Source organism: Heterodontus francisci, unplaced genomic scaffold (genome assembly GCF_036365525.1).
Source record: "Heterodontus francisci isolate sHetFra1 unplaced genomic scaffold, sHetFra1.hap1 HAP1_SCAFFOLD_278, whole genome shotgun sequence".
Taxonomy (NCBI): Eukaryota; Metazoa; Chordata; class Chondrichthyes; order Heterodontiformes; family Heterodontidae; genus Heterodontus; species Heterodontus francisci.
The window spans coordinates 312,870-384,958 of NW_027141343.1; the positions used below are offsets into that span (position 1 = coordinate 312,870).

At 45.8% G+C, this 72,089-nt stretch overlaps 3 non-coding genes across 3 annotated transcripts; 1 reads left to right on the plus strand and 2 right to left on the minus strand.

Moving 5' to 3' along the window:
- Positions 1 to 7,885: 7,885 nt before the first annotated feature.
- Positions 7,886 to 7,978, minus strand: trnar-ucu (transfer RNA arginine (anticodon UCU)). The gene is made up of 2 exons: positions 7,942 to 7,978; positions 7,886 to 7,921 (listed from the first exon to the last, which is right to left on the minus strand). It is a non-coding gene; the product is annotated as a tRNA-Arg (tRNA).
- A 25,299-nt stretch (positions 7,979 to 33,277) lies between these two features.
- On the minus strand, positions 33,278 to 33,360 carry trnal-uaa (transfer RNA leucine (anticodon UAA)). Its single transcript has one exon. It is a non-coding gene; the product is annotated as a tRNA-Leu (tRNA).
- A 27,574-nt stretch (positions 33,361 to 60,934) lies between these two features.
- trnaf-gaa (transfer RNA phenylalanine (anticodon GAA)) lies at positions 60,935 to 61,007 on the plus strand. Its single transcript has one exon. It is a non-coding gene; the product is annotated as a tRNA-Phe (tRNA).
- Positions 61,008 to 72,089: the final 11,082 nt, after the last annotated feature.

Here is a 72,089-nt window from a genome sequence, read left to right on the forward strand (position 1 = left end):
GGCAAATAATTAATTTAACTGTTATTGGGGGGATGGGAGAGAGGCAAAAGCAATGTATTTATTTCATTTAATTTAATCTTCCTTTAAATATTTTCCAAAAGGACTAACAGCCCTTTAAAAATGGCTGACACTCCAGTACAGTACTAAGGCAGTGCTGCACTATCAGAAATGCTGTTTTTCAGGTGAGACAGAAAACTGAGGATCCCTCTGCCCTCTCACGTGGATGTTAAAGGTACCATGGCACTATTTCAGAGAATAGAAGGGGAATTATTTCTGGGATGCTGGTCATTGTTTAACCCTGAATCAACATCACTTAAAAACAGATTATCTCGTTTTTATCACGTTGTTGTTTCTGGGAGCTTGCTGTGCGCACATTGGCCACCATGTTTCCTACATGACTACAGTGACGACACTTGGTAAGTCCTTCATTGGCTGTAAAAGGCTTTGCAATGTCCTGTGGTCGTGAAATGCAAGTCTTGCTTTTTCCATTGTTATCAGTGTCATTGTGATCAAAAGATAGGATTCGTGAACACAAAGTTTGAATCAATTTTGATTAAAATAATGTAAAAGCATCTATATTCTTGCACTGTACTTAATAATCTCCATCTTCCTATCCTTACAGAGTGCAATGTCATCGACCCTGAAATTGATTCCAGTATCTCATAGAATCTTAGACTCATAGAAAGTTTAAGGCACAGAAAGAGGCCACTTGGCCCTCAGACAATTTCAGCCCAGTTCTGATGAAAGGTCACAGACCACAAACGTTAACTCTGTTTCTCTCTCCACAGATGCTGCCAGACCTGCTGAGTATTTCCAGCATTTTCTGTTTTTATTTCAGATTTCCAGCATCTGCAGTATTTTGCTTCTGTGTTAATTTGAAAGTTAAAACTGAACCACCTGTCTACAATTCACACTGGGGTCTCCCATGAAATGATTCTGTATAATATTGATATAATGAATACAGATTCCGACACAGAGCTTCCTGTGGGGAATAGGGGATATGAAAACCAGCAGACTCTGCAGGGATTTCCACTGGGAGCACAAATTCACAAAATCTACCTTTTATATATCGATTCATTTTGATTGTCCTTCTGGAAAATTATTTTGCAACAATTTAAACATCAACCCACAGCTCCATGACTGGGCCAATGATGACGTCATGTGACAGCTGGAGCCACAAGACATCAGAATCAGATTTGTGACTGGATTAAAACCCGGAATCCTGTCCCAATGGCTTTTCAAATAAAGCTGTTGCTGTTTGAAAACACAGCAGTTAAACTTTCTGCCTGACCATGAGGGGAGCTAGGGAGAAATTTACAAAACTCAATCCTTCAACAAAATAGTTCAAAAATCATTCATATCGAAATCATGTGAGGATTCATATGCAGTCGAGAAACAAGCAGAATACAGAAAGTACAGAGGAGAGCCTGAAAAAGGAAATGAGATCAGCAAGAGAATGTATGAGAAAAGATTAGCAGGTCACATAACTGGGAACACTGAAGTATTTTACCAACATATGGACAGTCAATGAAAGGGTGGGTCAATTAGGAGATCCTATGGAGGCAGAGGGTGTGGCTGAGGCACTAATTAAGTATCACAAAATAAGCGGATGCTGCAAATGTCACAGTAAAGGAGGAGGAAGTGAAGAAATTGGACAGGATGAAAATAGATAAAGAGGAGACAATTACAAGGTTGGCAGCACTCACAGTAGAAAAGTCACCCAGTTTGAATGGGCTGCATCCTGGGTTGCTGAGGGACGTAAGGGTGGAAATATCAAAGACTCGAACCACAATCTTTCAATCCTCCTTAAATATGGGAATGTTGCCAGAGGACTGGAGGATGCAGGTAAGCTTGGGTAGTTCGATCTTAGTTTAATTTGACCATTTTTATAATGTATCCATTGTAATAACTAACAAGGTCAAGAAAGCCATTTTATAATTAACACATGACCAAAGGAGCCATTTTGTGTTCAGTACTAATGTACCGTGTAGAGGACACTATTTGTGCTTAAACATTAGCACAACACGGGAAGAAACGGTTACCGATTATAAGCTCTCACTCAATTGGTGCAGAGTATGAGCACCAGGGATTTCTTCTGACAGTTGAAGAGATCATCGCATCTCATTGGATAGCTACCACCCACTCCAAGCTGGGCAGCACCCAGTCAGTTAGGTGCTGTGAAGCCACGACCTGCTTGCTTCAATGGGTGCTTGGAGCTTAGAGAGTCATCTCTCAACAGGCGGATCGATAATCAATGCACCAAGAAAAACAAGCTCAACAAAGAAGACACCAGTCCTTTGCATCACAAGCTGGAATGTAAGGACCATGTGTCCTGGCCTTACTGACACCCTTCTGCAGGTTGATGACACACACAAGACAGCTGTGATCGACGAGGAACTCACAAGGCTCAATGTGGACATTGCTGAGCTGCAAGAAACTAGACTCGTTCAAAGTGGATCCCTCAAAGAGAAACACTACACCTTCTTCTGGCAGGGGAAAGCCCAAGAGGCAACTCGTGAGCATGGAGTGGTTTTCACAGTAAAAAACACGCCACTTGAGATGAGTGAACAACCCACAGTAGGCTCAGAGAGACTTCTTACTCTTCACTTGTCAACAAGCGTGGGCCCAGTTAATCTCATGTGCATCTATGTCCCGACACTCACCTCCACCCCAGATGTCAAGGATCAATTCTATGTGACACTTGATACTGCCATCAGTAGAATTCCCAGCACTGAGGGACTGTACCTTCTAGGAGACTTCAACACAAGCTTGGATACTGACTACACAGCTTTGCCAATGTGCATAGAGCACCAGGGGATTGGCAAGATGAATGAAAATGGACAGAGGTTGCTGGAGCGTTGCTGTCACCATGGTTTCTGTGTGATGAACAGCTACTTCCAGGTCAAGCTGTGCCACAAGGTGTCCTGGAGACATCTGAGATCACGCCACTGGCACCAGCTGGACCTTATCATCACCAGACATACCACCCTCAGCAGTGTCCTCATCACTCACAGCTATCACAGCGCTGACTGTGACACTGACCACTCCCTGGTGTGTAACAAGGTCAGGCTTCAGCCAAGGAAGCCTCATCCATCCAAGAAGAACGTCGTCCTCAGATCAACACTTGACGAACCACTGATCCAGAAAGGACCCAGGAGTTCCTCAGCATCCTCGATCAGGCTCTTTCAGACAACAATGCTCAAGGTCTCAGTGCGGTGTCAAAGTGGAATCATCTGTTAACAAGCAGATGGAAAGGTGAGTGGAGCATTACCTTAAACTCTACATAACGGAGAATATTGTCATTGAAGTGGCTCTCAGTGCCATTCCAGACTTCCCTGTCATGGAGGAGCTGGACAGTGACCCCACCATAGTGGAGCTCAACAAAGCCATTGACCATCTTGCCAGTGGTAAAGCCCCGGGAAATGATGGTATTCCACCTGGAATCATCAAAAGTGGAAAGGCGGCTCTACTGCAGCATCTCCATGAACTTCTGTGTCTCTGTTGGAAGGAAAGATCTGCACCTCAAAACATGCGTGATGCAAACATTGTCACCTTGTACAACAATAAGGGGGAATCGCAGTGACTGCAGCAAATAGCGAGGCATCTCCTTGCTCGGTATTGTGGGGAAGGTCTTTGCTCGCATTGCTCTGACCAGATTGCAGACCCTGGCATCACACATCTATCCTGAGTCTCAGTGCAGCTTCAGAGCTGGTAGATCGACAGTCGACATGATTGTCTCACTTCGGCAGTTGCAGGAGAAGTACTGTGAACAGTACAGACCACTCTACATTGTCTTTACATATGAACATACGAATTAGGAGCAGGAGTGGGCCACTCGTCCCTTCGAGCCTGCTTCACCATTCAATAAGCTCATGGCTGAACTGATTACTCCACATTTCCATCTACCTCCGATAACCTTTCACCCCCTTGCAGATAAAGAATCCATCCATCTCTCCCTTAAAAATATTCAAAGACTCTGCTTCCACCGCCTTTTGAGGAAGAAAATTCCAAAGACTCACGACCCTCTGAGGGGGAAAATTGCTCCTCATCTCTGTCTTAAATGGGTGACCCCTTATTTTTAAACAGTGACCCCTAGCTCTAGATTCTCCCACAAGGGGAAACATCCTTTCCACATCCACCCTGTCAAAACCCCTCAGGATCTTGTATGTTTCAATCATGTCGCCTCTTTCTCTTCTAAACTCTAGTGGATACGAACCTAGCCTGTCCAATCTTTCCTCGTAAGACAGCCCACCCATTCCATGTATTAGTCTAGTAAACCTTCTCTGTACTACCTCCAATGCATTTACATCCTTCCATAAATAAGGAGACCAGTACTGTACTCAGTGTTGCAGAAGAGGTCTCACCAATGCCCTGTATAGCTGAAGCATAACCTCCCTACTATTGTATTCAATTCCCCTGGCGATAAATGATAACATTCTATTAGCTTTCCTAATTACGTGCTGTACCTGCAGACTAACCTTTTGCAATTCGTGCACTAGGACACCCAGATCCCTCTGCATCTCAGATCTCTGCAATCTCTCACCATTTAGATAATATGCTTTTTTATTCTTCCTGCCAAAGTGGACAATTTCCCACTTTCCCACATTATACTCCATTTGCCAGGTCTTTGCCCAGTCACTTAACCTATCTATATCCCTTTGTAGTCCCCTTATGTCCTCTTCACAAACTACTTTCCTGCCTATCTTTGTCATCAGCAATTTTAGCAACCATACTTTTGGTCCCTTCATCAAAGTCATTTCGAGAATTGTAGAAGGTTGAGGCCCCAGCACAGATCCCTGTGGAACACTCGTTACTTCTTGCCAACCAGAAAATGACCCATTTATGCTGACTCTCTGTTTCCTGTCAGCTAGCCAATCCTCTATCCATGCCAATATGTTACCCCTGACACCATGAGCTTTTATTTTCTGCAATAACCTTTGATATGTCACCTTATCCTTCTGGAAATCGAAGTACAATACATCCACCGGTTCCCCTTTATCCACAGCACATGTAACTCCCTCAAAGAACTCCAATAAATTGGTTAAACATGATTTCCCTTTCACAAAACCATGTTGACCTTGCCTGATTACCTTTATTTTTTCTAAATGCCCTGCTATAACATCTTCAGTAATCGCTCCTAACATTTTCCCTAAGACAGATGTTAAGCTAACTGGCCTGTCGTTTCCTGCTTTCTGTCTCCCTCCCTTTTTGAATAAATGAATTACATTCGCTACTTTCCAATCTAACAGAACCTTCCAGAAGCGAGGGAATTTTGGAAAATTAAAACCAGCGCATCAACTATCTCACTAGCCAATTCAGGACCTGGCGATTTGTCAGCCCGCAGCTCCAACAATTTGTTTAGTACCACTTCCCTGGTGATTGTAATTTTCTTGAGTTCCTCCCTCCCTTCCATTTCCTGACTTACAGCTAATACTGGGATGTTATTTGTTTCCTCAATAGTGAAGACCGATGCAAAGTATCTGTTCAATTCATCTGCCATCTCTTAATTATCCATTATTAATTCCCCAGACACACTTTCCATAGGACCAACACTCACTTTGTTAACTCTTTTCTTTTTAAAATATTTATCGAAACTCTTACTAGTTGTCTTTATATTTCTTGCTAGCCTTCTCTCGTACTCTAATTTTACCTTCCTTATCAATCTTTTAGTCAGTCTTTGCTGTTTTTTATATTCTGTCCAATCTTCTGACCTGCCTCCCATCTTTGCACAATTATAGGCTTTTTCTTAAAGTTTGATAGTATCTTTAACTGTTTTCATTTAACATGGATGGTGAGTCCCACCTTTGGAATTTTTCTTTCTGGTTGAAATGTATCTATTCTGTGTATTCTGAAATTTTCCTTAAATGTCTGCCACTGCATCTCTATTGACCTCAACCTAATTTGCCAGTTCACTTTAGCTAGCTCTGCTTCCATGCCCTTATAATTGCCCTTATTTAAGTTTAAAATACTCGTTTGGGACCCACTCTCCTCTCCCTCAAACTGAATGTAAAATTCAGTCATCTTATGATCGCTACTACCTAGGGGCACCTTAACTATGAGGTCATTAATTAATCCTATCTCGTTGCACAATGCCAGGTCTAGTATAGCCTGCTCTCAGGTTGGCTCCAGAACTTATTTTTCCAAGAAATTATCCCAAAAACATTCTATGTACTCCTCGTCTAGGCTACCTCTGCCCATCAGAATTTCCAGTCGAGATGGAGATCAAAATCCCCCATAATTATTGCTGTACCTTTCTGACAAGCTGCCATTATTTCTTTTTTTGTACCCCATCCTACAGTGTGGTTAATGTTAGGTGGCCTGTACACCACTCCCACAAGTGACTTCTTGCCTGTATTATTTCTCATCTCAACTCAAACTGCTTCTTCATCGTGATCTCCTGAACTTAGGTCATCCCTCTCCATTGCGCAAATACCATCATTACTTAACAGAGTTACCCCACCACCTTTTCCAAGCTTCCTGTCCTTCCTAAATGCCATGTCACCTCCAATATTCACATCCCAATCTTTGTCGCCCTGCAGCCATGTCTCTGTAATGACTATCAGATCGTACTTATTTATTCTATTTGTGCTCTCTGTTCATCGGTTTTGTTTCGAAAGCTCCATGCATTCAGATACAGAGCACTTAGTTTTGTCCTTTTATTATTTTTGTAACCTCTAGCCTTATCTGTTGATTTACTCTTAGATTTGTCTGCTCTGTCCCTTCCTGTCACAGTCTCTTTATCATTTCCCATATTTATACCTTTCTCTCTTGCCTTGCCTCTCCTCCTTGATTCACCATATCTTCCCAAATTTGATCCCTTGCCCCCACTATTCAGTTTAAAACCAACTCTACGTCCCTCGTTATGTGGCTCGCTAGAACACCGGCACCAGCACGGTTCAGGTGTAGACCGTCCCAACGGTACAGCCACCTCTTTCCCCAGTACTGGTGCCAATGCCCCACGAACCAGAACCCAATACAACCACACCAGTCTTTCAGCCGCACATTACTTTCTCTAATCTTATTTGTCCTATGCCAATTTGCACATGGCTCAGGTAATAATCAGAGATGATTTACTTTGAGGTTCTCCTACTTAGTTTGGTGCCTAGTTCCTCATACTGACTTTGCAGAACCTCTATCCTTGTCCTGCCTATGTCGTTGGTACCGACATGGACCACGACAACTGGATCCTCCCCCTCCCATTGTATGTTTCACTCCAGCCCTGAGCAGACGTCCTGAATCCTGGCACCGGCAGGCAACACAGCCATCTGGACTCTTGCTCTTTGCCGCAGAGAACAGAGTCAATCCACCTTACTATACTGTCCCCTACTACCACTACGTTCCTTTTTTCTCCCTCTTTGAGCCGCAAACACTTACTGCAGACGTGTTTGCCCTGGATCACACTGGCATCCAGGAGCTCCCACATGCTGCAGCTGTGACACATCACCTGTCCTGTCATCCTTAACGTGTTTCAATTAACTACTTTATTATTTTATTCAATTGTTTATTTGTTGTATATTTTATTAAGCTTCCCACTAGTTTGTTTACTATTTTAAACATTAGGACTAAAATGGACCTTAATCACTTACCAGATACTCATCAAACATGCAGCTTTTTCCAAACCAATCAACTACCTGCTTGCCTGTGATGTCACAGCTCAACAGATCCTCACCAAACAGCTCCTTCCACTGCACCGAAGCAAGAACCAAATTCTGTCAACTCACCCCAGCGGCTCTCTGTTTCCCTGCTCTCACTCTCCATTGTGATGTCACTCCTTGATTTTTTTACCCCAGCTCTGCTCCTCTCTCTCTCTGTCTCTGAGTCAGTGCTTTTGACACACTTGTTCACTCTCTGTTCCGTCGTGCTCTTCTGTCTCTGGTCCAAAATCTGACTCTGGTGGGGTTTGAACCCACAACCTTTGAATGGCTTTTTTTTATCATTATTTAGAAGTCCAACACGCTATCCATTGCGCCACAGAGTCGCACATATTTTGATAAACATCACCAAGGCCTTTGATCTTGTCAGCAGAGACGGACTCTTCAAACTGCGATGGAAACTCGGCTGCCCTCCTGAACTCTTGGGCATCATCTCTTCTTTCCACGAGAACATGCACAGTTCCATCAATTACAATGGAGCAACATCAGACACTTTCAAGATCAGCAGTGGGGTAAAGCAAGGCTGCGTGCTGGCGCCAACTCTCTTAGGAACAGAGGAACATAGGAGTAGGCCATTCATCCCGTCGAGCCTTTTCTGCCATTCAATTCGATCATGGCTGATCATCTACCTCAACGCCCCTTTCCCGTGCTCTCCCCATATCCCTTGATGTCATGAGTATCAAGATTTCTAACAATTTCTGTCTTGAACATGCTCAATGATTGAACTGCCACAGCTCTCTGGGGTAGAGAATTCCAATGATTCACCACCGTCTGAGTGTAGAAATTCAGCTCGATCTCAGTTTTAAATGCCCCACTCCTTATTCTGAGACTTGGTCCCCTGATTTTAGACTCACCAACCAGGGCAAACATCCGATCTACATCCACACTGTCACGCCCATTAAGAATTTTATCAGTTTCAATGAGATCACCTCTCATTCTTCGAAACTTTAAGGAATACAGGCCCAGTTTCCTCATAAGACAATCCCACCATCCCAGGGATTAGTCTGCTGACCCTCTGTTTCACTCCATCTATGGCAAGTATATCCTTCCTTAGATGAGGAGACCAAACTATACACAATACTCCAGCGCGGTTTCACCAAGGCTCTATACAATTGCAACAAGACATCTTTACTCCTGTACTCATGACCCCTCGTGTGAAGGCCAACATACCATTTGCCTTCCTAATTGATTGCTGCACCTGCACAAGAGCTTTTAGTGTCTCATGAACAAGGACACCCAGGTCCCTTTGGACATCAACACTTCCCAACCTCTCACCATTTAAGAAATACTCTGTCTTTCTGTTTATTCCACCAAAGTGGAGAACTTCACACCTACTCACATTATATTCCATCTGCCATGTTCTTTCCCATTCACTTAGCCTCTCCAGGTTCCCTGGAAGCCTCTCTGCATCCTTCTCACAGCTCACACTTCACCTCGCTTTGTGTCATCTGCAAACTTGGAAATATTACATTTAATCCCTACATCCAAATCATTTATTTCGGTTGTTAACAGCTGTGGCTCCAACACTGATCCTTGCAGTACCCCAATAGTAACAGCCTGCCATCCTGAGGAGGACCCGTTATTCCTGCTCTCTGTTTTCGGTCTGTTAACCAATTCTCAATCCATATCAGTATATTATCGCCAATCCTATGTGCTCTAATTTTGTTTACTCACCTCCTGTGTGGGACATTACCAAAGCATCCACTGGTTCTCCTTTATCTGTTCCACAGGTAACATCCTCAAAAAACTCAACGGGTTTTTTCAAACCTGTTTTCCTTTTCATAAATCTATGTTGACTCTGCCCAATCATATCATTATTTTCCAACTGTCTAGTTATCACATCCTTTATAATTGGTGTATTCTTCTCCATGCTGTTATTGTACACTTTCAGTGACTCAGATGGGGGTGTTCACCTGTATATCAGAGCTGACGGCAAGCTGTTCATCTTGGCAAGACTCCACTTGGACGTAGAGACTTGGACGTAGAGACTCCACTTTCCATCAAAACATTGACAACATCACTTTGGAGGTTGTCAACAGCTTCACATCCCTTGGATCAACAATCACCAGCAATCTGGCCCTTGATGCTGAAATCAGCACCAGGATTGCCAATGCTGCAGCTGTCATGTCAAAGTTGAGAAGACGGGTGTGAACCGACAGCAAACTGACCGTAAATACAAAGCTCCACGTGTACCAGGCTTGTGTTCTCAGCACCCTCCTTTGTAGTAGAGAATCATCAACAACTTATGCAAGCCAAGAAAAGCAGCTGAACAGCTTCCACCTCCACTGCCTCAGATGGATGTTGGACATCTCCTGGCAGGACAGAGTGCCGAATGAGGAAGTACACCAGCGTGCAGGGATCCACAGCATGTTTGCCCTCTTGAGTCAGAGGCGGCTCTGTTGACTGGGCCAAATGAATGACAGTCACATTGCCAAATACATGCTCTGTGGTGAGCTTGCGATAAGCACAAGACCAACAGGTCAGGGAAAAAATCAAGTTATTTGGAGAGGTTTGAGTTAATTAAGGAGAGTGGGCATGGATTTATAAATGAAAGTTCATGCTTGATGAATCGAACTGCATTTTTTGATAAACTATCTGAGAAAGTTGATGAAGGGAATGCAGTGGATGTTGTTTATATGGATTTTACAAAAGCATTTTATAAAGTACCACATAAAAGGGTGGTTAACAAAATTGAGGTTCATGGATTAGGAGGGTCAGTGTCCATTTGGATAGGAAATTGGTTTAAGGACAGAAAACAGCGAGTCATATGAAATGGTTCTTGGTCAGACCGGAGGATAGTCGACAGTGGTGTTCCCCAAGGGTCAGTGCTAGAACCATTGCTTTTTTTTGCTACAGATTAATGACTTGGATCTTGGAATATCGAGTAGAATCTCAAAATATGCCGATGACACCAAACTTGGAGGAGTGGCAAACAGTGAGGATGATATGAACTGCCTGAAACAGGATAGTTATCGGCTAGTAGGATGGGCAGACAGGTGGCAGATGGAATTTAATAGTGACAAGTGTGAGGTGATGCATTTTAGCAGAAGGAATAGGGAGAGGCAATATATACTCAATGCTACAGTTCTGAAGAGTGTGCTGGAATAGAGGGACCTGGAGTACATGTCCATCATTCTTTGAAGTTGGCAAGACATATTGCGAGAGTGGTTAGCAAAGCATGTGGGATCTTGGGCTTTATAAATAGAGACATTGAGTACAAAAGCAGGGTTGTTATGCTGAACTCTGGTTCGGCCCCAATTGGAGTGTTGCATCCAGATCTGCTCACCAATCTTTAGAAAGGATGTGCGGATTCTTGAGAGGATGCAGAGGATATTTACCAGAATAGTTCCAGGGATGGAGGGTTTTAGTTTCAAGGTTAGGTTAGAAAAACAGGGTTTTTTCTGCCTGTATCAAAGAAGATTGAGGGGAGAATTGATAGAGGTGTCGAAGGCTATGACAGTTTTAGATAAGTTGGCAAAGAAAAATTGTTCCCAATAATATTGGTACAAGGACTAGGGGATTCAGATTGAAGGTTTTGGACAAGAGATGCAGGGGGAATGTGCAGAAGAACTTTTTTACACAGTGATTGGTAATGATCTGTAACTCGCTGCCCCCGAGGGCGGAGGAAGTGGAGACAATCGTTGGTTACAAAAGGAATTTCGATGGGCATTTGAAGGAAATAAATTTACAGGGCTAGGGGGATCGAGCAGACGAGTGGGACTGACTGGATCGCTCCATGGAGAGCTGGCCTGTACTCGATGGGGCAAATGGACTCCTTCTATACCACAAATGACCCAATGACTCGATGAGTCTATGTTACTCTCAGAATCAAGACAACAGAGTGACAGATTTAACACAACATTATAACATATGTTTGGTTTGACAAATTCAATAATAACTCGTGTCCACTCCTAGTATTTCTAAATCCCACACATTCACTATAATGTGAACAATTATTTCCTGTTGTGTCTCTCTCAGATTTGTAAACTTCACTATATTGGAGTGAGGTGACATCTACTGGCAGGAAGCAAGAACTGCAATCAAGCAGCAGAAACTCCACCGTCTGTGAGGGTTAAAGAAACATTGCAATCTGAGGAAATAGTGAAGGGGTTTGATCGGGTTGATGGAAACATGATTCCACTTGTGGTATCGGATGAAGCAAAGGCCGTAAATACAAAATTGTCGTTAATAAAAGAAATGAGGAATTCATGAAAAATGCATTTGCTTAGAGAATGGTTATAGAGATATACAGCACTGATATAGGCCCTTTGGCCCACTGAGTCTGCACTGACCATCAACCACCCATTTATACTAATCCTATGTTAACGCAGAATTCCCTACCACATCCCCACATTTCTCCTATCGCCTCCCCTGGGGCCAATTTACAACAGTCAGTTTATCTATCAACCCACAAGTCTTTCGTTGTGGGAGGAAACCAGAGTACCTTGTGGAAGCCCACATAAACAACTTGCAAACTCCACACAGGCAGTATACAGAACTGAATCGGGGTCATTGAAGTTGTGAAGCTGCAGTGCTCACCACTGCACCACCCTTAGAATGTGGATCGAGTAAAAAGTGAGATTGGATGGACAGAAGCACTCTGAAAAGATGGCTCAAACAAAAGGTGAAAACCCTGAAATGTTAACTCTGTTTCTCTCTCCACAGATGCTGTCAGAGGTGCTGAGTATTTCCAGCACTTTCTGTTTTTATTTCAGCTTTGTAGGATATTGTTTTGATCTGAAAAAAATGCATGATCGGCTGTGGGTGCCAGTGAAATTCCACAGGAGCGAATAAAAACAATGCTAACGGTGGCTCGTTGGTCTAGGGGTATGATTCTCGCTTTGGGTATATAAGTGATTAATATGTGAGAGATCCTGGGTTCAAATCCCAGACGAGCCCATCTCTGTTGCCATTTTTAGTTTAAGGTCATCGATTGCTTTCAGCCTTCCAGAAAGCGGAATCGATTTCCAAACTGAGCCTGCTTGAGGACCGGGGAACTGGATTCCAAGAGCTTGTCGACAAAATTGAAATGAACAAAATATACAGATTGTCAAGTGGGAATATAAGGTTGCAACAGTAACTAAAGGCCTGCTCGGGTCAGCAAATGAAACCCGACCCAAGCCTGACAGCACCAAATCCGACCTGGTCCGAGTCCTTTCATTTTTTTCCCGTGCCCGAACTGACCACCAGAATGTTCAGTTAAACTTGCTTCCGTTTTTCACTTTTTAAGCTTGTGCAGGTAAGGCAACAAAAACTGTAACTGGACTTGAAAGGTTGTTTAAATGTACATTAAGATTAGAGCTACGTACCGGAGGTGATGAGCTGAAGATTGTGACCATAGAAGTTCGTGATTGTGAGGTCACTAGTTAAAGAGAAAGTCATGGAGTTGTGCCCAGACAGGTTGTCCCACACTGTATTGATTAAAATATTGCCCGAAAGCTAGAAAATATCATTATACATTCCCTAGACTCCTGCTTTACAGGTTGAAATACTTTCTGCAAGTTTATCCAGAGAGCAGCTGAGATGCAGAGACCAGGAAGGTCTTAAGTGATTAATTATTATAAAATATACATTCTTATATTAAAGAGATTGTGCTCTACCTTCGATGGAATCGCTCACTGCAGGCTAGTGCGGAGTGTTTCCCGCCTTGACGTCCTGGCTGTCACTGGATCTTGAGTCCAGGCCTCTGGATTACTGGTCCAGTAATCTTTGAAATTTCTCCCTTGATCTAATATTTTAATCTGGTAAGTCAGATTTTACAAAAAAAAATTAAATGATTTAAGACTGCTTCATGTTCAGCAGTGCCAAATGAATAAAGAAATTCAAATATATTCAAAATTATATATCAACTATTAAATACTAATGCCCAGCTTTGAATACAAAAAAATGCCTCTAATTGTGTTCTGGTCTGGAATGGAATTCTTCAGTGTTTCTGTTTAGCTTGGATTGACTCATCAATTTTCTTGTTTTTGACTTTGTCGATGCCTTTGAATAATTGTGGATCCTTCTTCAGGGTGTCTTCTTTCACCAGGTAGTTCTGACCTCTGATGATGTTGATCGTAATCTGCTTCAATTTGCTGATAGTTTTGGAAGTGAGCAGATTTCCTTTGCTTGCGTTTACAACATGGAACTTAGTCTGACGTGTGGACCCATGGGAGGATTTGAAAGCTGCCTTGCATTGGGGCATCCAGTTGCATCCATCCAAACAGAGGTACAGTAGAAGTGACATATTCAGTTCAGTCTGTCGATCATGGGACTTTTAATCTTAGGGTTGTGAGTTTGAGCGCATTTAGTTTTTCCATTTTTTAGGCTTCATTAGCAGAGAGTACAAGGAGTGTTTGAAATGAAATTCAACAACAGTATGAGAAACGCTCTCTTTCATTCGGGACTCTCGCGAGCGAGGAGTGAACAGCTGGGAAGTCAATTTCATCGGGAGTTTCGGTGGAGCAGGGACTGCTGGGTAAGTAGAAACCTATATATTTGGGCTGTGTAAATTCTCTTAGCTTTTCGTTGTGCAGCTTTTCCAGGAGCACAGGCATTGCGAGCGAGGAGTGAACAGCTGGGAAGTCAATTTCATCGGGAGTTTCGGTGGAGCAGGGACTGCTGGGTAAGTAGAAACCTATATATTTGGGCTGTGTAAATTCTCTTACCTTTTCATTGTGCAGCTTTTCCAGGAGCACAGGCATTGCGAGCGAGGAGTGAACAGCTGGGAAGTCAATTTCATCGGGAGTTTCGGTGGAGCAGGGACTGCTGGGTAAGTAGAAACCTATATATTTGAGCTGTTTCTGAACCCGAGACACTACTCTTGTAGTGTCTCCCACCCGCCCTCCTCCTCTTACCAAAAAAAAGGACTCGGTTGTGTGTAGGTAAGGTAAGGCTTTTTCTATTTCTCTTCTTGTTTTATCGTGTGATTGGTTAAAAACTTGGGTATTTAGAATAGTGGGAATGGAGGTTAAGTCAGTTGAATGTTCCTCCTGCAGAATGTGGGAGGTAAGGGTCGCCAAGGGTGTCCCTGCTGACTGCATCTGCAGGAAGTGCACCCAGCTCCAGCTCCTCGAGGACCGCGTTAGGGAACTGGAGCTGGAGCTGGAGGAACTTCGGATCATTCGGGAGGCGGAGGGGATTATTGAGAGGAGTTATCGGGAGGCAGTCACACCTCAGGTAAAAGAAGAAGGTTACGGTCATGGGAAGGAGAGGGAACCAGCAGGCAGTGCAGGGATCCCCTGTGGCCGTTTCCCTCAACAACAGGTATACCGTTTTGGATACTGCTGGGGGAGACGACTTACCAGGGGTAGGCAATGGGATACAGGTCTCTAGCGCAGAGTCTGTCCCTGTTGCTCAGAAGGGAAGGGGTAAGAGGAGCAGATCATTAGTCATTGGGGACTCCATAGTTAGGGGAACAGATAGGAGGTTTTGTGGGAACGAGAGAGACTCACGGTTGGTGTGTTGCCTCCCAGGTGCCAGGGTACGTGATGTCTCTGATCGTGTTTTTGGGATCCTCAAGGGGGAGGGGGAGCAGCCCCAAGTCGTGGTACACATAGGCACCAACGACATAGGTAGGAAGACAGATGGGGATTTAAGGCAGAAATTCAGGGAGCTAGGGTGGAAGCTTAGAGCAAGAACAAACAGAGTTGTTATCTCTGGGTTGTTGCCCGTGAGGAATAGGGAGAGAGAGGAGTTGAACACGTGGCTGCAGGGATGGTGTAGGAGGGAGGGTTTTGGTTTCCTGGATAATTGGGGCTCTTTCTGGGGTAGGTGGGACCTCTACAAACAGGATGGTCTTCACCTGAACCAGAGGGGTACCAATATCCTGGGGGGGAGATTTGCTAGTGCTCTTCGGGGGAGTTTAAACTAATTCAGCAGGGGGATGGGACCCTAAATTGTAGTTCCAGTGTGCAGGATGTTGAGAGTAGTGAGGGCAGAGATAAGGTTATAAGTACACAAGAGGGCACTGGCAAGCAAGAGCTTGGTTTAAAATGTGTCTACTTCAACGCCAGGAGCATCCGGAATAAGGTGGGTGAGTTTGCAGCATGGGTTGGTACCTGGGATCTCGATGTAGTGGCCATTTCAGAGACATGGGTAGAGCAGGGACAGGAATGGATGTTGCGGGTTCCGGGATTTAGATGTTTCACTAAGAACAGAGAAGAGGGTAAAAGAGAGGGGGGGGGGGGTGTGGCATTGTTAATCAAGGAAAGTATTTCAGCGGCAGAAAGGACGTTTGAGGACTCGTCTACAGAGGTAGTCTGGGCCGAGGTTAGAAACAGGAGAGGTGAGGTCACCCTGTTGGGAGTTTTCTATAGACCTCCAAATAGTTCCAGAGATGTAGAGGAAAGGATAGCAAAGATGATTCTTGACAGGAGCGAGAGTAACAGGGTAGTGGTTATGGGGGACTTTAACTTTCCAAATATTGACTGGAAATACTATAGTTCGAGTACTTTAGATGGGTCTGTTTTTGTCCAGTGTGTGCAGGAGGGTTTTCTGACACAGTATGTAGAAAGGCCAACCAGGGGCGATGCCACATTGGATTTGGTACTGGGTAATGAACCCGGCCAGGTGTTAGATTTAGAAGTTGGTGAGCACTTTGGTGATAGTGATCACAATTCGGTTAGGTTTACCTTAGCGATGGGCAGGGGTGGGATATACAGCAGGGAAGAATTATAGCTGGGGGAAAGGAAATTATGATGCGATTAGGCAAGATTTAGGATGCTTAGGATGGGGAAGGAAACTGCAGGGGATGGGCACAATCGAAATGTGGAGCTTATTCAAGGAGCAGCTACTGCGTGTCCTTGATAAGGATGTACCTGTCAGGCAGGGAGGAAGTTGTCGAGCGAGGGAGCCGTGGTTTACTAAAGAAGTTGAAGAGTTTGTCAAGAGGAAGAAGAAGGCTTATGTTAGGATGAGACGTGAAGGCTCAGTTAGGGCGCTTGAGAGTTACAAGCTAGCCAGGACGGATCTAAAGGGAGATATAAGAAGAGCAAGGAGAGGACACGAGAAGTCATTGGCGGATAGGATCAAAGAAAACCCGAAGGCTTTCTATAGGTATATCAGGAATAAAAGAATGACTAGAGATAGGTTAGGGCCAAACAAGGATAGTAGTGGGAAGTTGTGTGTGGAATCGGAGGAGATAGGGGAAGTGTTAAATGAATATTTTTCGTCAGTATTTACAGTGGAGAAAGAAAATGTTGTCGAGGAGAATACTGAGATACAGACTACTAGGCTAGATGGGATTGAGGTTCACAAGGAGGAGGTGTTAGCAATTTTGGAAAGTGTGAAAATAGATAAGTCCCCTGGGCCAGATGGGATTTATCCTAGGATTCTCTGGGAAGCCAGGGAGGAGATTGCAGAGCCTTTGTCCTTGATTTTTATGTCGTCATTGTCGACAGGAATAGTGCCGGAAGACTGGAGGATAGCAAATGTTGTCCCCTTGTTCAAGAAGGGGAGTAGAGACAGCCCTGGTAATTATAGACCTGTGAGCCTTACTTCGGTTGTGGGTAAAATGTTGGAAAAGGTTATAAGAGATAGGATTTATAATCATCTTGAAAAGACTAAGTTCATTAGAGATAGTCAGCACGGTTTTGTGAAGGGTAGGTCGTGCCTCACAAACCTAATTGAGTTTTTTGACAAGGTGACCAAACAGGTGGATGAGGGTAAAGCCGTGTATGTGGTCTATATGGATTTCAGTAAGGCGTTTGATAAAGTTGCCCACGGTAGGCTATTGCAGAAAATACGGAAGTATGGGATTGAAGGTGAATTAGTGCTTTGGATCAGAAATTGGCTAGCTGAAAGAAGACAGAGGGTGGTGGTTGATGGGAAATGTTCATCCTGGAGTATAGTTTCTAGTGGTGTACCGCAAGGATCTGTTTTGGGGCCACTGCTGTTTGTCATTTTTATAAATGACCTGTATGAGGGTGTAGAAGGGTGGGTTAGTAAATTTGCGGATGACACGAAGGTCGGTGGAGTTGTGGATAGTGCCGAATGATGTTGTAGGTTACAGAGTGACATAGATAGGCTGCAGAGCTGGGCTGAGAGATGGCAAATGGAGTTTAATGCGGAAAAGTGTGAGGTGATTCACTTCGGAAGGAGTAACAGGATTGCAGAATACTGGGCTAATGGGAAGATTCTTGGTAGTGTAGATGAGCAGAGAGATCTTGGTGTCCAGGTACATAAATCCCTGAAAGTTGCCACCCAGGTTAATAGAGCTGTTAAGAAGGCATATGGTGTGTTAGCTTTTATTAGTAGGGGGATCGAGTTTAGGAGCCACGAGGCCATGCTGCAGCTGCACAGAACTCTGGTGCGGCCGCACCTGGAGTATTGCGTGCAGTTCTGGTCACCGCATTATAGGAAGGATGTGGAAGCTTTGGAAAAGGTGCAGAGGAGATTTACTAGGATGTTGCCTGGTATGGAGGGAAGGTCTTACGAGGAAAGGCTGAGGGACTTGAGGTTGTTTTCGTTAGAGAGAAGGAGGAGAAGAGGTGACTTAATAGAGACATATAAGATAATCAGAGGGCTGGACAGGGTGAAAAGTGAGAGCCTTTTTCCTCGGATGGTGATGGCAAACACAAGGGGACATAGCTTTAAGTTGAGGGGTGATAGATATAGGACAGATGTCAGAGGTAGTTTCTTTACACAGAGAGTAGTAGGGGCGTGGAACGCCCTGTCTGCAACAGTAGTAGACTCGCCAACTTTAAGGGCATTTAAGTGGTCATTGGATAGACATATGGATGAAAATGGAATAGTGTAGGTCAGATGGTTTCACAGGTCGGCGCAACATCGAGGGCTGAAGGGCCTGTACTGCGTTGTAATGTTCTATGTTCTGCAACTCTCTGCAGCATCTCGCTGTGAAAGATTGAACTTTATCTCATTTCTTTTTCAGCTGGGAGTCAGTGCGGCTCAGTGGGACTTCTGGCTGTCTCCCACCTCACAATCCATCAGTGCTGAGAAAGCAATGGGAAATATTACTCATGGCTGAGCAAGCAGAGGACACCGATTTAAGGTGAATGGGAAAAGAACCAAAGGCAACATGAGGAAAAACCTTTTTTATGCAGCAAATAGTTAAGATCTGATATGTACTGCCTGAGAGTGTGACGGAGGAAGATTCAACCATAGCTTTCAAAAGGATATATGATAATTATCTGAAGGGAAAAAAAATCAGGTTTTCATGGAATACATGAGGATGTGGCATGAGCTGAGTTGCTTGTGCAGAGAGGCAGCACAAGCACGATGAGCTGAATCCCTCCTTTTGTGCTGTCAGTATTCCGTGATCTATGATTCTATACAAAGTGAAACCAACACTCACAGATGGGAAACTGACAGGTACAGTGTAAACCCCACACTAACAAACCAGCAAATGCCAGGGACAGAGTAAAACCAACAGTCCCAGACAAGAAACTGACAGATACTGTGTGAAACCCAAAAATCACTTATCAGGATTTGGCAGTTAATGTGTTAAAACCTCTCTTCAATATCCATCCTGCAAGGTACAAAGACAATTAGGTACAAACCCAGGCTCATACTTCGAAGACTGAGAGATAAAGAGCAAAACACAGACTCACCTACAAGAGGCTGACAAGTACAGAGAATAAAACAGAGGGGGTGCAGATTAAAAGCACATGCATGTAACGGATACTGATCGGGATAGAATCAAACCCTTTCTCACACATGACACGAAAATTGGTGGTGTCGTAAATTGTGAGGAGGAAAGCCTTAGATTACAGGCCAATATAGATCGTCCGAGGCAGAGAATATAAGAGCAGGGAGGTTATGACGGAGCTGTATAAAATGCTAGTTAGGCCACAGCTGGAGTACTGTGTACTGTTCTGGGCACCACACTATAGGAAGGATGTGATTGCACTGGAGAGGGTGCAGAAGAGAGTCACCAGGATGTTGCCTGGGCTGGAGCATTTCAGCTATGAAGAGAGACTGAAAAGGCTAGCATTGTTTTCCTTCGAGCAGAGAAGGTTGATGGGAGATAAGATTGAGGTTTACAAAATTATGAGGGGCATTGATGGGTTAGATAGGAAGAAACATTTTACCTTAGCGGAGGGGTCAATAACCAGGTGGCATAGATTTAAGGTAAGGGGCAGGAGGTTTAGATGGGATTTGAGGAAAAAAATGTTACCCAGAGGGTGGTTGGAATCTGGAACGCACTCCCTGAAGAGGTGGTAGAGGCCGGACCCCTCACAACATTTAAGAAGTATTTAGATGAGCACTTGAAATGCTATAGCATACAAGGCTACGGGCCAAATACTGGAAAATGGGATTAGAATAGTTAGGTGCTTGATGGCCAGCACAGACACAATGGGCTGAAGGGCCTGTTTCTGTGCTGTATAACTCTATGATTCTATATCAGAAACTGATAGATCTGGACAAAAGCTGATGTTCACATACAAGTTGTTGAAAGATATGTGGTGCAACTCACATTTTTTTAATTTCCAAAATATACTTTATTCACAAAAATATGTAAAAATTACATTCCCAAACAGTTTAAAACAGCATCAAGTCAAAAAATACAAACAGTGCAAAGGTGATCAGTTACCTTCTGTACAATCATGAGTTGCCTCACAACCCTTCCATTTCATTGTCATGCCATATACATTTTTACATTTACAGCACACAAAATTTCTCCAATACAGTTCGAGGGATTTCCCATGGATCCAGCCCCTCAGTTCAGCTTGGTGGGGGGACCTTACACTGTGGTCTTTCCCCATTGAGCCTTTGCTGCGGCTGCCCCAAGCTTTAGTGCGTCCCTCAGCACGTAGTCCTGGACCTTGGAGTGTGCCAGTCTGCAACATTTGGTGGTGGACAACTCTTTTCGCTGGAAGACCAGCAAGTTTCGGGCAGACCAAAGGGCGTCTTCCACCGAATTGATAGTCCTCCAGCAGCAGTTGATGTTTGTCTCGGTGTGCGTCCCTGGGAATAGCCCGTAGAGCACAGACTCCTGTGTTACAGAGCTGCTTGGGATGAACATCGACAAAAACCACTGCATCTCTTTCCACAAAGTTAACTCACATAGCAATAGCAGAAACAGTCACAAACCAAAAACTGAAACATACAGAGTAAAAACCCACATTCGCACACCAGAAATTGACGGCTACAAAGTGAAGCTGACTCTCTCCTCCCAGGCACTGACAGGTACAAAAGAAAACACACAGTAACATCCCAGGAAATGAAATGTAGGAAATAAAACCTGATTATCATGTCAGAGATTGGCATTAATGACAGTTGTGGTACCCAGAATGCTCTGCGCTCTAGAATTTGCCTTGTCTCTGATAAGTAGCAGGCGCGGTAGTGGCTGAGCTCCATCTCAGCTGGAGCGGAATATTCACAAAGTGCAGGGAGACCGTGCCCGTAGCGGGTGCACACAGCTGGAGCAGGGCGTCAAAGCCACAATAGGATGGAACAATCCCGTTTGTGTCCCTGCGGGTGGCGGTGAAGCTTTTCCCTGTGAGGCTTCCCGAAACTGCCCGCCAGCAAGGTCAACTGGTCAGAGAGCGTCTGTAAATGGATAGGAATTGGGGATTGGGCAGGGAGCGTCTCTAAATGAATAAGATTTGGGGACTGGGCAAGGAGCGTCTGTAAATGGATAAGAATGGAGGATTTGGCAGGGAGCGTTTTTTTATCCGTTCGTGGGATGTGGGCGTCGCTGGCTCGATCTCAGCTACAGTAATGTGTCCAGTTCTGGGCACCAGGTTTCAGAAAGGACATCAAAGCTTTTGAAACAGTTCGGAGGAGATTTACGAGAATGATACCAGAGATGAGGGGTTTCAGTTCTCTGGACAGGGTGGTGAAGCTGGGATTGTTGGCCAAAAATGTCAAGGGGAGGTGAGGAGAGATCTTTTTACCCAGTAACTGATTCGGATTTGGAATGAATTGTCTGACAGGGTGGTGAAAACAGATTCAAATTATAACTTTCATGAAGGAATTGGACAAATATTTCAAAGTGAATTTCTCCAGGATTATGGGGAAATCGGCAGGGGGTTGGACTAATTGCATCATTTTTTTCACAGATTCAGCACAGGCACAAAAGACCGATTGACCTCCTTCTGTGCTGTCTGATTCTCTGAAATAGTGATAGTCAGGGCAAGTCTGTTGAAGAAGGAGAAATGGAGACAGGTCAGGGAGATCACATCACCAAAACTGGGAGATACTACATTGGACAGGGAGGGTCGGAGGGGGAGAGAGCACGTACATACAGTCAGAATCAGCACCTTCAGGGGAAGAGAGAGAGAGGAACCAGTGAGTGCAGAACTGAACCCAGCCAGAGTCAACCTGCTGAAACACCAGTGAGTTCAGACTGGGGAGAGATCATTCACCTGCTCCGTGTGTCGGAAGGGGTTCATTCAGTCATCCAACCTCACTGAACATCAACTTGTTCACACTGATCAGAGACCTTTTTAACGTCCTGACTGTGAGAAGAGCTTGAAAAGCAGCAATGATCTGCTGAAACACCAACACACTCACTCTGGGGAGAGGCCGTTCCCCTGCCATGTGTGTGGGAAGGGATTCACCCAGTCATTCAATCTGCTGCAACATCAGCAAGTTCACATGTAAATGCAGGGGTTGGATTCTGCTGTTGTTGCTGCTATTCATCACTTTCAGAGACAAAGTTGGGTCTTACTTTATAACCAGTGTAGTCCAGAGCAAAGGCGTCTTCTCAATGTTGAGATAAACGGGAGAAGAAACCGGGAAGTGGCGGCGAGGATGGGGGAGGTGCTGCACCATCACTTTAATGGTGCACCCTCCCTCCCCCGGGGTCCTCGCTGCACGTCCGCCAGGCCTGGCGGCTCTGATTGGGGTCGTGAGAGCCCCTGAGACTCGGTGCAGCTGAGGCTGCGCTCACCCCCGCTCAGGTCTGTTGTGATATTTCAAATACGAAAGGCCTGTTGGACTGAGAGCTGATCTGGAATTTAGAAAGCAGCATTACTGGAGGCTCATTGCTGCTCAGCACAATCTCACCCCCAATCCTGGGAATTGTTGATTCTGACACCCTGTAGTTCATTTCTGCAATTAACTGGAGGGGGAGATGTGTGAGCAGAAAAACAGAGCGAAATGAAAACACAGCTGGACAGATGTGCAACAGGTCAATCCACTGTTACAATAACTCGATCACTGACTCCCTCCTGACAGTAATCAGCCCTTTCACAGAGACTGTGGGTGGCTCTGAAAAGAGCCTTTGGTTTATTAGATGTCATTTCGGCCGCTTTACTTTTTCTGGGAGCTCTGAGCGCTGGTTTTCTTGGGCAGCAGCAAGGCCTGGATATTAGGCAGCACCCCGCCCTGAGCGATGGTCACGTCTCCCAGCAGCTTGATGAGCTCCTCGTTGTTGCGGACGGCCAGTTGCAGGTGTCTGGGGATGATGCGGGTCTTCTTGTTGTCCCAGGCCACATTACCGGCCAGCTCGAGGATTTCAGCGGTCAGATACTCGAGCATTTTGCAGCGCCAACATCATCACATTTCCGCAACAAATCCATCTTCGTGCATGCGTGATAAAGTGTCATTGGGTATCTAGCCACCCCATCCCCCCACCACTTGGCTGGAGGAAGTGGCTGAATGGGAGATTTTGAAGCTGTCGCTCTCCCCCCTCGGCAACTCACTCCAGGCCTCGACGAATCCACCCCTCAGCCGCTCGCTCCAGACCTCGCTGCTCCCCCCCTACTCCTCTGGCCAGTTGTTCCTCGCTTCGCACCACCCCACTCTCTGGCCACTCGCTCCAGGCCGTGCCGCTTCCCTCCTCTCAGCCACTCACTCCTACGTCGCCCCGTCACCCCTTGTGGCCCTCCTGCTTCTACAGGTGGCGCCTGGTGAAGAAATGTGGGAGCGAGTGTCACGGCCAGAGCTAGCAGCTGTGGGCTGGGCTGGGACAGGGTGGGGGGGGAAAGGGGTGCAGAGAGCGAACAGCCAGAGTGCGGAATTTCGCCAGTAGGGAGGAGGGGGAGAAAGCGAGTTGCAGAGGGGAGACAGCGGTCAGTGGGGTGGGAGCTAGTAGCTGCGTTCGGGTGAAGTCAATCCTGGTCAGTTATATAAACAAATCACAATAACGAATTGGCAGCACATTTTATCCTCTGCCCGATTTTCCTTTCCATCGATCGGGGTGCTAATTCACTATCTTCCAATGGAAATTCAATCATAAAATTCCTTTTGTATTTAATAGGATTACTGAAATGTTAAATTGATCTGAGGATTACAGTTAGTATTAGCAAACGCACCCGAGTGAATTAGCACCCCAATCGATGGAAAGGAAAATCGGGGAAAGTATAAAATGTGCTGCCAATTCGTTATTGAGATTCGTTGAGCAATTCGATTCTGCCCAACACTGAAATTGGCGGCTTTTTTGAATTCAAACTTTCTGCCAGGACGACAATTTAAGCCAATGATTTGCTGTATTTTCTAATTCGAGGCTCGGCAATTGGTTAAGACATGCGAATGGGAAGAGGGTAACCAATCAGAAGTGGGCTCTGGATAGCGCTGGCTCAAACTGCGGGAATTCCAGGTCCCTGAATGAATGAGCTGAAACTGATCAGTTTCACAAACCCTGTCAGTTTCAGTGCAGGAAACACCGTCTCGGGAGAAATAACATCACAAGTGGGTCTGGTTCCAGTGACGGCTGCTGCAAAACTCCCGGATACTCTCATTGCAGCGAAATCATTTTGAAATTCTATGAAAACAATGAGTGATTCTGGAGGAGTGATGGCTTTTCACTGAGGGCATGTGTCGACTGGAGAAATAATTAACTGTAGAGTCTCAGGCACTGTTTACACAGCCCGTTCAGAAAATCAAATCCACTGCACATCCTTGCTACAAATGAAATGTCAAATTTGGGGATTCTAGTTTTGTATCTCGAACACAGCACAGATTTATTCCAGACAGTTCTAAACAGCCTACCCCAGCTCCCGTTTCCAGGTCACTGCTCTCTCTGTGAGACGGTGGGTGGCTCTTAGAAGAGCCTTTGTTGTGTTTGCTGGAAAGGGTCGAGTTGTTCAGCCGCTGAATTCGTAGAGAGTGCGGCCCTGCCGTTTCAGAGCGTACACCACATCCATGGCAGTGACCGTCTTGCGCTTGGCGTGTTCAGTGTAGGTGACCGCATCCCTGATCACATTCTCCAGCAAATCCTTCAACACCCCGCGAGTCTCCTCATCGATCAAACCCGAGATCCGCTTGACCCCGCCACGGTGAGCCAGGCGGCGGATTGCTGGTTTGGTGATGCCCTGGATGTTATCACGAAGCACTTTGCGGTGCCGCTTTGCTCCGTCTTTGCCCAGTCCTTTCCCTCCTTTACCTCTGCCAGACTTTCTTTTATTAATTTCCAAAATATACTTTATTCATAAAAATCTGTAAAAAAAAATACATTACAAAACAGGTCCAAAAAGCACCATGTCAAACAATACAAAGAGTGCAAAGGAGATCAGTTTCCTTCAATACAGGAGTGAGTTACCTCACAACCCTTCCATTTCATTGTCATGCCATGTACATTTTACAGCAAACAAATATTTTCTGGCTACAGTTCGGGTGGTTTCCCATGGATCCAGATCCTCAGTTCAGCTTGGTGAGGGGACCTTACACTGTGGTCTTTCCACATTGAGCCTTTGCTGCGGCTGCCCCAAGTTTTAGTGCGTCCCTCAGCACGTCGTCCTGGACCTTGGAATGTGTCAGTCTGCAACATTCGGTCATGGACAACTCTTTGCACTGGAAGACCAGCAAGTTTCGGGCAGACCAAAGAGCGTCTTTCAACGAATTGATAGTCTTCCAGCAACAGTTGATGTTTATCTCGGTGTGCGTCCCTGGGAACAGCCCATAGAGCACAGACTCCTGTGCTACAGAGCTGCTTGGGATGAACCTCGACAAAAACCACTGCATCTCTTCCACACCTGCTTTGCAAAGACACATTCCAGAAAGAGGTGGGCAACGTCTCTTTTCCACCACAGCCACCTCGAGGGCCGCGTGTGGATGGGGTGAGACTTCGGGTGTGCAGGAAGGATCTGACAGGGAGGGCTCTTCTCACCATCAGCCAGGCAACATCTTGGTGCTTGTTTGAAAGTTCTGGTGATGAGGCATTCTGCCAAATGACTTTGGACTTCTGCTCAGGGGACCATCCGACAGGATCCACCATCTCCTTTTCCCGTAGGGCCTTGAGGATATTCCGTGCAGACCACTGCCTGATGGATTGGTGGTCAAAGGTGTTTTTCCACAGAAACTTTTCCATGAAGGATATGCCGTACGGCACAGTCCAACTGGATGGAGCATTCCGCGGCAATATGACCAGGCCCATCCTTTGCAACACTGGGGACAGATAGAACCACAGCACGTAGTGACACTTGAAGTTTGCAAACTGGGGATCTACACACAGCTTGATGCAGCCGCACACAAAGGTAGCCATAAGGATGAAGGCGACGTTGGGTACATTTTTCCCGCCCTTATCCAGAGGTTTGAACATCGTGTCCCTCCGGACTCGGATCATTTTGGATCCCCAGATGAAGCGGAAAATGGCTCAGTTGATTACCACAGCGCAGGAATGCGGTATGGGCCAGACCTGCACCACGCACAGCAATGTGAGCGCCTTGCACCTGATGACCAGGTTCTTACCCATAATGGAGAGAGATCGCTGCTCCCACATGCTCAGCTTATGTTGTACCCTGGCTACTCGCTCCTTCCAGGTTTTGGTGCACGTCTCAGCCCTTCCAAACCATATCCCCAGCACCTTCAGGTAATCTGACCTAACGGTGAAGGGGACAAAGGATCGGTCAGCCGAGTTCCCAAAGAACATGGCCTCGCTCTTGCCGTGTTTAACATTGGCTCCCAAGGCCAGTTCGAGCTGGTCGCAGATGCTCATCACTCTGCGCACAGACAGTGGATCCGAGCATAAAACGGCGACGTCATCCATGTACAGGGAGGTTTTAACCTGAGTGCCTCCGCTGCCTGGGATTGTCACCTCTCTGATGCTCGCATTCTTCCTAATAGACTCAGCAAAGGGTTCAATACTGCAAACAAACAAGACAGGGGAGAGAGGACAGCCCTGTCTGACTCCAGATTGGATCGGGAAACTTTCTGATTCCCACCCATTGTTTGAGACTGCACGACTGATGTTTGTGTAGAGTAGTTTGATCCAATTGCAGATTCCCTCCCCAAACCCCATTTTGGAATGCACATCCATCATGTAAGTGTGCGATATCCTGTCAAAAGCCTTCTCCTGGTCCAGGCTGATGAGGCAGGTGTCCACCCTCCTGTCCCGTACATAGGTGATCATATCCCTGAGTAGCGCAAAGCTATCAGAGATTGTCCTGCCTGGTATAGTATAGGTCTGATCAGGGTGAATCACCAACTCCAGAGCAGACTTGAATCGACTGGCTATGTCTTTTGACAGAATCTTGTAGTCAGCATTAAGCATAAATCGGGCCACCAATTTCTGATTTCTGTCCTCTCCCCCTTCTGCTTGTCGATGAGGGTGATGATGCCTTTCCTCATGGATTCTAACATGCTGCCAGCCTGGAGCATACTCTTGTTTACTGGCAGACATGTTGATTCTTTCCTCAAATCAGTGCACAATAAAAGAGACTGATTCTGTCAGGCTCCTTTTTATACAGGCCACCTGGACCTGGCTGAGAAAGGCAGAGTGAGAGCAGGGAGGGGAGGAGACAAGAGTGAAGATTAAACAGAGAGCTAGATGGAGGAGACACCCAGAGTGACAGACAGAGAGAGAACGGCCCCTCATCTTTCAGCTCCACCTCCAGTTTCCTCCGGGCTGCCAATTTCAAACCCTTTATTAACAGTAGAACCAAAACCCAGCTCTCCACACAAACCCTTCCAGACTCGGCCTTCATAGTCAAGACTTTCCAGAAAGCCAGAGCTTTTAAATATGGTCCCGATGCAATTAACACTCAGTAATATTCCCACCTAAACACAGTCCATTCTATACTAAGAAACCTCCTCAGTAACATCACCATTTCCACACACACCCGCTTCCTGCAGTTTACAAACACCTTACTGCAGCTGTTTGGGGAATCTCCTGTGTTAAGATTGGAGTTGGAAAGCGGCCTTTACCCGGCAGTGTTATTGTCTCACACTGAATCTGCTAGACATCCTGTTCTCTTTATTGCGAGAGAGAAAGCACGGATTTAGGAAATGTTCATTTGAAATGATCTCTATTGAGAACGAGCCCGGCCGTGGGACAGGTATTCCAGTGCAAAGAGCTGTCCATGACCGAGTGTTGCAGACTGGCACATTGCAACGTCCAAGACTATGTGCTGTGGGACGGCATTAAAGCTTGGGGAAGCCACCATGGAGACACAATGGGGAAAGGCTGCAGTCTGAGGCCCTAGTAGGCCATCGTACAGTGAGGGGCTGGAACCTGTGTAAAACCCCTCGGGCTGTTTGCACCAGAGAATGTTTGATGTGTAATGTAAATACTGTAAATATAACCTGTGCAGGCAGGGATAGTGAGATACATCATGTACATTATTGAAGGAAACTGATCTGTATTGTACCTTATGTAATATTAAATTTGAACTGCTTTGCAATGTAACTGCACAAATTATATGAATAAAATACATATTGTGCAAAAGAGAGCAGCTTTCCTGTCAACACACACCTTGTCTCAGGGCACAACTTTCCTGTGATCTTGTCATACCCAACTTCGCTCTATATCTTCTGACACACACACTTTACAGTCTGTCATTTCCAAAAACAAGCATTCTAAAATCAAAAGACCTTTTGTTTATTTCTCCTTTCTTTTCATTTCTCCTCTATTCTTCTCAATCACTCCCTTCAACAGTCCTATTCAGATCAAGGTGGAATGTGAATAGTGTCACAACTCACCTCTGACACTATTATTACCCTTTTCTCTTGTCTCATTCAATGGGAAAGTTTTATTCACCAGTCTGTTGCTGTTTTATACTCTTGCCATACCATCTGGTATTGCATCCATCTGAATTCTGTGCTTTCATGGCCTTACATATCTTTTCCTCTTCTGGATGATTTGTTTGCTTCAGTTCCATTCAACCAGGCTGGACCACAGGGAAGCTTAGAACCTTTGCCTTGGACGGGTCCACGTTGATCCATTACATTCAGAATCACCTCCTTGAAATAACTCCAGAGTACAACTACAGTAACCACACAGCATCTGCTTCAAACACTCCTCCACATTTTATCTGTTCTGACTGTCAACACCTCCAGCTCTTTTGTTTAAGTGGAACCCATCAGGTGTGTATAGGCTCCTTCTATTCTGAAAGCTGTAGCACTGGTTCAGGGAATGCAGCCCTGTTTCTCTACTCGAAAGGATCAGCCATGCTTGATCTGCCTCGTATTTTGCTTTTATTGCAACGTTACAAGACCTCCAATCCTCTGGCACCACACCTGTATCCAGTGAGGGATTGGAAAATGATGGTCAGACCTTCCACTATTTCTTCCCTGGCTTCTTTCAACAGCCTGGGGTACATTTCATCTGGTCCTGATGATTTATCCACATTCAAGGATGCTCTTCCCATTAAGACTTCCTCTCTCCTTAAGTTATCACGTCCAATACTTCACACTCCTCCTCCTTAATAACAATATCTGCATCACCCTCTCATTCGGGAAAACAGTAAAGTATTCATTAAGGATATTGGCAACATCTTCCACCCCGATACAAAGGTTACATTTTTGATCTTTTATGTGCCCTGCTGTTTGCTTAGTTGCCTCTGACTCGAATGTTTTGATGCAAATCTTTGGGTCCATTGTTACTTTGTTTGTCCATGTTCTTTACTGCTTTCTCTTTGCTCTTCACCGCTGCTCCCAAACGCCTCCAGTGCAGTCAAAACACAACTTGTCAGAATTGGGATTCGAACACACGCCTCCAATGGAGACTACGACCTAAACGCAGCGCCTTAAACAGCTCGGCCATCCTGACTGCCTGCGATGCACTATCAATGCTAAGGAAATTATTCATTCTTTGTGAAAGTATTTGTGAGATTGTGGAAATGTCTGGAAGAGGAAAGACCAGCGGGAAAGCTCGGGCCAAGGCCAAGTCTCACTGCTCCCGGGCTGGACTGCAGTTCCCAGTGGGCCGTGTTCACAGGCTCCTGAGAAAGGGCAACTATGCTGAGCGTGTGGGTGCCGGAGCCCCGGTCTATCTGGCTGCTGTGCCCGAGTATCTGACCGCTGAAATCCTCGAGCTGGCCGGTAACGCAGCCCGGGACAACAAGAAGAGCCGCATCATCCCCAGACAACTGCAGCTGGCCGTCCGCAACAACGAGGAGCTCAACAAGCTGCTGGGAGGGGTGACCATCGCTCAGGGCGGGGTGCTGCCTAATATCCAGGCCGTGCTGCTGCCCAAGAAAACCAGCACTCAGAGCTCCCAGAAAAAGTAAAGCGGCCAAAATGTCATCAAATAAACCAAAGGCTCTTTTCAGAGCCACCCACAGTCTCTGTGAAAGGACTGGTTACTGTCAGGAGGGAGTCAGTGATGGAGTTATTGTAACAGTGGATTGACCTGTTTCACATCTGTCCATGTGTGTTTTCAGTTCCCTCTCTGGATTTCGCTCTGTTTCTCTGCTCACACATCTCCCCCTCTCGTTAAGTGAAGAAGTGAACTACAGGGTGTCAGAATCAACAATTTAATAAATCCCGCTGCCTTCGATTTGATAAATCCCGAGATTATCCCGGTACATTAACGGGAACTGGTTCGGAGCTGATGAATTAATTTAATAATGGAAGTGTCCGGGTTAATTCTCTGTTTTTCATTTGGACAGTTTGAATTGTGTTTTTTTTTTCTCTCTGGTGATCTGAGCGCCGCTTCTCAATGAGAATCTGCTCCCAGAACAGAGTAAATGCAGGAAGGAAGAGGCCATTCTCGGGCTGTGTGTTTCTCTCCTAACCTGATCTGTTTCGACCGCACTGTTCCCAGAGGACGGAATCAGTGAGAGTTGTGCACACACAGGAGCTGAGTCCATTGCAGCGCTTTAATATGTGCCTGCTCCCCGGCCCTCCCTATTCTCCGGACACAGAGCTGTCTGTTTCCCACCGGCGGCGGGATAGAGTCGGGGTTTCTCTCCCCGCAGTGTCAGGGTCTGCAACCCCGGGGAACTGGCTGTTCGAGTCAGAATGACCGAGCTGCCTTATATGTCCTGTGTACTAATCTCCAATGGATTCAAATATTAGTGAACTCATTGCGTAATGTTTGTAAATAACCCTCATGTGAACGGACCCGGCTCCATTAATGCCTTCCAAATAAAACTGGGATCCATTTCTTTTCCCCAAATGCCAGCTAACGGATCCCAGGAGCGGGGTTGAGATTGTGCTGAGCAGCAATGAGTCTCCGGTAATGCTGCTTTCTAAATTCCAGATCAGCTCTCAGTCCGACAGGCCTTTCGGGAAAGTGATGTGACAAAACAGAAACCATGTGACCGCCCCTTCAATCTAATGGGTTTGATGATGAACAGCGATGGCAGCTCTTTCCTTTGCTGATTTGGTGGCTCTGAAAAGAGCCCTTGTTACACTTGTTACTGAAGCTGGGTTTAAGGTGCGTTCCCCGCGGATGCGGCGGGCCAGCTGGATGTCTTTGGCCATGATGGACCCGGATCATTCTGGTGAATCTGCTCATTTTCCGACAGAAGCATCAGTCGCTGTTTGAACTGTTTAAAGTCAGGGGTCCATTAGCAGCCAGAAAGTGAAGGGCAGTTCATTGCTCCCTGCAGCATTATCCGCCTCTTTCAGGAGAAAGGATCAGAAACCGCTCGTTTCTGTCAGTCCCCGAGAAGCCTGTGAGAAGCGGTTAGTCGCTAATTTGTTCCTTTTACAGAGTGGAAGCTGATATTTGTCCCGTTTTAAATTGCTAAACCGGACCTTCCTCCCGCCGCTTACAGTTAACAGATTGACAAATGAAAACGATTCCTAAAATCGCGTCAGGATTTTGTGACGGTAAATACAGTAAAACAGAACATAAAATGAGAGGTTTTAAAATTGTTGCCTGAAAATTGAAATTTTCCATCACTTCAATTCCTTCCTGCTCTGGAATTGCCGGGCTTTTTCCAATTGGAAAATTTAAGCCAATGAGAACTTCTATTTACTTATATGTGATTCTCCTATTGGTTAAGAATTGGATTGAGAAGCGGGTGACCAATCAGAGACAGAGTCAAACTGCGGGGATTCCAGGCCCCCAGTAACTGAGCTGAAGCTGTTCAGATTGACAAACCCTGGCAGTAGCTTCACACATTGGACACTTCACACTGAGTCATTCAAGGGCTGGTGTGAGAAAAGCTTCAGATCCTGTCATTACTCTCTGACTCATTATTCATCTCGAACCAAACAATTAGTAAATGTGAAGCAGTGAAGAGACTTTTCACTCTCACTGCAGAATGTGTCATCTGGGGAAATAAGGAACTATTATTTTCAGAGATTCCAGGTACATTCCTCCCTGAACAAATCCATTCCTCACATTCCCGATCACAGCCTCTCCCAGCTCCTGTTGTCACCCGACTCCAGCTGAATTGGAGAAACTCATGTGTTGGGGTTTGAGTTGTGAGGTGGGGTTTCTCCGCCAGTGTTCCTGTCTTACAGACTCTCCCCCTGAATTTGTGAACTGAGACTGCACCGAACACATCTCCAGTTAGAGTGAGGGCCGGATATCCCTCTGTTTTATTACATAGAGTGGGGAAAGGGCTGGGTGGAGAGGAATCACCAGGGATCCTGGATTTACTCCAAATCATTTCCATGTGGAATCTGCAGGCGGGGCCGGGACAGGGATCATTTGATCAAGGGATCAGCTCTTTCCTGAGAGATGTGGGTGGCTCTGAGAAGAGCCTTTGTGTTCAGATGTTTCCAAGTTTCCCGCGCTCTTTCACTTCTTTCCAGACCCTGCTTTCTGAGCCTTCGCTGCTTTCGGCTTGACCTTGCTCTTCCATGTCTGCACTTTCTTCAGCGCCTTTCCGCCCGCCGCACTCTTGCCTTTTTTGACCTTCTTCGCAGGAGACGTTTTCTGAAGCGCTGCTTTCTTCACCACCTTATTTGGCGTTGCCGCCGCCTTGCTGCTCGTTTTCTTGGCTGTTACTTTCTTTGTTGTCACTTTCACGTCTGCTGGTTTCTTCACTAAAGATTTCTTGTCTGCTGGTTTCTTCACTGAAGATTTCTTGTCTGCTGGTTTCTTCACTAAAGATTTCTTGGCTGCTGGTTTCTTCACCTTCTTTCCCACCTTTCCCTGGGTTTTCCTTCTTGCTGATTTTGAAGGAGCCGGAGGCTCCCTGTCCCTTGCTCTGCACCAAGGAGCCTTTGTTCACATTCCTCTTGATACTTTGTTTGATCTGGGTTTTGAGCTTCTCCTGAGCGGTGGCAGACCTGCAAGGAATCAACTACCAGCTAGCGTATAAAGCGAGACCAAGGCTCAGGGCCTTCAGTTACCTGGAGGGGAGTCGGAGAGGCAGCGGATCCTGTGAGGAACCACAATCCAGGAAGGATGAGAAGGTCATTGTCAGGGTACAGAGGAGATTAAGTTAAAGATTTACCAGTTTATAAGCAAGCGCAGAGCCAAGGAACGGTGCTGGGGCAGATCAAATAATAGGAAGCTGTGATCAGTTGGAAGGCAAGAGTGATTAAATGACAGAAGAGATGATGGTGCAAGGCAAAAGTCAGGGAAAGAAAAAGTAACATTTTGTAAGCACAGATACCAGGAGTGGGGTTTGAACCGACGCAGATACATGTCTATCGGATCTTAAGTCCAACACCTTAACCACTCGGCCATCCTGGTACATTAGCCAGCCACTGAAAATGAAATTTAATGTGATCCGGGTGCCATCTGGCCTTTCACAATACAAAGTTATGACTCCTCTCCCATGCTGAATTGGACCCTTCATTATTTATGAACCTCAATCGGATCACCCCTCAGTCTAGGTTTCTCTAAGGTGTAGGGTCCCAACTCTTTTAGTCTAACTTGATAACCAAGATGTCTTATACTGGGAATTCGTCGAATGTCTCTCCTCTGTACCCGTTCCAAAGCCTCAATATCACCCATCATGTGAGGAGACCGAGACTGGATACAATATTCCAAGTGAGTCCTGACCAAGGTTTCATAAAAGGACAAATTCGGGACATCTCAGATACTGAAGGAGTCCATGTCCAGAAGCAGCAAGACCTGGACAACATTCAGACTTGGGCTGCTAAGTGGCAAGTAACATTTACACCACATAAGTACCAGGCAATGACCATCTCCAACAAGAGAGAATGTAACCATCTCCCTTTGACGTTCAACAGCATTACCATCGCTGAATCCCCCCACCATCAACATCCTGGGGGTTACCATTGACAAAAGCTTAACTGGACCATTCATATACATACTCTGGCGACAAGAGTAAATCAGATAGTGGGAATTCTGTGATGAGTAACTCAGCGCAAGGCACATGGTGAAATGCTCATTAGGAGAGCTGGAGAAATGGACTGGTCAGGTGGGCAGAAAAGTGGCAAATGGAATTCAACTTGGAGAAGTGTGAGGTGATGCCTTTGGTGAGGTCAAACACAGCAAAGGAAGACACAATTAATGGGTGAATGCTGAGAGGTGTAGAGGAAGTGAGGGACCTTGAATTGAATGTCCACAAATCCCTGAAAGTAGCAGGATAGGTTGATAAGTTGGTTGAGAAGGCTTATGGAATCCTTTCCTTTATTAGCCAATGTATAGAATATAAGAGCAGGGAGGTTATGCTGGAACTGTATAAATCATTAGTTAGGCCACAACTTGAGTTCTGTGTGCAGTTCTGGTCACCTCATTCCAGAAAGGATGTAATTGCACTAGAGAGGTTACAGAGGAGATTTACGAGGATGTTGCCAGGACTGGAAAAATGCAGCTATGAGGAAAGATTGGATAGACTGGGGTTGTTCTCCTTGGAATAGAAGAGGCTGAGGGGAGATTTGATTGAAATGTACAAAATTGTGAGGGGTCTGGATGGAATGGATGGGAAGGGTCTATTTACCTTAGTAGGGAGGTCACTGACAAGGGGGCATAGATTTAAAGTGATGTGTTGAACAATTAGAGGGGAGATGAGAAAAGGTTTTTTCACCCAGAGGGCTGTGGGAGTCTGGAACTCACTGCCTGTAAGGGTAGCTGAGGCAGAAACCCTCAACCCATTTAAAAGGAGTCTGGATGTGCACCTCAAGTACCTGAACCTGCAGGGCTACGGTCCAAATGCTGGACAAAGGGATTCAGCTGGGTGGCTCGTTTTTTGGCCTGCCTGTGCTGTAAACTTTCTATGTTCTATGATTCTATGCAGACACAATGGGCCCAATGGCCTCATTCTCCACTGTAATAATTTTGTGATTTTTGACTCTCCAAAACTTGTCAACCATCTACAAGGCACAAACCAGGATGAGTGCAGCACCAACAATACTCGAGAAACTCGACACTGTTCAGGACAAAGCAGCCGCCTTGATTGTCACCCCATTCACCACCTTAAACATTCACTCCCTTCACCACTGACGCACAGTGGCAGTAGTGTGTACCATCTACCAGATGCACTGCTGCAACTCACCAAGGCTCCGCAGACAGCACCTTCCAAACCGAAGACCTCCACCACCTTGAAGGACAAGGGCTGCAGATGCATGGAAACACCACCATGTGCAAGCTCCCCTCCAAGTCACACACCATCTGATCTGCAAATATATCGCTGTTCATTCACTGATGCTGGGTCAAAATCCTGGATCTCTCTTCCTAACAGCACTGTGGGTGTACCTACACCACATGGAGTGCAGCAATTCGAGAAGGGAGCTCACCGCCACCTTGTCAAGGACAATTAGGGATGGGTAACAAATTCTGGACTTGCCAGTGTCGCTCACATCCCATGAAAGAATATGCCTCATTTTATACTCAATTGTCCTCTGAATGCAGCCCAACCCCCTATTTGCTCCAACTATCTTTTCACAGCATTGCTGCTGTACCTTTAGAGATCTGTGCACTAGAACATCCAGATCTCTGCTCAAAATTATTTTCTTTTTTCCACCTACTTTAATGTTTTTCCCTGAAGGGTGTATGAATGTTGAGCATTCGCCCTGTCCACATGAATAACACTGCACTTACCCAAATTAAACATAATTTACCAGTCATGAACCCAATCTCCCAACACATTAAGATCAGCCTGAAACAGTCGAGTATCGTCTACAGTCTGAACACTCGCACAGATCTTCAAATCATCTGTAAATTTACAGATGGTGCCCCCTACACCTACATCCAGATCATTAATAAAAATAGTAAAGAGCAACAGTCCCAACACCGATCCCTGTGAGATACCACTGGTAACTGGTCTCCAAACAGATCCAGATCCATCTGTAACTACTTTCTGCCTACGTCCTGCCAGTCAGTTCCCAATCCAGATCAATATATTACCACTGATAGCAGGGACTTTAATCTTGTAGAGAAGCCTCTTGTGTGGAACCTTATCAAAATCTTTTGGATGAGATCAGCTAATTGAACACAGGCCGGGGATGAGGCCTAGGCCTGTCCTGCTTTGTGTGTGGGTCTCAGAACCACACAAGGTGAGATCAGCTCACTGAGCACAGGCCCATCCTGCTCTATATAGTGCTCAGTACCTTACCAAATGAGAATAACTAACACACCACAGGCCATGGAGCCTCGGCCCATCCTTCCCTGATTGCGGTTCAGTGCCAACCAGGTAAGATCAGCTAATTCAGAACAGGCCGGAGATGGAAGCTGGATCTTTCCTGCTCTGGGGGCTCCGTACCATACCAGGTGCGATGAAGTAAAATACCACAGGCCGGGGATGGAGCCTGAGATTTCCCTGTTCTGTGTGGGGCTCTGTACAACAATGTGTGAGAAGAACTATCATCCCTCAGGCTGAGGAAGGAGCCTGGGCCCATTCTGTTCTGTGTGGCTCCTACCACACTGAGTGAGATCAGTTAACTCAACACAGGCCATGAATACAATCAGGCCCTTTCCTGCTCCGTGTGGCTCAGAATCACACCAGGTGGCATCAGCTAACACAGCACAGGCTGGGGCTGGGGCTGGAGGCTGGGCCCGCCCTGCTCTGTGGGCTCAGTAACAACCCGTAAGATGAACTTTTTTCAAAAGACTTCAGTGTATTTATCTCTGTCCAACACTCTGAGGCAGCTTTCTGTGTTTATAAAGAGTGTAATTTATTGACTGGTCTCTTGGATCAAACAGGGTAACAGACAGAGGTCTGTGTGCAGAGGGTTTGGGAGTGAGCTCTGATTCCTAACCCTTTCTGGACTGTGAGGAATAAAGAATGAATGAGAGAGAGAGAATGTGGGAGAAGGGATGATGGAAGATTTTGTCCGTGAACCTGATTAAAAGTGGCTCAAACGCAAGATAATATTAAGATATCAAGAGCAGAACATTAACATAATCTGAGTTCCGCGATCTGGTCGGGTCCCATTCCCCTGAAGTGAGGAATGAACGGGTGGGAAATTCCACCTGGAGTTATATTTGTCTCCAATGAAGATGAGTTCACAGTGAGGATGGAATAGCTCAGTTGGGAGAACACTAGATTGAAGAACCAGGATACAATCCCTGGTTTCATCAGTTTTAATTTGGTGCCTCCATCAGTTTAACTAGAGAGAATCAGAGGGGAGATTTTCCACTCTTGACCCCATGGGCTGAATTTTAAACTAACGGTGCGGCTCTCGGTAGAGACACCGTGAGTGGGTGCCGTCACCACACGAGTGAAATGTGGCCGGCCGACCCCGATCATGGAGCAGCTGACCAATTAATGAAGGGGAGGCGTGGGGCCCATGTAAACAAGGACCAGAGGCAGGGAACGAGGCACCGATGGCACCGACATCTGACACAACGGCAGGTGCTGGCACCATATTGAAAGGACTGCCAGACCTGTATTCACTGCTGCCTGGTTTAAAGGAGTGTCTTCCTGAGAGCCCTCTGCTGTCCCAGAACCCGTTCTGCTGCCTCTGCTGCCCCAGGTCCCGTTCTGCAGCCTCTGCTGTCCCAGAACACGTTCTGCTGCCTCTGCTGCCCCAGGTCCCGTTCTGCTGTCCCAGGACCCGTTCTGCTGCCCCAAGACCCATTCTGCTGCCTCTGATGCCCCAGGACCCGTTCTGCTGCATCTGCTGTCCCAGAACCCGTTCTGCTGCCTCTGCTGCCCCAGGTCCCGTTCTGCTGTCCCAGGACCCGTTCTGCTGCCCCAAGACCCATTCTGCTGCCTCTGCTGCTCCAGGACCCGTTCTGCTGCATCTGCTGCCCCAGGACCCGTTCTGCTGCCCCAAGACCCGTTCTGCTGCCTCTGATGCCCCAGGACCCGTTCTGCTGCCCCAGGACCAGTTCTGCTGCCTCTGCTGCTCCAGGACCCGTTCTGCTGCCCCAGGACCCGTTCTGCTGCCTCTGCTGCCCCAGGACCCGTTCTGCTGCTCCAGGACCCGTTCTGCTGTCCCAGGACACGTTCTGCTGCCTCTGCTGCCCCAGGACCCGTTCTGCTGCCTCTGCTGCCCCAGAACCCGTTCTGTTGCCTCTGCTGCCCCAGGGCCCGTTCTGCTGCCCCAGGACCCGTTCTGCTGCCTCTGCTGCTCCATGACCCGTTCTGCTGCATCTGCTGCGCCAGGACCTGTTCTGCTGCCTCCGCTACCCCAGGACCTGTTCTGCTGCATCTGCTGCCCCAGGACCTTTTCTGCTGCCTCCGCTGCCCCAGGACCCGTTCTGCTGCTTCTGCTGCTCCAGGACCCGTTCTGCTGCATCTGCTGCCCCAAGACCTGTTCTGCTGCCTCCGCTACCCCAGGACCTGTTCTGCTGCATCTGCTGCCCCAGGACCTGTTCTGCTGCCTCCGCTGCCCCAGGACCTGTTCTGCTGCATCTGCTGCCCCAGGACCTATTCTGCTGCCTCTGCTGCCCCAGGACCTGTTCTGCTGCATCTGCTGCCCCAGGACCTGTTCTGCTGCCTCTGCTGCCCAGGACCCATTCTGCTGTCCCAGGACCCGTTCTGCTGTCACTGATGCCCCAGGACCCGTTCTGCTGTCTCTGCTGCCTGATAGGTAAGGAGCTGAATGCGAGCCTGCAGTGACCATGGTCCAATAGTTTAGCGATGCCTTCCTGCAGGTTCGCCTCCAGGTGACAACAGATAGGTGGAAGATCCTCTTCCCCAGGGATGGGAGGTGGAGACCTGTCCACCTGACCAAGCAAAGCTGCTTTGAGATAGTAGGTGAAGTCAGCAGCCGTGGGGTCACCCCCAAGACATGGATCCAGTGCACGAAGTGGATCAATGACCGGATCCGGGCTGCTCAGGTGCAAACTCAAAACACTTTGGACCCTTTGGACATTGCGCATGGCAGAGTGAGAGGGAGTGTTTGGTGGAAAGGGAGTGACCACCCAGTCATGTGTATTGGGGAAGGGCAGCAGGACATGCTGCCTGAGGCTTGGCTGCATCTCGGTGGGAGGTGCACGTCAGTCATTGTATAAACTCACACAGTCCCTCGAGAGGGGCCACATGCAGGAGGAATATGTGTGTCCACATCATGGACTGCTGGACTATCACCGTCAGAGATATTGAGTTTGTCCCCGCTGGGAGACTAACTTTGTTGATCATAGTGGCTGCAGGAGAAGACAGCCCACAATCGGAAAGAGCATGTCAAGACTGGCAGTGGATGCCTTATCTCCATGTCCTCATCCCGATGGAGGAGGAGGCCATGGAACAGGCCGGGCAGCAAAGCAGCTGCTCCATAGCTGATGGAGAGACAGGGACACCTACCTAAGAGAGTGAATGAACATCTCCTGGGGCACAAGGGTGCATCCGCTGCAAAGGAGCCACACTGCTCATCTGTTCACCACTGCATCAATGGAGCTGCACAGTAGGGGTGGTTGGAATGTCACGATGGGCAGATCCTAACCCTTCAATGTCCCTGTTTTCACATGCAGGCTAGGATTAACGACAAGAGCGAAGAGCTGGAGAGACTGGGGGAGAGCCAGACACCTCTGAGGAGGAGGAGGGAGCCTCAGATGGTGCACCGTCACATCATTCCCCTGCACCCTCCACCAGCACAGAAACCCTCACTCGGTGGGTATCCACTCGCTGTTAGATTTGGGCACACAAGCTGGTGAGCACGTCACAGACAGGCCCGGGCAGATGACGGAGGCAGTGACAGCCGAGGCCACTGGCAGTTGGAAGTCTGTGGGAGGCCAGGCCCATGCTGAGTCCCAGGCTGATGACGTGCCTCTGGTGTCACCAGCAACACGGGAAATGCTGAAGCTGCAGCAAGAGGTCAGGCAACATCTGGCAGAGTTGCTGGAGGTTATGTGTACCCAAGTTCGGATGATGGAGGAGTCCATCCAGGCCTTGCATGCTGTACTGTCTCTGATGGGGGTGTGTCTGGCTTCCTTCCTTGAGAGATTGGTGACTCTGATGGAGAGCCAGATCCAGCCGACCAATCAGTGGCTGCCGGAGATGTGTGCAGACCTGCACTCCATCGCTTTGTCCATGAGATCCATCCAGCGGTGACAAGGTGAGAGGGAGGACGAGGCACCTGAACTCTTCACCAGGTCCACGTCCCTCTCAGGTCAGCAGCGAGTTACAAGTATGTCTTATAAGGGGGAGGAGCAGCTGGCTGCTACATCTGGGGTCTCCTCTCAGGGTGTTCCTGGTGTGGACAGTAGCTCCAAAGCCCCTCTGCCAGTGACACAAGTGATGCCAGTGCCTGCCTCCATCACCCTCGATGACAGAGGGGGGTCCCTGTACCTGTGCAGGAGGCCCTCAGTGTGCCGGGGCCCTCCAGGCCTCAGGCAGCGAGAGGGCGGCCACCAATGTCATCCCAAGCCATGGGGCAGCAAGGTCAGCAGCCTGTCTCCACCTCAGTTGCCAGAGCAGGGGGAGCACCACGTAGGAGCACGCGGAAAAGATTTCAGAAGAGCACCTAGATTCACTTAGGGTTCACGGTGAATGTACATTCCAGATGGATAGGGTTGCATTTGTTGTCACACGGAAGAAAGAAATGATGTTCTCTCACTATGTCTCCTTCCTATTGTTGATGCCCTTTGGGACTTCATTTAAACCCTTCCTCCCAAGGGGCTGGAAGTGAGGGACCAAGCCCTGAGTTCACAAAGCTTCGGCCTTGTCACTGTGCGATGTGTACCTGGATGCTGCAGTGCAGAAGGAAGGAGGCGACAACAGGGCTGTTTAAAGCTAAGACTTTATTGCCTTGGTTCCAGAAGGTGGTAAGGCTCAAAGGAAACTTGAATGTATAAGGGTGTCTCATGTCTCCCTTGTGTGTATCTCATGGCCCCTTTCCTGCTGTGCCTGAGGTTCTTCATCTGGCACTGCTTGGGCAGCATCCTCCTCCACATCCTCATCATCAGAGGAGACATCACACTCCACGATATCCTCACTAGTCAACACCTCGCCCGTCTGTAATGCCAGGTTGTGCTGTGCACAGCAAACCACCACGATATGCGAGACCCTCGCCGGGACATACTGAAGGGCTCCACTGGATCGATCTAGGCACCTGAATCTCATCTTCAGGAGACCAATGGCCTCCTTGATGGTCGCTCGGGTTGACCGGCAGCAGGTGTTGTACCTCTCCTCTGCATCCGTGCGTGGGTTCCTCACAGACGTCAGTAGTCATGTCCTCAGTGCGTAGCCCTTGTCTCCAAGGATCCATCTCTGAAAGCGGATGGTGCCGCGGAAAGGTTCTGGCACCTGGGAGTGCCTTGGTATGCAGGCGTTGTGGCTGCTTCCTGGGATTTGTGCACACACCTATGGGATCCATTTGCAGTGGTCGCAGACCAATTGCACACTGAGCAAGTGGAAGCCCTTCCTGTTGAAGGCTGCTGGCTGGTCTGCAGGAGCCATGATGGTCACATGGGTGCAGTCAATGACACCCGACACCTGGTGGAATCCAGCGATGTCCCCCAATCCTATAGCTCTCTCAGCTTGACTGTTTGGATCAATGTGCACATAGTCACCTTCCCTCCTGAACAGGACATTGGTGACCTCCTTGATGCACTGATTCACTACAGACTGTGAGATTCCACACATATCTCCAGTGGATCCCCGCAATGATCTGGTGGTGAAGAAGTTCAGTGGCACGGTGACCTTCAGTGACACTGGCATCAGGTGCCCACCAAGTCGCATGGGGCACAGCTGCATCATGGCAGAGAGATCAGTGACAACCTCCGTGGAGAGGTGCAGTCTGCGGAGACACTGTCACTCGGACATCTGCAGGTAGTTGAACCTCGGCTGACGTGTTCCTCTGCCTCCTTCTCCAGCCTCCTGTTCGAGGCTGGCCTTCCTGTGGGCCCCCAAGCTGCTGTGGTGCCCCTGCTGGTGCCTGCGCCTCCCTCCCTTCCTCTCTACTCCTCCTCCTCCTCCTCAATGGGAGCCTCGAATCCAATGAGAGCCTCGAATGAGGCCCATGACAGTTTGCCCCTCCCTGAGTGCAAGGCCTTCACAGTAAACAACACCCAGCCACATTTACCTCACTTGTCACCCTCAATGAAGTGGCACTGCCCCAATGGCACCCTGGTGTTGTTCCCTCTGCAGAGCTGGCACATTGGCTCCCACTCCTGATAGTGTTTCCCGATGCCCTTTCTGCCAAGTTTTGCTGCCTCACCCGATAGCTTCCCAGTGAAGACAACACTCAGCTCCCACCTCCCAGTCACCTCCTTTAACCAGGCGAGGCTCTGAAGCCCCGTGGTTCCCGTGTGCTATTAGTTCAATTGGATCCAGTGAATAAAATTGCTGACAATTGGACTCATAAATACTTGAAATGCCTTCTTGCCGTGTGGATGTGCGAAGTCTGCCCTCCATGTCAGCCGCCGACAGAAAAATCCGGTCCAACGTCTTCCATCCCTATTTTATACACCCCCCCCTCCCCCTCCCCGGCCTCCATTCCCGTCTCCAACGGTCCCTTAAAATTCTGGTGCATGTCTCGAAGACTAATGGGAGTGAAACTACATCTGCTCCTTAGCCTGAACAGGGAGAGCTGCTCTCTCTGTGTTTAAAGTGAATGAATCTGCTCTTTCCCTTGTCTTACTGGAACGTTCACTGTCTGGAGATGTCTGTTTGAAAATGTTTTCCTGTTATATTAATGGAGCAGAGGAGCAGATGTGAAGTACTGTTGAACAGAGAGGTTTGGAAGTGGGTGAAGGGGTGGAGTGACGGTGTGAGTGAGAGGCGCAGTGAGTTGGCCATTCTCAATAGAGTGTCAGGAATGAAGGTCAGAGGAACAGACCAGGCTGGAAACACAGAAAGAGCGAGGAGAAGCTGGTGTGAAAAACAGAGATTAAACAACGGGCTTGTTCATTTGGTTTGGGTCTGGTGTTTAGAATACCCGGAATCTGGGTTCACTTTCCTTCCAACTCAGGCAATTGTACCAACATTATGTTCATAAAACCATAGAATGATACCCAAAGAAGGAGACCATTTGGTCCATTGTGTCAGTGCTGTCTCTTTGGTTGTGCTATCCAATCAGTCCTGGTGTTCAGCTTTTTCCTGTAATCTGTACATTTTCCTTCCAGTATTTATCCCAATTGCTTTTCAAAGTTACTACTGAATCTGCTTTCAAGTCCTGATCAGACAGTGCATTCCAGATGACAACACATCACTGTATAAAAAATCATTCCTCATTTTGCCTCTGGTCTTTTCTCAATCACCTGATAAATACATCCTCTGGTTACTGACCCTTTTGCCACTGGAAACAATTTCTCCTTATTCAACTGATTGAAACCTTCTTGATGATGTCACATACTAGACTGCCAGGAAAACTGAAGCCCATGGAATAAAAGGGACAATGACAGCATGCATATGAAGTTTGCAGACTGATAGGAACAGAGGAGCAGGAGTAGGCCATTCGGCCCGTCCAGCCCACCCTGCCATTCAATATGATGATGACTGATCGTCCACTTCAATGCCTTTTTCCCACACTATCTCCATCTCCCCTATGTCATTTGTATTGAGAAATCTGTCAATCTCTGCTTTAAACATACTCAATGACTGAGATTCCACAGCCCTCTGAGATAAAGAATTCCAAAGATTCACAACCCACTGAGTAAAGAAATTTCTCCTCATCGCTGTCCTAAGTGGCTTTCCCCTTACGTTGAAATTGTGTCCCCTGGTTCTAGACCCCTCAACCGGGGGAAACATCTTAGCTTCATCGACCCTGTCTATCCCTTTAAATATTTTGTAAGTTTCAATGAGATCACCTCTCATTCTTCAAAACTCTAGAGAATACAGTCCCAGTTTCCCCAATCTCTCTTCATTTGACAGTCCCGCCATCCCGGGAACAAGTCTGGTGAACCTTCGTTGCACTCCCTCTATGGCAATGATATCCTTCCTAAGGTAAGGGGAACAAAACTTCACACAGTATTCCAAAGTGCAGTCCAACCAAGGTTATATACAATTGAAGCAAGACTTTACTGCTCCTGTACTCAAGTCCTCTTGTGATAGAGGCTAACATATCATTAGCCTTCCTAATTGCTTGCTGCACCTGCATGTTAGCTTTCAGTCACTTATTGACAAGGACACCCAGGCCCCTTTGTACATTCACACTCTTACCATTTAACAAATAATCTGCACATCTGTTTCTCCGACCAAAGTGGATAACCTCACATTTTGACACATTATATTTCATGTGCCACTTTCTTGTCCACTCACTAAGACTGTCCAAATTCCCTTGAAGCCGCTTTGCATCTTCCTCACAACACACATTCCCACCTAGTTTTGTGTCATCTGCAAACTTGGAAATACTACATTTGGTCCCCGCATCCAAATCATGTGAACAGCTGGGTCACAGTGTGGTGGTGAACAGTTGTATTTCTGTCTGGAGGAAGGTCTCCAGTGGGTTCCCCATGGTTCCTCATAACTTCAGTTATGTGCAGACACTGGAAAAGCTGGGGTTGCTCTCCTTGGAGCAGAGCAAGTTCAGAACAACTTTGACAGAGTTAGAATCAAGGAATCAAATGGTTGCAGTACAGAAGGAGACCATTCAGTCCATCATGTCCATGACAGCTCTTTGCAAGAGCAGATCAGCTAATTCCACTCCTCTGCCTTTTCATTGTAGCCCTGCAAATTTTCTCTATTTAGGTGTTTATCCAATTCCCTTTTGAAAGCCACGATTGAATCTGCCTCCAGCACACTCTTTGGCAGTGTATTCCAGATCCGAACCACTCACTCTGTCCCACACCCCGGTCCCATAGCAGAAAATCTTTTCTGTTCATTTCATCCCTCATAAATAATTGAAATGAAATGTTTATTAGGAAATACACAACATAAAAAGGAGAGAGAAATAAATGCTGAGTAAAATAGAAGTCAATGTTTGGAAGGTAAAAAGAGCAAAAGATGTAACTTTTATTCTGGATGAGTGAGAGGAATATATCACACTTTGGGGCTTTTGCAAGAGGATTTACTGATAAACCTGGGATTTGAGAGGAAGCTGCTTCATGGTTTACAGAACAAATTCAGCCCCTGGAGTGGAGCCAACAGCTGCACCGTCCAATAACAGACAGGACGGGGACACTGTCTCAGGCCTGGTGAGATCAGTCGATGAAAGCATGAAACTCTGAATCTCAAGTTTTTGAGTTTGAGCCCACGGTGGGTGTTTTCTATTTCCTTTTTAGGCTGATTTTACAGGCGTTATCCAGCTCTGAATTCCTCGGCAGAGAGTTCAAGGAGTGTTTGAAATGAGATTCAACAGCAGTATGAGAAAGTCTCTCCTTGATTCAGGACTCTTACCTCTCTGCAGCATCTCGCTGCTGAAGATTGAACTTTTTCTCATTTCATTCTCAGCTCAGGGTCAGTGTGGATCACTGGGACTTCTGGCTGTCTCCCACTTCACAATTCATCAGTGCTGAGAAATCAATGGGGAATATTACTCACATGTTGTAATGTTTTATAAATACTTGAATGTATTTCACACTGTGTCCAACAGTGTGAATCTCCCCTGGTATATCAGCTCACCAACACTTCAACAGAACATTCACATAATGTGAGCTCTGACATCTGTTCAGATCCCATTCCCAAGACCTGGAAAGTGGGATTGGGCTGGATCGCTCTTTTTCAGCTGGCACAGACACGATTGCTAAATGGTCTCATTCTGTGCCATAAATTTTCTCGATTTTCTATGTTCCATGAAGTGAGGTGTGATTGGGAGGGGCAATTCCACCAGGGATATATTTTCTACCAAAAGAATGACACAAGGGATACTTCACATTTTTATTCATTCATTCATGCGATGTGGGCATCGCTGGCTCGGCCAGCATTTATTGCCCATCCCTAATTGCCCATGAGAAGGTGGTGGTGAACTGCCTTCTTGAACCGCTGCAGTCCATGTGGGGTAGGTACACCCACAGTGCTGTGAGAAAGGGAGTTCCAGGATTTTGACCCAGCGACAGTGAAGGAACGGCGATATAGTTCCAAGTCAGGATGGTGTGTGGCTTGGAGGGGAACTTGCAGGTGGTGGTATCCCCTGCATTTGCTGCCCTTGCCCTTCTCGGTGGTAAAGGTCGCTGGGTTTGGAAGGTGCTGTCTAAGGAGTCTTGGTGCATTGCTGCAGTGCATCTTGTAGACGGTACACACTGCTGCCACTGTGTGCCGATGGTGGAGGGAGTGAATGTTTGTAGATGGGGTGCCAATCAAGTGGGCTGCTTTGTCCTGGACGGTGTTGAGATTCTTGAGTTGGAATTGCACCCATCCAGGCAAGTGGAGTGTATTCCATCACACTCTTGACTTCTGAATTGCAGATGGTGGACAGGCTTTGGGGAGTCAGGAGTCATGGATGAGTGAGAGGAATATATCACACTTTGGGGCTTTTGTAAGAGGATTTATTGATAAACCTGGGATTTGAGAGGAAGCTGCTTCATGGTTTACAGAACAAATTCAGCCCCTGGGGTGGAGCCAACAGCTGCACTGTAATTACTCACCTCAGGATTCCAAGCCTCTGACCTGCTCTTCTAGTCACGTTATTTGTATGGCTACCCATGGTAACCCCCATGATGTTGATGGTGGGGGATTCAGTGATTGTAATGATATTGAATGTCAAGGGGAGATAGTTAGATTCTCTCTTGTTGGAGATGCTCATTGTCTGGCACTTGTGTGGTGCGAATATTACTTGCCACTTATCATCCCAAGCCTGTGAGACTGAAATAGCTCAGTTGGGAGTGTGTTGGACTGAAGATCCCTGGTTCAATCTGGGGTTTTGGCAGTTCTCCTTTATTCTGCATCGCCCTTTGGTTTTGACTCTTGAACTGCACAATTTACACTGAAATTATTTACCCAACTCTGAAGGTTGGATTGGAATAGAGAGATATCAATGATGGGAAATATTTACATTGTCAGCTTTAGCTTATTCTCTATCTCCCTGTGTCCTTTTCCCCAGTTTTTGACTCTCTCGGGGCCGGGTGAACATTTGATTTGCTGGAAACAGGAGTGAGTGAAAGACAATGTGTGGAGTTTGATTTTGTACAGAGGGAGAGCAAATCTAACAGGACTGTGAGATATTGGCCTGGATTTTACAGCCCCAATAGCGGTGAACTCTGAGACTTTCACTGCTATTGAGGGTCTGAACAGCACTGCAACTGCTGGTACATGCACACACTAACACCAGCATCTGGAAGTTGTGGTGGTGGGAAATGTGCTTAGAAGGAGCCTCTGATCATCATCGCACCAGCCCACTCTTTAAAGTGACAGGGACCTGTCGTTCAGCAATTTGGGCTCATTGCCCACAACGTACCCTGATTTTTACCTGGGTTGCATTAAAGCCGGTACCAACAGGCTCAGGGTTGCTCGGGAAGGACTTTTCTGTTGACACAACAGCTCCACTATTCCAGGAAGACACCGGCAGCAGCAGTTGTCAACTTTCAGAGGGAGTTCAGACATTTTAAATGTTGTATTTTATTTCTTAATTGTATGTAACTTTTTAGCATAGCCTGATCAGAGTTCTTAAATTTACATCTGACTTTTTATTAACAAGATTGAAGTGCTTTTAAAAGATCTCTAAATGTATATGACTTTTTATCAAGATTTACTTGGCTTCTTTGAAAAGACTCTTGAGCAAGATTGAAGTGACTTTTAAAAACTACATCTTATCCTTTAAAATCCTGCTTCCATGTAGATGACATTGGAAGATGACTTCAGAATAACTTAGACTATCTTTCTAACAGGTACTGCAACAGCTTAAGACCTACTTTTCTGCAAAAGCTGGAGAATTACCTTCCGGGAGCGGAGAGGAGCGGAGCGGAGCGGAGCAGACCTATATGGACCGATATGAGGAGAACGTTGAGAGCGGAGCCTATAAATCCAATCCGAGGATCGAAGCCCAGTCTCTTCCCTTCCAGGAGTGGAGTGGAGATCTTCCAGTGTGCTGGAGATTTGAAAAAAAAGAAGCCAACTGTGATGTCAGAGGAGAGCTGCAAGGTGATTGGTTGGTGAGTCACTACTGTTAGTGTATTTAAATATCTTAAAGAAAAGGGCAAAGTTTTTTTACTTGAAAAAAAAACCTCTGCTGATAAGATGAGTACTACGAAAGTGTTTTTTTTATTCAGTGTAGCTGATGAAGGACTTTAGATTGTAGTGGGTAGAACAAGGCCCCTAGTGTCATTGGTATTTTTTAATTAAGGGAGTAACTAATTAATCTAAGGGTAAGTCATGGCAGGAGAGCTCAGCCCCGTGATATGCTCCTCCTGCGCTATGTGGGGTTTCAGGAACCCTCCCAGTCTCCATGACGACCATGTGTGCAGGAAGTGTATCCAGCTGCAGCTACTGGCTACTCGCATTATGGAGCTGGACCTGCGGGTGGTTTCACTGTGGAGCGTCCACGAAGCTGAGGGCGTCATTGATAGCATGTTTAGTGAGGTGGTCGCACCGCAGGTAATGGATGCACAGGCAGAAAAGGGATGGGTGACCACCAGATGGAATAGTAGGAGCAGGCAGGTAGTGCAGGTGTCCCCTGTGGCCATCCCCCTCTCAAACAGATACACGGCTTTGGTTACTGTTGGGGGGAAGACCTCCCAGGGGAAAAGAGCAACAGCGCGGTCCGTGGCACCACGAGGGCTCTGCTGCACAGCAGGGGAGGAAAAGGGGTGGAAGAGCTATTGTGATAGGGGATTCTATCATAAGTGGTGCAGATAGGCGTTTCTGTGGCCGCAAACGAGAATCCAGGATGGTATGTTGCCTCCCTAATACTAGGGTCAAGGATGTTTCGGAGCAGCTGCCGGAAATTCTGAAAGGGGAGGGTGTGCAGCCAGAGATCGTGGTCCATATTGGTACGAACGACATAGGCAGGAAGAGAGATGAGGTTCTGCAAAGTGAATATAGGGAGTTAGGCAGAAGGTTAAAGAGCAGGACTTCTAGGGTTGTAATCTCAGGATTACTCCCTGTGACACGTCCTAGTGCGGGTAGGAATAGGAGGATTAGGCAAATGAATGCATTGCTGAAGACTGGCGAAGGCGGGAGGGCTTCAGGTACTTGGATCATTGGGATCTCTTCTGGTGCAGAGGTGACCTGTGCAAAAGGGACGGGTTGCATCTGAACTGGAAGGGGACCACTATCCTTGCAGGGAGATTTTATCGTCATACACTGGAGGGTTTAAACTAGTCTTGCAGCGGGGGTGGGACCCAAAGTAGTAGTCTCTCCGATGAGATAGTTGAGGCAAATGGAGAGGTTAAAGCAAGCAAGTCCAGTAGGCAGGCCAGGCAGGGGCAGGACAGGGAGCGTGGAAGGTCTGGTGGGCTAAACTGCATTTACTTTAATGCAAGTATCCTTACAGGTAAGGCAGATGAACTCAGAGCATGGATCGGTACATGGGATTGTGGTATTGTAGCTATTACGGAAACGTGGTTGAGGGATGGGCAGGACTGGCAGCTCAATGTTCCGCGGTACCGATCCTTCCAGCGTGACAGAGGTGGAGGTAAGAGAGGAGGGGGAGTTGCACTATTGATTAGGGAGGACATCACGGCAGTACTTAGAGAGGATATCCCGGGGTGAATGTCCAGTGAGGCCATACTGGTAGAACATAGAAATAATAAAAGGGTGATCCCTTTGATGGGATTATACTATAGGCCCCCCAATAGTCAGAGGGAAGTGGAGGAGCATATATGTAGGGAAATCACAGATAGGTATAGGAATTATAGGGTTGTAATAGTAGGTGATTTTAACTTCCCTAATATTGACTGGGACTGCCTTAGTGCTAAGGGATCAGATGGGGAAGAATTTGTTAAGTGAGTCCAGGATAGTTTTCTGAAGCAGTACGTGGATGGCCCGACTAGAGAAGGGGCTACACTCGATCTCCTCTTAGGAAATGAGAATGGGCAGGTGGTTGATATGGCAGTGGGGGAGCACTTTGGGACCAGTGACCATAACTCTATTAGCTTCAAGATAGTTATGAAAAAGAATAGGACTGGTCCTCAGGTTGAAGTCCTAAATTGGGGGAAGGCTAATTTCCATGGCATCAGACAGGAACTCTCAAAAGTTGAATGGGAGAGGCTGTTTACAGGTAAAGGGACGTCTGGCAAGTGGGATGCTTTTAAAAGTGAGATAGGAAGAGTTCAGGGCCAGCATGTTCCTGTTAGATGGAAGGGCAAGGCTGGCAAGTTTAGGGAACCTAGGTTGACGAGGGATATTGAGGGTCTGGTGAGGACAAAGAAGGAGGCATACGTCAGGTATAGGCAGCTGGGATCGAGCGAGTCCCTCGAGAAGTATAGGGGATATAGGAGTATACTTAAGAAGGAAATTAGGAGGGCGAAAAGGGGCCATGAGATTTCCCTGGCAGATAAGATAAAGGAGAATCCTAAAAGATTCTATAAGTGTATTAAGAGTAAAAGGGTAGCTAGGGAGAGAGTATTTCCCCTTAAGGATCAGTGTGGCAATCTATGTGTGAAGCCACGCGAAATGGGCGAGGTCTTAAATGAATATTTCTCGTCTGTATTTACCGTGGAGAAGGTCATGGAAGCTAGTGAGTTCAAGGGAGGGAACAGCGATATCCTGCAGCATATCAACATTACAAAGGAGGAGGTGTTGGAGGTTTTGAAGCACATTAAGGTGGATAAATCCCCAGGGCCTGATCAGATGTATCCTAGGATGCTATGGGAAGCAAGGGAGGAGATTGCTGGGGCGCTGGCAGAGATTTTTGTATCATCGTTAGCCACGGGTGAGGTACCAGAAGACTGGAGGATAGCTAATTTGTTAATTAATAAATTAAATAACAAATCATGTCGCCTCTTTCTCTTCTAAACTCTGGAGGAGACAAGCCTAGCTTGTCCAATATTTCCTCGTAAGACAGCCCACCCATTCCATGTATTAGTCTCGTAAACTTTCTCTGTACTACCTCCAATGCATTTACATCCTTCCGCAAATAAGGAGACCAGTACAGTACTCAGTACTGCAGAAGAGGTCTCACCAATGTCCTGTATAGCTGAAGCATAACCTCCCTACTATTGTATTCAATTCCCATGGTGAAAAATGATAACATTCTATTAGCTTTCCTAATTACATGCTGGACCTGCATACTAACCTTTTGCAATTCATGCCCTCGGACACCCAGATCCCTCTGCATCTCAGAGCTCTGCAATCTCTCACCATTTAGATAATATGCTTTTTTATTCTTCCTGCCATCGTGGACAATTTCCGAATTTCCCACATTATACTCCATTTGCCAGGTCTTTGCCCAATCACTTAACCTATCTATATCCCTTTGTAGCCCCCTTATGTCCTCTTCACAACCTACTTTCCTACCTATCTTTGTGATCAGCAAATTTAGCAACAATACCTTCGGTCCCTTCATCTAAGTCATTTATATAAATTGTAAAATGTTGAGGCCCCAGCACAGATCCCTGTGGCACACCACTCGTTACTTCTTGCCAACCAGAAAATGACCCATTTATGCTGACTCTCTGTTTCCTGTCAGCTAGCCAATCGTCTATCCATGCCAATATGTTACCACCGACACCATGAGCTTTTATTTTCTGCAATAACCTTTGAGATGGCACCTTATCCTTCTGGAAATCGAAATACAATACATCCACTGGTTCCCCTTTATCCACAGCACATGTAACTCCCTCAAAGAACTCCAATAAATTGGTTAAACATGATTTCCCTTTCAAAAAACCATGTTGACTCTGCCTGATTACCTTATTTTTTTTCTAAATGCCCTGCTATAACATCCTCTGTAATAGCTCCAAACATTTTCCCTCAGACAAATGTTAAGCTAACTGGCCTGTCGTTTCCTGCTTTCTGTCTCCCTCCCTTTTTGAATAAATGAGTTACATTCACTCTTTTCCAATCTAACGGAACATTCTCGAATCTAGGGAATTTTGGAATATTAAAACCAGCGCATCAACTATCTCACTAGCCAATTCAGGACCTGGCGACTTGTCAACCCGCAGCTCCAACAATTTGTTTCGTACCACTTCCCTGGTGATTGTAATTTTCTTGAGTTCCTCCATCCCTTCAATTTCCTGATATACGGCTAATACTGGGATGTTATTTGTATACTCAATAGTGAAGACCGATGCAAAGTATCTGTTCAATTCATCTGCCATCTCTTAATTATCCATTATTAATTCCCCAGACACACTTTCTATAGGACCAACAGTCGCTTTGTTAACTCTTTTCTTTTTAAAATATCTATCAAAACTCTTACTAGTTGTCTTGAAATTCCTTGCGAGCTTTCTCTCATACTCTAATTTTACCTTCCTTATCAATCTTTTAGTAATTCTTTGCTTTTTTTTTTATATTCTGTCCAATCTTCTGACCTGCCTCCCACCTTTGCACAATTATAGGCCTGTTTCTTTAAGTTTGATCGTATCTTTAACTGTTTTCGTGAACAATGGATGGTGAGTCCCACCTTTGGAACTTTTCTTTCTCGTTGAAATGTATCTATTCTGTGTATTCTGAAATATCCCCTTAAATGTCTGCCACTGCATCTCTATTGACTTATCCCTTAACCTAATTTGCCAGTTCACTTTAGCTCGCTCTGCTTTCATGACCTTATAATTGCCCTTATTTAAATTTAAAATACTAGTCTGGGACCCACTCTCCTCTCCCTCAAACTGAATGTAAAATTCAATCATATTATAATCGCTACTACCTAGGGGCACCTTAACTATGAGGTCATTAATTAATCCTATCTCGTTGCACAATGCCAGGTCCAGTATAGCCTGCTCTCTGGTTGGCTCCAGAATGTATTGTTCCAAGAAATTATCCCCAAAACATTCTATGTACTCCTCATCTAGGCTACCTCTGCCCATCTGAATTTTCCAATCTATATGTAGATTAAAATCCCCCATAATTATCACAGTACCTTTCTGACAAGCTGCCATTATTTCTTCCTTTATATCCCATCCGACAGTGTGGTTAATGTTAGGTGGCCTGTACACCACTCCCACAAGTGACTTCTTGCCTTTATGATTTCTCATTTGTACTCAAACTGCTTCTGCATCCTGATCTCCAGAACTCAGGTCATCCCTCTCTATTACGCTAATACCATCATTAATTAACAGAGCTACCTCGCCACCTTTTCCTAGCTTCCTGTCCTTCCAAAATGCCATGTCACCTCCAATATTCACATCCCAATCTATGTCGCCCTGCAGCCATGTCTCTGTAATGACTATCAGATCGTACTTATTTATTCTATTTGTGCTCCCAGTTCATCTGTTTTGTTTCAAATGCTCCATGCATTCAGATACAGAGCATTTAGTTTTGTCCTTTTATTATTTTTGTCCCCTCTAGCCTTATCTGTCGATTTACTCTTAGATTTGTACATTCTGTCCCTTCCTGTCACAGTCTGTTTATCATTTCCCATATTTATACCTTTCTCTCTTGCCTTGTCTCTCCTCCTTGATTCACCATATCTTCCCAAATTTGATCCCTTGCCCGCACTATTCAGCTTAAAACGGTCTCTACTTCCCTCGTTATGTGGCTCGCTAGAACACCGGAACCAGCACGGTTCAGGTGTAGACCGTCCCAACGGTACAGCCACCTCTTTCCCCAGTACTGGTGCCAATGCCCCATGAACCAGAACCCACTACTACCACACCAGTCTTTCAGCCGCACATTACTTTCTCTAATCTTATTTGTCCTATGCCAATTTGCACATGGCTCAGGTAATAATCCAGAGATGATTAACTTTGAGGTTCTGCTTCTTAATTTGGTGCCTAGTTCCTCATACTGACTTTGCAGAACCTCTATCCTTGTCCTGCCTATGTCTTTGGTACCGACATGGACCACGACGACTGGATCCTCCCCCTCCCATTGTATGTTTCGCTCCAGCCCTGAGCAGATGTCCTGAATCCTGGCATCGGCAGGCAACACAGCCGTCTGGACTCTTGCTTTTGCTGCAGAGAACAGAGTCAATCCACCTTACGATACTGTCCCCTACTACCACTACATTCCTTTTTTCTCCCTCTTTGAGCCGCAAACACTTACTGCAGACGTGTTTGCCCTGGATCACACTGGCATCCAGGAACTCCCACATGCTGCAGCTGTGACACATCACCTGTCCTGTCATCCTTAACGTGTTTCAATTAACTACTTAAATATTTTATTCAATTATTCATTTTATTGCATATTTTATTAAACTTACCACTGGTTTGTTTACTATTTTAAACGTTCGGACTGAAATGGATCTGAATCACTTACCAGATGCGCATCAAGCAGGTCGGTTCTTCCAAACCAATCAACTACCTGCTTGCCTGTGATGTCACAGCTTACCAGATCCTCACCAAACAGCTCCTTCCACTGCACCGAAGAAAGAACCAAATACTGTCTCCTCACCCCAGCGGCTCTCTGTTTCCCTGCTCTCACTCTCCATTGTGATGTTACTCCTCGATTTTTTCCCCTGCTCTGCTCCTCTCTCTCTCGCTCTGTCTCCGAGTCTGTGCTTTTGGCGCATTTCTTCATTTGTTGTTCCGTTGTGCTCCTCTGTTTCTGGTCCAAAATCTGACTTTGGTGGGATTTGAACCCACAACCTTTGAATATTCTCTTAATCATTATTTAGAAGTCCAACACACTATCCATTGCGCTACAGAGACTTACACATTCTTATTGACATCACTAAGGCCTTTGATCTTGTCAGCAGAGACGGCCTCTGCAAACTGCAATGGAACACAGGCTGCCCTCCTGACCTCTTGGGCATCATCTCTTCTTTCCACGAAAACATGCACAGTTCCATCAGTTACAATGGAGCAACATCAGACGCTTTCAAGATCAGCAGTGGGGTAAAGCAGGGCTGAGTGCTGGCGCCAACTCTCTTAGGAACAGAGGAACATCGGAGTCAGCTATTCAGCCCGTCGAGCCTGCTCTGTCATTCAATTCGATCATGGCTGATCACCTACCTCAAAGCCCCTTTCCCATGCTATCCCCATATCCCTTGATGTCATGAGTATCAAGATTTCTATCAATTTCTGTCTTGAACATGCTCAATGATTGAGCTGCCACAGCCCTCTGGGGCACAGTATTCCAATGATTCACCACCGTCTGAGTGAAGAAATTCCACCCATCTCAGTTTTCAATGGCCTACTCCTTATTCTGAGACGATGTCCTTTGGTTTTAGACTCACCAACCAGGGCAAACATCCTGTCTACATCCACACTGTCACGCCCTGTAAGAATTTTGTCAGTTTCAATCAGATCACCTCTCATTCTTCGAAACTTTAAGGAATACAGGCCCAGTTTCCTCAAAAGACAATCCCACCATCCCAGGGATTAGTCTGGTGACATAAAAACAAGAAATGCTGGAACCACTCAGCAGGTCTGGCAGCATCTGTGAAAAGAGAAGCAGAGTTAACGTTTCAGGTCAGTGACCCTTCTTCGGAACTGACATATATTAGAAAAGTCACAGGTTATAAGCAAGTGAGGTGGGGGTGGGGCAAGAGATAACAAAGGAGAAGGTGTAGTTTGGACAAGGCCACATAGCTGACCAAAAGGTCATGCAGCAAAGGCAAACAATATGTTAATGGTGTGTTGAAAGACAAAGCATTAGTCCAGATTAGGTGTTAATGGACTGAATATTGAACAGCAGGAAGTACAAACCTGAAAAAAACAGTAGGTAAGCAAACTGAACAAACTGAGATGAAATGAAATAAATGCAAAAAAAAGATTAGTCTGTTGACCCTCTGTTTCACCCCCTCGATGGCAAGTGTATCCTTCATAAGATGAGGAGACTAAACTGTACACAATACTCCAGTGCGGATCCACCAAGGCTCCATACAATTGCAGCAAGACATCTTTACTCCTGTACTCATGACCCCTCGTGTGGGTACAACATACCATTTGCCTTCCTAATTGATTGCTGCACCTGCACAAGAGCTTTTAGTGTCTCAGGAACAAGGACACCCAGGTCCCTTTGGACATCGACACTTCCCAACCTCTCACCATTTAAGAAATACTCTGTCTTTCTGTTTATTCTACCAAAGTGAATAACTTCACACTTATTCACATTATATTCCATGTTCTTGCCCATTCACTTAGCCTCTCCAGGTCCCCTGGAAGCCTCTCTGCATCCTCCTCACAACTCACACTTCACCGAGCTTTGTGTCATCTGCAAACTTGGAAATATTACATTTAATCCCCACATCCAAATCATTTATATAGGTTGTTAACAGCTGTGGCTCCAACACTGATCCTTGCAGTACCCCAATAGTAACAGCCTGCCATCCTGAGAAGGACCCGTTATTCCTGCTCTCTGTTTTCGGTCTGTTAACCAATTCTCAATCCATATCAGTATATTATCCCCAAGCCTATGTGCTCTAATTTTGCTTACTCACCTCCTGTGTGGGACCTTACCAAAGGAAAATACAAATACCACACATCCACTGGTTCTCCTTTATCTGTTCTATAGGTAACATCCTCAAAAATCTCAACAGGTTTTTCAAACCTGTTTTCCTTTTCATAAATCTATGTTGACTCTGCCCAATCATGTCATCATTTTCGAACTGTCTAGTTATCACATCCTTTATAATTGGCATATTCTTCTCCATGCTGCTATTGTACACTTTCAATTACTCAGATATAGGTGTTCACCTGCACATCAGAGCTGACGACAAGCTGTTCAACTTGGCAAGACTGTGCGCCAAGACCAAAGTGGGTAAATTTCTGAGTCTTTGAGTTGCTATTTGCTGATGATGCTGTGCTGACATCCCATAATGAAGTTCAGTCACAGCAGCTTGCAGATCGGTTCTCCCTGGCCTGCAAAGAGTTTGGACTGACAATCAGCATCAGGAAGATGAAAGTTACGGGCCAGGACGTAGAGACTCCACTTTCCATCAACATCGACAACCTCACTTTGGAGGTTGTCAACAGCTTCACATACCTTCAATCAACAATCACCAGCAATCTGGCCCTTGATGCTGAAATCAGCACCAGGATTGCCAATGCTGCAGCTGTCATGTCAAAGTTGAGAAGACAAGTGTGAACCGACAGCAAACTGACCGAAAATACAAAGCTCCACGTGTACCAGGCTTGTGTTCTCAGCACCCTCCTTTGTAGTAGAGAAGCATCAACAACTTATACAAGCCAAAAAAAGCGGCTGAACAGCTTCCACCTCCACTGCCTCAGATGGATACTGGGCATCTCCTGGCAGGACAGAGTGCCGAATGCGGAAGTACACCAGCGTGCAGGAGTCCGCAGCATGTTTGCCCTCTTGAGTCAGCGGTGACTCTGTTGACTGGGCCAAATGGATGACGGTCACATTGCCAAATACATGCTCAATGGTGAGCTTGCTATCGGCATGAGATCAACAGGTCAGGGGAAAAAATCAAGTCCTTTGGATAGGTTTGAGTTAATTCAGGAGAGTGGGCATGGATTTATCAATGGGAGTTCATGCTTGACGAATCTAACTGCATTTGTTGATAAACTATCTGAGAATACTGATGAAGGGAATGCAGTGGATGTTGTTTATATGGATGTTACGAAAGCATTTTATAAAGTACCACATAAAAGGGTGGTTAACAAAATTGGGGTTCATGGATTAGGAGGGTCAGTGTCCATTTGGATAGAAAATTGTTTTAAAGACTGAAAACAGCGAGTCATATTAAATGGTTCTTGGTCAGACCGGAGGATAGTCGACAGTGGTGTTCCCCAAGGGTCAGTGCCAGAACCACTGCTTTTTTTGCTGAAGGTAAGTGACTTGGATCTTGGAATACAGAGTAGAATCTCAAAATATGCCGATGACACCAAAATTGGAGGAGCGGCAAACAGTGAGGATGATATGAACTGCCTGCAACAGGACAGTGATAGGCTAGCAGAATGGGCAGACAGGTGGCAGATGGAATTTAATAGTGACAAGTGTGAGGTGATGTATTTTGGCATAAGGAATAGGGAGAGGCAATATATACTTAATGGCACAGTTCTAAAGAGTGTACTGGAATAGAGGGACTTGGGGTTCATGTGCACCGATCTTTGAAGTTGGCAAGACATATTGCGAGAGTGGTTAGCAAAGCATATGGGATCTTGGGCTTTATAAATAGAGGCATTGAGTACAAAAGCAGGGTTGTTATGCTGAACCATTATAAAACTCTGGTTAGGCCCCAATTGGAGTGTTGCTTCCAGTTCTGCTCAGCAGACTTTAGAAAGAATGTGAGGTTCCTTGAGAGGATGCAGAGGCGATTTACCAGAATGGATCCAGGGATGGGAGACTTTAGTTACAAGGTTAGGTTGGAAATGCTAGGATTATTCTGCCTATATCAAAGGAGATTGAGTGGAGAATTGATAGAGGTGTATAACACCTCTAGAGAACAAGCCATCCTGGACTGGGTATTGTGTAATGAGAAAGGATTAGTTAACAATCTTGTTGTGTGGGGTCCCTTGGGGAAGTGCGCCCATAATATGATAAAATTCTTCATTAAGATGGAGAGTGAGAGAGTTGATTCCGAGACTATGGTCCTGAATCTAAACAAAGGAAACTATGAAGGTATGAGGCGGGAGTTGGCGATGATAGATTGGGGAACGTTACTTAAAGGGTTGACAGTGGATAGGCAATGGCTAGCATTTAAAGAGCGCATGGATGAATTACAACAATTGTTCATTCCTGTCTGTGCAAAAGTAAAACAGGAAGGGTGGCTCAACTGTGGCTTACAAAAGAAATTACGGAAAGTATTAGATCCAAGGATCAGAAATATAAAATGGTCAGAACAAGCAGCAAACCTGAAGAATGTGAGCAGTTTGGAATTTAGCAGAGGAGGACAAAAGGATTGATTAAGAAGGGGGAAATAGAGTATGAGAGTAAGCTAGCAGAGAACATAGAAACTGACTGTAAAAGCTTCTATAGATATGTTTAGAGAAAAAGATTAGTGAAGACAAATGTGGGTCCCTTACAGTCAGAAACGGGGGAATTTATAATGGGGAACAAAGAAATGGCAAACCAATTAAATACATACTTTGGTTCTGTCTTCACCAAGGACGATACAAATTACCTCCCAGAAATGTTGGGGAACATAGGGTCTAATGAGAAGGAGGAACTGTATGAAATCTGTATTAGCAGGGAATGTTTGGGAAATTGATGGGGTTGAAGGCCGATAAATCCCCAAGGACTGATAATCTACATCCCAGAGTACTTAAGGAGGTGGCCCTTGAAATAGCAGATGCATTTCTGGTCTTTTTTCAAAATTCTATCGACTCTGGAACAGTTCAAATGGATTGGACGGTAGTTAATGTAACTCCACTATTGAAAAAAGAGGCAGAAAGAAAACAGCGAATTATATACCGGTGAGCCTGACATCAGTCGTGGGGAAAATGCTGGAGTCCATTATAAAAGATGTAATAGCAGAGTGCAATAATAACTCGTCTCCACTCCTAGTATTTCTAAATCCCACACATTCACTATCATGTGAACAATTATTTCCTGTTGTGTCTCTCTCAGATTTGTAAACTTCACTGTATTGGAGTGAGGTGACATCTACTGGCGGGAAGCAAGAACTGCAATCAAGCAGCAGAAACTCCACAGTCTGTCAGGGTTAAAGAAACATTGCAATGTGAGGAGACAGCGAAGTGGTTTGATTGGGTAGATGGAGACATGATTCCACTTGTGGTGGTGTCTGAAGCAAAGGCCAGAAATACAAAATTGTCATTAATAAAAGAAATGAGGAATTCATGAAAAATGTAGTAACGCAGTGAATGGTGAGAATGTGAATAGAATAGAAAGTGAGATTGGATGGACAGAAGCAGTCTGAAAGGATGGCTGAAACAAAAGGTGAGTGCCCTGAAACGTTAACTGTGTTTCTCTCAGCACAGATGCTGCCAGAGCTGCTGAACATTTCCAGCACTTTCTGTTTTTATTTCAGCATTTGCAGGATGTTGCTTTGATCTGAAAAAAAAAATGGATGATTGGCTGGGGGGTTCCAGTGAAATTCCACAGCAGCTAAAGAAACCTGGCTGGTCAGTGGCTCGTTGGTCTAGGGGTATGATTCCCGCTTAGGGAATGTGGTTGATTAACATGTAAGAAATGCAAGGTTCTAATCCCAGATGAACCCTGGCCTGCTGGCATTTTTAGATTAAGGTTATCTATTGGTTTCAGCCTTGCAGAAGGTGGAATTGACTTCCATACGGAGCTGGCTTGAGGACCAGACAACTGGATTCAAAGAGCTTGTCGACAAAATTGTAATTAACTAAATGTACAGATCGCCAACTGGGAATATAAAGTTGTTGCAGTAATTGAGACCTGACTCCAAAAACAACAGGACTGGGTTCTGGAATGGAATGGAATTCTTCAGTGTTTCTGTTGTTTGGCTTGCATTGACTCATCGATTTTCTTGTTTTTCACTTTGTCGATCCCTTTGAATAATTGTGGATCCTTCTTCAGTGTGTCTTCTTTCACCAGGTAGCTCTGACCTCTGATGATGTTGATTGTAATCAGCTTCAATTCGCTGATAGTTCTGGAACTGAGCAGATTTCCTTTGCTTGAGTCTACAACATGGAACTCAGTCTGACATGTGGACCCATGGGAGGATTTGAATGCCATCCCTGCGTTGGAGTTGCATCCATCCAATAAGAGACCGAGTAGAAGTGACAGTTCTGTCAGTCGTATATGAGACTTTTAATGGCAGGGTTGTGAGTTTGAGTGCCATTCTGTTTTTCCCTTTTTTAAGGCTTCATGAGCAGAGAGTACAGGGAGTGTTTGAAATGAGCAAGTCTCGCTTTGATTCAGGACTATTACCTCTCAGCAGCATCTCACTATGAAAGATTGAATTTGATCTCATTTCATTCTCAGCTCGGGGTCTGTGCGGCTCAGTGGCACTTCTGGCTGTCTCCCGCTTCACAATCCATCAGTAGTGAGAAAGCAATGGGGAATATTACTCACATGTTGTGTTCTTTAATTTTTTGGAAAACTTGAATGTATGTATTTTCTTCCAAAATAAGGACACCAAGCCACTATGAATGTTGGGCTGAAATAGCTCAGGTGGGAGAGCGTTAGACTGAAAATCTAAAGGTCCCTGGTTTAATCCCGGGTTTCAGCAATTCCGCTTCCTTATGCGCCCCTTGCCTTGGTTCTGATTTTCCAGTTGCACAATTTCCTTTGAAATTATTTACCAAACACCAGTGGATTGAATTTGAGAAACAACACAGAGTCATTTGCAGCACAGAAGGTGGTCGTTTGGCCCATCACGTCCATGCTGGCTCTCCCCGGAGCAATCTAGTCAGTTCCACTCACCAGCTCGATCCCTTTCCTCCTGCAAGTTTCTTTCCTTCAAGTATCCATCCAATTTCCTTTTCAAATCATTGATTGTCTCTGCTTCCACCACACTCGTGGGCCAAGTCATTACTACCCACAACATAAAAAATTCCACCTCATCAAGGATGGGAAATACTTACATCTTCTATATTTGCTTATTCTCTATTTCTATGAGAATAGACTGGCAGTCAACATGAAAGGAAACCCAAAAATCTTCGAGCAGCATGTAAATGATAAGTGGGTAGTAAGAAGTTGAGTCGGGCCTATTAGGGACAAAAAGGATAATATAAGCTTAGAGATGCAGGGCAATGTTAATCTACTTAATGAGTACTTTGCATCAGTGATCACTAAGGAAGTGGAATTTGACAAAATATCAGTTGAAGTGAAGAAAGTAGTGGCAATGGAGAGAGTACAAATTAGGAGAGGGAGGTACTAAAAAGGCTGGCTGTGCTTAGGGAAGATAAATCACCTGGTCCGGATGGCTCACATCCCAGGTTGCGAAAGGAAATGCGGATGCAGATAACGGAAGGGCTTGCTATAATCTTCCAATCTTCCCTGGATATGGGGGAGGTGCCAGAGGATTAAACAGTGGCAAATGCGACACCCTTATTCAAAAAAGGGTGTAAGGACAGTCCGGGTAACGACAGGCTAGTTAGATTAACAGCAGCGGTGGATAAGGTTTTAGAAGGAATAATCAGGGTAAAAAATCAACAGTCACTTGGAGAGGTTGGAGTTAATTATGGAGAGTGAGCATGGATTTATAAATGGGAGTTCATGCTTGACTAATCTAACTGCATTTTTTGATGAACTAACAGAGCAGGTTGATGAAGGGAATGCAGTGGATGTTGTTTATATCGATTTTAAGGAAATGTTTGACAAGGTACCTCATAAAAGGGCGGTTAACAAAATTGAGGTTCGTGGTATAGGAGGGTCAGTGTCCAATTGGATAGAAAATTGGTTTAAGGACAGAAAACAGCGAGTCTTATTAAATGGTTCTTTGTCAGACTGGAGGATCGTCGACAGAGGTGTTCCCCAAGGGTCAGTGCTAGAACCACTGCTTTTTTTGCAAAAGGTAAGTGACTTGGATCTTGGAATACAGAGTAGAATCTCAAAATATGCCGATGACACCAAACTTGGAGGAGCGGCAAACAGTGAGGATGATATGAACTCCCTGCAACAGGACAGTGATAGGCTAGCAGAATGGGCAGACAGGTGGCAGATGGAATTTAATAGTGACAAGTGTGAGGTGATGTATTTTGGCATAAGGAATAGGGAGAGGCAATATATACTTAATGGCACAGTTCTAAAGAGTGTTCTGGAATAGAGGGACTTGAGGTTCATGTGCATCAATCTTTGAAGGAGGCAAGTCAAATTGCGAGAGTGGTTCGCAAAGCATATGGGATCTTGGGCTTTATAAATAGAGGCATTGAGTACAAAAGCAGGGAAGTTATGCTGAACCATTATAAAACTCTGGTTAGGCCCCAATTGGAGTGTGGCTTCCAGTTCTGCTCAGCAGACTTTAGAAAGAATGTGAGGGTCCTGGAGAGGACACAGAGGCGATTTACCAGAATGGATCCAGGGATGGGGGATTTTAGTTACAAGGTTAGGTTGGAAAAGCTAGGATTATTCTGCCTTTCTCAAAGGAGATTGAGTGGAGAATTGATAGAGGTGTATAACACCTCCAGAGAACAGGCCATCCTGGACTGGGTATTGTGTAATGAGAAAGGATTAGTTAACAATCTTGTTGTGTGGGGTCCCTTGGGGAAGTGCGCCCATAATATGATAAAATTCTTCATTAAGATGGAGAGTGAGAGAGTTGATTCCGAGACTCGGGTCCTGAATCTAAACAAAGAAAACTATGAGGGTATGAGGCGGGAGTTGGCTATGATAGATTGCGGAACGTTACTTAAAGGGTTGACAGTGGATAGGCAATGGCTAGCATTTAAAGAGCGCATGGAAGAATTACAACAATTGTTCATTCCTGTCTGCGCAAAAGTAAAACAGGAAGGGTGGCTCAACTGTGGCTTACAAAAGAAATTAAGGAAAGTATTAGATCCAAGGAGGAGAAATATAAAATGGCCAGAACAAGCAGCAAACCTGAAGATTGTGAGCAGTTTGGAATTTAGCAGAGGAGGACAAAAGGATTGATTAAGAAGGGGGAAATAGAGTATGAGAGTAAGCTAGCAGAGAACACAAAAACTGACTGTAAAAGCTTCTATAGATATGTTTAGAGAAAAAGATTAGTGAAGACAAATGTGGGCCCCTTGCAGTCAGAAACGGGGGAATTTATAATGGGGAACAAAGAAATGGCAGACCAATTAAATACATACTTTGGATCTGTCTTCACAAAGGAGGATACAAATTATCTCCCAGAAATGTTGGGGAACATAGGGTCTAGTGAGAAGGAGGAACTGTATGAAATCAGTATTAGTAGGGAATGTTTGGGAAATTGATGGGATTGAAGGCCGATAAATCCCCAGGACTGATAATCTACATCCCAGAGTACTTAAGGAAGTGGCCCTTGAAATAGCAGATGCATTTCTGGTCTTTTTTCAAAATTCTATCGACTCTGGAACAGTTCCAATGGATTGGACGGTTGTTAATGTAACTCCACTATTTAAAAAAAGAGGCAGAAAGAAAACAGCGAATTATATACCGGTTAGCCTGACATCAGTCGTGGGGAAAATGCTGGAGTCCATTATAAAAGATGTAATAGCAGAGTGCAATAATAACTCATCTCCACTCCTAGTATTTCTAAATCCCACACATTCACTATAATGTGAACAATTATTTCCTGTTGTATCTCTCTCAGATTTGTAAACTTCACTGTATTGGAGTGAGGTGACATCTACTGGCGGGAAGCAAGAACTGCAATCAAGCAGCAGAAACTCCACAGTCTGTCAGGGTTAAAGAAACATTGCAATGTGAGGATACAGCGAAGTGGTTTGATTGGGTAGATGGAGACATGATTCCACTTGTGGTGGTGTCTGAAGCAAAGGCCAGAAATACAAAATTGTCATTAATAAAAGAAATGAGGAATTCATGAAAAATGTAGTAACGTAGTGAATGGTTAAAATGTGGATAGAATAGAAAGTGAGATTGGATGGACAGAAGCAGTCTGAAAGGATGGCTGAAACAAAAGGTGAGTGCCCTGAAACGTTAACTGTGTTTCTCTCTCCACAGATGCTGCCAGAGCTGCTGGACATTTCCAACACTTTCTGTTATGATTTCAGCATTTACAGGATGTTGCTTTGATCTGAAAAAAAAATGGATGAACAGCTTTTCCAAAGGAGCTAAAACTGTATGCATTGTAAGTGGCTTGTTGGTTTAGAGGTATGATTCTCGCTTTGGGTGTATAATTGGTTAATATGCGAGAGGTCCCGGGTTCAACTGCCGGACGAGCCCATTCTCTTTTGTGTTTTTAGTTGAAGGTCATCAATCGGTTGCAGCCTGACAGCAGGCGAAATTGACTTTCATGCGGAGCCTGTTTGAGGACCAGAGAACTGGATTCAAAGAGCCTGTCGACAAAATTGAAATGAACAAAATGTACAGATCACCAAGGGGGTGTATGAAGGTGGAGCAGTAACTGAGAGCTGGATACAGAAACAATACGACTAGTATCTGGTATGGAATGGAATTCTTCTGTGTTTCTGTTGTTTGTCTTGGATTAACTCATGGATGTATTGGTTTTTCACTTTTTTGATGCGTTTGAAGAATTGTGGATCAAAGAAGAACAAAGAACAAAGAACAAAGATAATTACAGCACAGGAACAGGCCCTTCGGCCCTCCAAGCCTGCGCCGATCCAGATACTCTCTCTAAACATGTCGCCTATTTTCTAAGGTTCTGTATCTCTTTTCTTCCTGCCCATTCATGTATCTGTCTAGATACATCTTAAAAGAATCCATCGTGCCCGCATCTACCACCTCCGCTGGCAATGCGTTCCAGGTGCCCACCACCCTCTGCGTAAAGAACTTTCCACGCATATCCCCCCTAAACTTTTCCCCTTTCACTTTGAACTCGTGTCCTCTAGTAATTGAAACCCCCACTCTGGGAAAAAGCCTCTTGCTATCCACCCTGTCTATACCTCTCATGATTTTGTACACCTCAATCAGGTCCCCCCTCAACCTCCGTCTTTCTAATGAAAATAATCCTAATCTGCTCAACCTCTCTTCATAGCTAGCGCCCTCCATACCAGGCAACATCCTTGTGAACCTCCTCTGCACCCTCTCCAAAGCATCCACATCCTTTTGATAATGTGGCGACCAGAACTGTACGCAGTATTCCAAATGTTGCCGAACCAAAGTCCTATATAACTGTAACATGACCTGCCAACTCTTGTACTCAATGCCCCGTCCGATGAAGGAAAGCATGCCGTATGCCTTCTTGACCACTCTATTTACCTGCGTTGCCACCTTCAGGGAACAGTGGACCTGAACACCCAAATCTCTCTGGACATCAATTTTCCCCAGGACTTTTCCATTTACTGTATAGTTCACTCTTGAATTGGATCTTCCAAAATGCATCACCTCGCATTTGCCCTGATTGAACTCCATCTGCCATTTCTCTGCCCAACTCTCCAATCTATCTATATTCTGCTGTATTCTCTGACAGTCCCCTTCACTATCTGCTACTCCACCAATCTTAGTGTCGTCTGCAAATTTGCTAATCAGTCCACCTATACTTTCCTCCAAATCATTAATGTATATCACAAACAACAGTGGTCCCAGCACGGATCCCTGTGGAACACCACTGGTCACACGTCTCCATTTTGAGAAACTCCCTTCTACTGCTGCTCTCTGTCTCCTGTTGCCCAGCCAGTTCTTTATCCATCGAGCTAGTACACCTTGGACCCCAAGCGCCTTCACTTTCTCCATCAGCCTGCCATGGGGAACCTTATCAAACGCCTTACTGAAGTCCATGTATATGACATCGACAGCCCTTCCCTCATCAATCAACTTTGTCACTTCCTCAAAGAATTCTATTAAGTTGGTAAGACATGACCTTCCCTGCACAAAACCATGTTGCCTATCACTGATGAGCCCATTTTCTTCCAAATGGGAATAGATCCTATCCCTCAGTATCTTCTCCAGCAGCTTCCCTACCACTGACGTCAGGCTCACCGGTCTATAATTACCTGGATTATCCCTGCTACCCTTCTTAAACAAGGGGACAACATTAGCAATTCTCCAATCCTCCGGGACCTCACCCGTGTTTAAGGATGCTGCAAAGATATCTGTTAAGGCCCCAGCTATTTCCTCTCTCGCTTCCCTCAGTAACCTGGGATAGATCCCATCCGGACCTGGGGACTTGTCCACCTTAATGCCCTTTAGAATACCCAACACTTCCTCCCTCCTTATGCCGATTTGACCTAGAGTAATCAAACATCTGTTCCTAACCTCAACATCCGTCATGTCCCTCTCCTCGGTGAATACCGATGCAAAGTACTCGTTTAGAATCTCACCCATTTTCTCTGAGTCCAAGCATAACATTCCTCCTTTGTCCTTTAGTGGGCCAATCCTTTCTCTAGTTCCCCTCTTTCTCCTTATATATGAATAAAAGGCTTTGGGATTTTCCTTAACCCTGTTTGCTAAAGATATTTCATGACCCCTTTTAGCCCTCTTAATTCCTCGTTTCAGATTGGTCCTACATTCCCGATATTCTTTCAAAGCTTCGTCTTTCATCAGCCGCCTAGACCTTATATATGCTTTCTTTTTCCTCTTAGCTAGTCTCACAATTTCACCTGTCATCCATGGTTCCCTAATCTTGCCATTTCTATCCCTCATTTTCACAGGAACATGGCTCTCCTGCACGCTAATCAACCTCTCTTTAAAAGCCTCCCACATATCACATGTGGATTTACCTTCAAACAGCTGCTCCCAATCTACATTTCCCAGCTCCTGCCGAATTTTGGTATAGTTGGCCTTCCCCCAATTTAGCACTCTTCCTTTAGGACCACTCTCGTCTTTGTCCATGAGTATTTTAAAGCTTACGGAATTGTGATCACTATTCCCAAAGTAGTCCCCTACTGAAACTTCAACAACCTGGCCGGGCTCATTCCCCAACACCAGGTCCAGTATGGCCCCTTCCCGAGTTGGACTATTTACATACTGCTCTAGAAAACCCTCCTGGATGCTCCTTACAAATTCTGCTCCATCTGGACCTCTAACACTAAGCGAATCCCAGTCAATGTTGGGAAAATTAAAATCTCCTATCACCACCACCCTGTTGCTCCTACATCTTTCCATAATCTGTTTACATGTTTGTACCTCTATCTCACGCTCGCTGTTGGGAGGCCTGTAGTACAGCCCCAACATTGTTACCGCACCCTTCCTATTTCTGAGTTCTGTCCATATTGCCTCACTGCTCGAGTCCTCCATAGTGCCCTCCTTCAGCACAGCTGTGATATCCTCTTTGACCAGTAATGCAACTCCTCCACCCCTTTTACCTCCCTCTCTATCCCGCCTGAAGCATCGATATCCTGGGATATTTAGTTGCCAATCATGCCCTTCCCTCAACCAAGTCTCAGTAATAGCAATAACATCATACTCCCAGGTACCAATCCAAGCCCTAAGTTCATCTGCCTTACCAACTACACTTCTTGCATTAAAACAAATGCACCTCAGACCACCAGTCCCTTTATATTCATCATCTGCTCCCTGCCTGCTCTTCCCCTTAGTCACACTGACTTCATTATCTAGTTCCTTACAGGCTTTTGTTACTACCTCCTTACTGTCAACTGACCTCAATTGGTTCCCATCCCCCTGCCACATTAGTTTAAACCCTCCCCAACAGCGTTAGCAAAAGCACCTCCAAGGACATTGGTTCCAGTCCGGCCCAGGTGTAGACCGTCCAATTTGTAATAGTCCCACCTCCCCCAGAACCGGTCCCAATGTCCCAAAAATCTGAACCCCTCCTTCCTGCACCATCTCTCAAGCCACCCATTCATCCTGACTATTCTTTCATTTTTACTCTGAATATCACGTGGCACTGGTAGTAATCCTGAGATTACTACCTTTGAGGTCCTACTTTTTAACTTGGCTCCTAACTCCCTAAACTCTGCTTGTAGGACCTCATCCCGTTTTTTACCTATATCATTAGTGCCTATGTGCACAATGACAACTGGCTGTTCACCCTCCCCCTTTAGAATGTTCTGCAGCCGATCTGAGACGTCCCTGACCCGTGCACCTGGGAGGCAACATACCATTCGGGAGCCTCGTTTTCGACCACAGAACCGCCTATCTACTCCCCTTACAATCGAATCCCCTACGACTATAGCCCTTCCACTCTTTTTCCCGCCCTTCTGAACAGCAGAGCCAGCCACGGTGCCATGGACCTGGCTACTGCTGCGTTCCCCTGGTGAGCCATGTCCCTCAACAGTATCCAAAACGGTATACTTGTTTTGGAGGGAGATGACCGCAGGGGACTCCTGCGCTGCCTTCCTGCTCTTTCTCTGCCTTTTGGTCACCCATTCCCTTTCTCCCTCAGCAATCCTAATCTGCGGTGTGACCAATTCACTAAACGTGCTATCGACTACCTCCTCAGCATCGCGCATGCTCCAAAGTGAGTCCATCCGCAGCTCGAGAGCCGTCATGCGGTCTAACAAGAGCTGCAGCTGGACACACTTCCTGCACGTGAAGGAGCCAGGGTCATCAGCCATGTCCCTGAGCTCCCACATTGAGCAAGAGGAGCATGATACGGGTCTGAGATCTCCTGCCATTTTTAATCTTAAGTTTAAACTTAGTTAAATGAAAAAGGAACGAAAAGTTTTTACCAATCACAATAAAACCAGAGAAATCGAAAAAGCCTTACCTTATAAACACCCCACCGTGTCCTTTTTTTTGGTTAGAGGAGGAGGGCGGGTGGGAGACACTACAAGTGTGGTGTCTCGGGTTCAGAAACCGCCCAAATATATAGTGTTTTACTTACCCAGCAGCCCCCTGGCCTCCGCCGAAAAACAAAAGGAAATTAAATTTACTTTCAAACTGACTTTTCCAGCTGCTCACTCGCTCACACGCTGCTCCCGAAAAAGCTGCTGCACTGAAAGGAAAGTTATTTTAAACCGCCCAAATATATAGTGTTTTACTTACCCAGCAGCCCCCTGGCCTCCGCCGAAAAACAAAAGGAAATTAAATTTACTTTCAAACTGACTTTTCCAGCTGCTCACTCGCTCACACGCTGCTCCCGAAAAAGCTGCTGCACTGAAAGGAAAGTTATTTTAAACCGCCCAAATATATAGTGTTTTACTTACCCAGCAGCCCCCTGGCCTCCGCCGAAAAACAAAAGGAAATTAAATTTACTTTCAAACTGACTTTTCCAGCTGCTCACTCGCTCACACGCTGCTCCCGAAAAAGCTGCTGCACTGAAAGGAAAGTTATTTTAAACCGCCCAAATATATAGTGTTTTACTTACCCAGCAGGGTAACACTCTTCTTCAGGGTTTTTTCTTTCACCAGGTAGTTCTGACCTCTGATGATGTTGATTGTAATCAGCTTCAACTCACTGATAGTTTTGGAAGTGAGCAGATTTCCTTTGCTTAAGTCTACAACATGTAACTCAGACTGACATGTGGATCGCTTCACAATCCATCAGTGCTGAGAAAGCAATGGGGAATATTACTCATGTGTTGTGTTCTGTAACCTTTCAGAAACAATTGAATGTATGTATTTTCTTCCAAAACATTCATTCTCAGTACAGAGAAAAATAGAGTATATGATTGACTGTATCACGAAGTGAGAACTGTTTAAAATATGTTGTGACCAGTGGAGAAATGGGATGAGAATATAGTGGCCTCTTCGGATTTCAACTGTAGAAACATTTGTTATTTGGCTCTGTAGCTTAGTTGGCTAAAACACCTGCTTATTAAATAGAAGATTCTGGGTTCAACTCCCAGCAGAGCCTTATGTCATTATTACAAACATGCTTTAGAAGTTCACATCTGTGTCTTGTGAGCTTGAACTCGTAATTCAAATTACATGATGAATTTCAGGCACAGGAGAAAACAACCTTTGTGAAGGATGTGAGTTTGGAATGGCTGTTCCTCCTTGTCCAGAAATTCAGTCCTGATATTTCAAAGGTAACTTCTTTGATAGAAATTTGTTCACCGTTCCATTCAACCTGGAAAACAGCTTGACATTAATCTCACTGAAGGAACGTGTGACCGCGTGCTGTGTTGCAGAGTGTTTGTGTCATTATGTGTTGCTTTTAACCGAGACTGGGACATGACGCAAGTGGGAGATTAGATGTTGCAGGCAGTTCATATCATCCTCACTGTTTGCCGCTCCTCCAAGTTTGGTGTCATTGGCATATTTTGAGATTCTACTCTGTATTCCAAGATCCAAGTCACTTACCTTTAGCAAAAAAAGCAGTGGTTCTCGCACTGACCCTTGGGGAACACCACTGTCGACTATCCTCCAGTCTGACCGAGAACCATTTAATAAGACTCGCTGTTTTCAGTCTTTAAAACAATTTACTATCCAAATGGACACTGACCCTCCTAATCCATGAACCTCAATTTTGTTAACCGCCCTTTTATGTGGTACTTTATAAAATGCTTTCGTAACATCCATATAAACAACATCCACTGCATTCCCTTCATCAGCATTCTCAGATAGTTTATCAACAAATGCAGTTAGATTCGTCAAGCATGAACTCCCATTTATAAATCCATGCCCACTCTCCAAAGGACTTGATTTCTTTCCCTGACCTGTTGATCTCATGCTGATAGCAAGCTCACCATGGAGCATGTATTTGGCAATGTGACCGTCATCCATTTGGCCCAGTCAACAGAGTCACCACTGACTCAAGAGGGCAAACATGCTGCGGATCCCTGCACGCTGGTGTACTTCCGCATTTGTCACTCTGTCCTGCCAGGAGATGCCCAGTATCCATCTGAGGCAGTGGAGGTGGAAGCTGTTCAGCTTCTTTTTTTTGGTTTGTGTAAGTTGTTGATGCTTCTCTACTAAAAAGGAGGGTGCTGAGAACACAAGCCTGTTACACGCGGAGCTTTGTATTTTCGGTCACTTTGATTCGAGATACAGCACTGAAACAGGCCCTTCGGCCCACCGAGTCTGTGCCGAACATCAACCACCCATTTCGACTAATCCTACATTCCCACCAAACATCCCCACCTGTCCCTATATTTCCCCGACCACCTACCTATACTAGTGACAATTTATAATGGCCAATTTACCTATCAACCTGCAAGTCTTTTGGCTTGTGGGAGGAAACCGGAGCACCCGGAGAAAACCCACGTAGACACAGGAAAAACTTGCAAGCTCCACACAGGCAGTACCCGGAATCGAACCCGGGTCCCTGGAGCTGTGACCCTGCGGTGCGAACCACTGCGCCACTGTGCCGCCCACAACTGGGTTTATCTGAGGTTTGGAATATTTGTCAGTCAGGAACAAGAAAAATCAAAGGAACCAAATAAGAAAACCTATGTCTCGCGGTTACCGAGAAAAGTTCAGAATATGTTAAACTTTGTTCTCTTCAATACAACTGTGTGAACTTTGACCTTTCCTGCCTTTTATAAACAGTATTTGAAGTGTCTCAGTAAAAATGTTCAGTGTTGATGAGAGTGGGGTCTGGGTGAGCATCTGCTGAGTGTGACAGGGTCAGGACTGGATGCAGGATCACTCTGACAGTCTCTCTCTCTCTCTCTCTCTCTCTCTCTCTCTGATGGGTTGAGTTGATTTTCAACTGGCAGCTGTTGGTGTTTCGATAAATCAAGTTCCCTCCACTGATTTTTTTGGACAGACAGTGCAGTATAAGGATGTAAAGGGTTAATGCTGAAGACAGTGGGATCAACCCCTCCCACTGTCAGAGTGATGATGTAACAGTCACATGAGATGAGGTTTGGGAGAAGAGA